Source organism: Chenopodium quinoa, unplaced genomic scaffold, assembly GCF_001683475.1.
Source record: "Chenopodium quinoa cultivar QQ74 unplaced genomic scaffold, ASM168347v1, whole genome shotgun sequence".
Taxonomy (NCBI): Eukaryota; Viridiplantae; Streptophyta; class Magnoliopsida; order Caryophyllales; family Amaranthaceae; genus Chenopodium; species Chenopodium quinoa.
Window position 1 is genome coordinate 535,927 of NW_018742275.1, and position 72,089 is coordinate 608,015.

A 72,089-nucleotide genomic window follows, 5' to 3' on the forward strand; every position below is an offset into this window, starting at 1 on the left:
TAATAAATGTCATATATTAGCACGGGTTCCTTTTATCAACAATTCACCATAGCACTCAAAATCCCCATTCCTTCAATTATATGCATTTTTTAGGGACTACACTCTAAACAACTTTCACTTCTCATATCATTAACACAAAAAAATATATATATATATATAGCACGCTTTTGCGTGACTGGCCTCACCGAATAACTGCTTGTAAAAGATCAAAGTAACTCATAAAGCATTGATGAAATCACCTTTATGATACTAATCAAGTATCATAATATGACACTGAAAAGGTAACCTCTATAGCTTTGACAAAGTAAGCCCCATAAGAGCTGGTCAAATTGCCTGGCCACCGACATATAAGAGTAAGACCCTTTTCTTTTGGGCTTCTGAGCATAACAGAGAAGCTCAGATTTCAGCATAGTAGACATTGTCGGATCTATGTTGGTGCACATTGAGTCACATGACTCAGCAATAACTAAAAAATAAATATTTTAAAAAAAACAAAATATCAAAGAGACCGCTTATTGTAGAGAGGCGATCTCTTTGATGCTATTGATTGTTACAGAGCTTTGCGCTGCATCAGAGTTTCCTTTTTAAAAAATATCAAAGAGACCATCTATTTAGGTAATAGGTCTCTTTGATGCTGCTATTGCAGTTCACATTGTAACGCTGCTTTTATTTTATTTTTTTTTATTAAAGAGACCGGTTATACTTAATAACATGTCTCTTAAGTTATCTCATCTTTTTTTAATTAATAATTATTAATAATTTTTGCTTCTATTTATATCCTATATTTGTGCAACTAATTTTAATATTATCCAAAAAATCTAATCAATTAAGTAAAAAATCATAAAGTTAATGTAATAGTTTTATATAATAGTACTATTTTGTAACATGTTATTTGTAACTTTCGGAACTTGTAAGATTGAATTTTGAAGTACTACGAAGTATTTGGTTGTAATATGGATTTTTGTGTCCTATTTTAGATTAAAATCAATTTGGTAATATATATATATATATAATTTTTGGTTTGAAATTAATTATGAACAAGATTTGGAAAAATTATTTGTACTTTCACAAGTGACCAATAATTGATGGTGACTCACCATGTCGAAAATCATGGATCCGCCACTGATAGTAGAGCAAATGTCAACAAGGCAAAACAAGTGTTAGCAAATTATTTAGAGCTGATCATAATGAGCCCAGCCCGCTGGCCCAACCCGATTTTGGGCGGGTTTTGGGCAGTTTTTCCAGCCCAAAACCGGGTCAGGCCCGACCCGGTCCGATTTAAAAAAAAAATTGAGCGGGTTTGGGAAATGGGTTTTATGCATTTTTAGTTGTTTTTTTTACCCGGCCTGAAATAGGCCCGAAAAGGCCGCATGGGCCGACTACATTAAGTGGGTTTGGGCACACGTATTTTGGCCCGAAGCTTGACCCAGCCCGGCTCGTGAAATGGGCAAATTGTTTTGTCTTCGGCCCGGCCTGGCCCGCCTATTAATCACCTCTAAGATTATTAACAATCAGTAGATTAGAGCTAAGAAAACTTTAGTAGAGCTAACTAGACCACAAGTCCACAACAGACCACAACTGCTCAAAAGAATAGGGTCTAAGTTATGACATCAAAATTAACTATACGTACTTAAAATATACAAGTATTTTTTATATATATATATTATATATTTAATATATTTCTAATATAATAACAATCTAGTAAGATAATTTAGTGCAAATTATAACATGCACCCTTGTGCATTGCATGTAGTTCAGTGTGAACCATTAATTAAACGATGTGTTTAATTGGGTAGTTCACAAAACTTCAATGTTCTTCTGTTCCTTTTCTATTTTGTGCATCTTCCAAGCTCTTCTATTTCCTTATTTAAATCTATCCAATTTTCTGATTCTATCTTCTCTTCTTCTTTAACTTTCCTCCACTTTCTCTCTCCTCAATTTTTCTCTCTCCTATGTTTTTCTCTCTCTGCTTTGATTGAATTCCTTCATCACTTTGTAACTCAATAAGTTGATCACTCTGCTTGTATGAATTCATTCATCGCCATTAAAATACTGAGCACTATGGAAGACATTCTTATACATACTTGACGAGATCGGTAATGTATGTCAGATTTTTTTTATTACAATTGATATTAATTTCTAATTAGGTCATATGTTCTTAATGCATTTTAATGATTTTGCAATTGAAATGGATCTGATTGAGGTTTTGATGATTTGGCAATCTAACTACGTACTCTTTCAATTATTAGTTGTAATTTAGTCTACTTTCTTATAATTCACTTTTACAATCAATTAAGCTTTGATCTAAGGATTGATGAGTTTTGTTTGTTTTTAGTATGATTATGAATGTTCTGTTCATAATTTGGTATTTTGAACATTTTTTGTTAAAATTATTAACATTTTATTTGAAGAAGAAATCTACTCTAACTCTATGAGGAACAAGTCAGAAATAGGAACTTATAAAGAAGACTTTTGAGCTATAATGGTTAATCTTTTTTTATTTTAATTGCTTAATTTTTTTTATTTTCAGTTTCATTTATAATTTAATTGTTGAATTGATGCTTTAATTTGTATTTAATGAATATAATTTATTTATATCATGTTTTTGAACATTCTGTTCATATAATTCGCACTTTTTATTTTATTTATTATCAAAATTGTTATTAGCAATATCATATTATGAACATTGTTTCTATTTTTATGAACACTTAGGTTATTTTAATGAACCTTTGCGTTTTACATAATTCTCTTAGTATGTATATTTGCTTTTTAAAAAATAATTGTACACGTAATGATGAACATTTTTACCCTGTATTTGAACTTTGTCGTTTTATTTTTGAACTCTAGTAATGATAATTATGAACTGTGTTTGTTTATTGCAGTTAGAACGTATGAAGTTGTTTATAAGGAAAGTCTAAAGGCTGAGCAGCAGTGTCTTCAGGTGCGGAAGTTTTTGAAGGGTGTTCAGTGGTTTGTGGTTGGGGTTCAGAAGTTGTTGTAGGGGGTTCAGAGGTTTGTGGTAGGGTGTTCAGTGGTTTGTGGTAGGGGTTTAGAAGTTTTTATAGGGGGTTTAGGGGTTTTTGTAGGGTATTCAATGGTTTGTGGTTGTGGTTCAGAATTTTTTGTAGGGTGTTCAATGGTTTGTGGTTGGGGTTCAAAAGTTTTTGTAGGGTAATTTAGTGGTTTGTGGTTGGGGTTTAGAGGTTTTTGTAGGGGGTTCAAAGGTTTTTGTAGGGTGTTAGTGGTTCGTGGTTGGGGTTCAGAAGCTTTTGTAGGGGCTTTAAAAGTTTTAATAGGATGTTCGGTGGTTCGTGGTTGAGGTTCAGAAGTATTTTTAGGGTGTTCAGTGGTTTGTGGTTGGGGTTCCGAAGTTTTTATAGGGAGTTCACAGGTTTTTGTAGGGGCTTTAAAAGTTTTTATAGGATATTCGGTGGTTCGTGGTTGAGGTTCAGAAGTATTTTTAGGGTGTTCAGTGGTTTGTGGTTGGGGTTCAGAAGTTTTTATAGGGAGTTCACAGGTTTTTGTAGGGTGGTCAATGGTTTGTGGTTGGGATTCAGAAGTTTTTATAGGGGGGTCAGAGGTTTTTGTAGGGTGTTAGTGGTTCGTGGTTGGGGTTCATAAGTTTTTGTAAAGGGTTCAAAGGTTTTTGAAGGGTGTTCAGTGGTTCGTGGTTGAGATTCAAAAGTATTTTTAGGGTGTTCAGTGGTTTGTGGTTGGGGTTCAAAAGTTTTTGTAGAGGGGTTCAGGTGTTTTGGTAGGGTGTTCAGTGGTTTGTGGTTAGGGTTCAGAGATTTTTGAAGGTGGTTAAAATGTTTTTGAAGGGTGTTCAGTGGTTTGTAATTGGGGTTCAAAAGTTTTTGTAGAGGGTTAAGAGGTTTTTTAAGGTGGTTAAAATGTTTTTGAACGGAGTTCAGTGGTTAGTAATTGGGGCTCAGAAGATTTTGTTGGGGGTTTAGAGGTTTTTGAGGTTGGTTTAGTGTTTTGTGGTAGCTTATCAGAAAATTCTTTAGGCTTATCAGAAGTTTATAGGGGCTCTTGTGTTGCTTCTAGTGATTTATCATAAGTTTTTGGGGGATATTCAGAAAATTCTTGAAGGTGTTTAGTAGTTGGTCTATATAATTAAATATTAAACAACAAAAGAAGAAAATACACAAGATCCAAATAAATTATTATTTCATACCAAAATATTTGATAAATTTTTACACAAATTATTGCTTCATACAACACATATATATGGACATAAAAGACAACGTATGTGAACATCAAACAGGAAATTAAATATATGGAGAAAAATATGAAGGTAATGAATATGTAACGATTAACATTAGATTTGCTAATTTTATTGCACAATCCATCAAAATTGGTCAAAAAGCTAAAAAAAATCCATTTTTTATTTTACAAAATACAATAAACTTTATATTAAAGTGGATAGAGAAAGTAGAGTTCAATTGTTGAAAATTTTAGAGCTTCTAGTAGTTTAGAGATAGAAAAAAGGGAGAATCAAAATTGTCAATTAGGGAAACAAAAAATAATCTTAATTAAAAAAAAAAAAAAAAGAAAAAGATGAAGAAGAAGAAGAATATTAAATACGAAAAGGTTGTTGAAAGTTTTAATTTAGATTTTCAAAGAAAAAAGATAATATCAAAATTCAATGGTGAAAAAAAAAGGCCTGGGCTTCTTACTATTGGGCATGGGCTTCTTTATGTTGGGCACGGATCCTTGTGGGCTAGGCACGTATTGGGCCTGGTGCACCTATTTCAAGGTGCACTATGGTGTATGTAATACCAATTGATAATTTAGTGGACACAATAAGCTTGTTTGTAAAGCATTGGTCAATTAGAAAGCCTTACACAGAGGCCCAAGTTTACACCTCTGTTGGCACAAAGCTTTAAATGAGTGTCCATAGACAGCTTTAAAGGTTTCACACGAAGCATATTATACTCCTTTAGCAAGTCTGTAGTGTATTTTTTTTCTGAGAGATAAAAATACCCAGATCTGATTTGTGTATCTCTATAGGGAATATTTCAAGCGTTAATCCCCTACCTTGAACCCCACTGTGATCATACACTAAAGTACTGTGGCGTCCAAAGGGAAAGAAGATGGAGCAAAAGAGTCGCCAACAAGTTTTAGGAACTTGTAAACCGTTCACGAGGTGAAGGTTACACCCCTTAACGATCCAAGAGATCGTCAACTCCAATAAGGTCTTGAACCAAATAGGGTTCGGGGATGAAGGTACAAATCCAACCCAAAAGAGATTGAACCTGCCCTAATAATAGGCCTCTACTTTATTCATATCGTATTCATGTGCGCTTTTTGTCTAACATGCAATCAATAGGTTTACCCTAAACCTGTTTATCTATGTTGGTTGAATTTAATGCACAAATAAATCTATTATTGGCGATCACTTGAATTATAATCAAATTAACCCTAAACAAGATTATTAATTATCTTATTAAGCATGATTACAAATACCAATTCCCTTTAAACATGCATAAAAGGCGTGATCAAGCAATAAATATAAATATCAAGCAACATAATAATAATCATAATAATAATAATAATAATAATAATAATAATAATAATAATAATAATAATAATAATAATAATAATAATAACAACCATAAAAATAATCATAAAATCATAATAGTAGCAAGATCCTAGGCATGATACTAACAAGATTAATAACAAACCCTAACATGTCACTAAACATATAAAAATCAAAACTTTAACCCTAACATGATATTAACAATCATAAATATTAGGAAGATCATAAAAGGCATCGTAACAATCATACTTAGTATTAAAATTACCCTAGACATGATACTAGGAATCATAATAACAACCTAAGCATGAACTCTATATCATAACATCAATAAAAACCATTAAAGTACTTACTTTGATGCCTCGTACCTCTTTCTAATAACAAAATACACGCGTTAGTAACTTCAAGGAAAATAATAAACAAAACGATTAAATTAAATAATGGAAATAGAGATTTGGAACCAAATCCTCAGAAATTAAATCTTTCACGTCTAGGACGAAGGCAACTTCAAATATGGCTAGGTGTATCTAGATCTAATGAATGCAGAATTTTTATATTTGAGAAAAGGCTAGTTTAGAAAAGAGAGAGAGAGAGAAAAATCATGAAAATCTTAATGAGAGTTGGTGTAGATCAGAATTGGTGAATTTGTAAGAATAAGAATTGATGAGAATTGATTAATTAAAACGGAGTTTTTACGACGTTATTTATAAAGAAAATCAGCCAAAAAGATAAAAAATCAAAACAGAGTTCTGACACAAATAAAATTTAATTAGCGCCAACGCTGGCTATTGGCGCCAGACGCCGACATTAGCGTCAGGGGCCAATACTAGCGCCAGGCGCTACAGCTTAGATAGAAATTTCAGTACAGGAGGATAAAATCGTATTTTTCTCAAAAACGTTCTTTGATTCTAATTAAAACTCTAAAAAAAATTCAAAAGTCAATTTATCAATGCTAATTGAATTAGGAATGAAAATAATCTTCTAGAAGAATCTAGAAGACTGAAACCATTCCTAATTGCATTAGGAATGATAAATATATATTAGGCCCTCCCCTAGATCATTGGGCCGCATATAAGGCTCAAACCGGGCCCAATTTAGTAAATTGGCCATAACTTCCTCAATATTCATCGGAATTGGGCTTATTATATATCGTTGGAAAGCTCTTTTTAAGCCCCATCCAAATACACTATTATTAGACCCATATCATGGACCAACCAAACTGGATTGGATGTTTTCTTAAAATAAGTTTTCAAAAACAGAGACAAGAGAAAAAAATTTAAAACTATCCGCAACACTAGACTTTCCACACTTTCACTTCATTCGATTATGATTCGATGCGAAAGGTACTCATCACTGGGTATTGTTTTGGGGAGACACAAATGGGTGTCTACAATTTCCAGACTAAGGAAATATCTCAAGGGTCCCACATTCTTCATGTGAAACTTAGAAGATAGCAGAAGCTTGATTTCATCAATATCTAGCTGATTATTACCAATGATCAACAAATCATCAATATAGACAGGCACAGCTGTGCAGGCCCGTCGCTTAACCAGGGCAGCCAGGGCACCCGCCCAGGGCCCACGGATAGAAAGGGCCTCATTTCCAGCTTTAAGTCTAAGAGTACAATTATATTTAGTTTAGAATTGCTTTTGTCAACATCAGTATCTCTGTAGCTTGGTGGTAAAGAATGGTTTGTGAGTACTTGTTGTATTCCTAAGCTAGCAGTTCGAATACTCTTAGAGATCCAATTCTCTCTTTTTTTCCTTTTTGTTTAAATAAATTTACTATATGTGTATTATGTATATAAACCACTATATCCTAAATTCTTCTTATTAATCTATTATGATAAAAATATGTGTTTTTATGTTCCTTTATATATATATATATATATATATATATATATATATATATATATATATATATATATATATATATATATATATGGATTTAGGGCCTGTTCTCATTGACTGAACTCAGCTGAACTGAACTGAACTGAGCTGAACTGAACTGAACTGAGCTGAACTGAACTGAACTGAACTGAAATGAATATTTTATAAGAGAAGGAAATTAGGAGCTGAACTGAACTAAACTGAGCTGAGCTGAACTGAACTGAACAGAATTTCAACGTAAGAGAACAGGCCCTTAGATTAAGTATTTTTTTCCAAAATTGATAAAATGATTGAACAAGCAACGAGTGAGCTAACATGCTATAGTTTTCTTGGTTAAGCTTTTTTTTTTTCTTTTTCTTTTTTTTTTTTTTTTACACTTTCCATCCTGTCATGCATCATATTTCTTTTGTTAGTGAAGAATGATAAATTTTATTCGTAAGAGAGAATCAATCGTAATGTTTCATTTTTTTTTTACAAATCATATAGTTGTAGTAGTATATAGAAGTATTTTTTTTACATTGAGTTTAATTTATTATAAGTGTTTTTTATTTATTTATTTTTTTATTTTAAGAATGATAATATGTTCATATTAAAGTACATAAATAGAAAAAAAATTGCCTCTTCTATATTAACCAAAAAACTTCTAAATATAATAGGGCCCCAGTTTATTCTTTTTCCCATGGGCCCCCAAAATCTCAGAAATGGCCTTGCAGCTGTGAAACTATTATTATGAGATTTGGTAAACAGACTGTAAGTTTCCTTGGACTAAGTGAAGCCAAATGATATCATAATCTCAGAAAGCTTAGAAAACCATTGTTTGGGTGCTTTTGCTTCAAACCATATAGAGATTTACCGAGCTTACAGACCAAGTTAGTGTTCTTGCAGGGAGCATAATTGTTGAGTAATTAGGTTTTGATGATTGTAAACAATTATGATTATCTATCTAACATGTTTGTTAAGTTGTGCATAGAAAGAACAAGTTATGCTTGGAACAGGATACAAGGAACCTGAGCAATGTCACGTATATATATATAAGGAACCTGAGAAATATATTATAAACAATAGAGAAACAAGAACAATGATGAGTGTCATGGTTAATAAGCATGATGATGGCTAAAGAACCATAAAGGTAACTGTAGACACCTAAAAATGTCTCCCCAAAACCAAACTCGATGATGAACAACCTTTCACCGCCATTCTTGGTCAGGTTGAGTATTTAATCTTTGGAGTGCTTAAATCCATATTTTAATAAGCCAACCCAATTCCTAGCCCATTTCCCCAAACCATAACTTATTTTCCTCTTTTTGTGCCTTTAAACCCAAAATAATTCATTTCGTGCCCTTTAAAATCATTCATTTCGTGTCCTTTTTTATTAAAACTTTTATTCCAGTTTATTTTGGTCCATAATCTGGGTCCAATGATTGATTAGTTGGATGGGGCTTTAAAAGAGATTTCCAACGATATATTATAAGCCCAAATCCGAGTTATAACGAATAAGTTATGGCCAAATTGTTAAATTGAGCACAAACCGAACCTAAGCACACCTTACCTACGACCCAATGATCATGTGGAGGGTCCAAATTATTTAATCCCATTCCTAAACCAATTAGGATTAATTAGAAGCTTCTAGAAGTTTCTAAAAGATCTTAATTATCCTTTTTGAAAAGATATGATTACAGGTTTTGAAATTGAATAAAACTTTTCTTTTTGAAAATCCTATTTCTATCCGAATTGAAAGACATTCAAAGATAGTCAGATATAATTTTTGTGCCTCATATTTTTTATCCAAATTTTATATTGTTGGATAGCCCTTGAAGTTATCTTTCCAATGATATATTATAATATCAATTCCAATCTACAACGGAAAAGATATGAAATAAATGTCAAACTCTATCCAAAACTAACACCGTCTCACTATTTCGGCCATATCTTTTATTCTATAAAATATTTTAATATGACTTTAGTTGTTTTAAAAAGTAGACTTCAAGAGCTTCCTAACTATATCTTATTCATCTTATTTTGATTTCTGGATCAAAAGATATGATAAAAACAAAAACCGCAAAAACCGCTGTCTATCGCAAGAGTTTTATCCGATTCGAATTCTTATCTTGTTTTTTCGACCCTTCTTTTTTCTCTATAAATAGAGGTCATATCTCCCCTTTTTCAAAAAATCAACAAGTTGATCATCAAATCATTCTCTCTTCCTCTCTTTTACACCAAAAATCATTCTATTCTCTCTCACACATATTCTAAACCTTAAACCTATATTCCTAATTATGTCATTCTTCCTTAAGCACTGCAAGGAGTCCATACAATACCCAAATTAGTTCTATACTTAAACCAAGGCGTGAAAGGTATAATTGACTGAGGGTTTGGACCAAATCAAATCTACTTTTTATTTGATTTAATTTAATTTGATTTATATTTTTATTGAAGTTACTAATAATTTATTCATGATGAAGCTATTTAAAGGAACGCGCAAAATGTGAGTAATTAATTAATTTAATTACTCTTATTTTATTTTCTTATTACTAGTATCATGATTAGGGTTATTATTATTATATTATTTGACTAACGTTATTATTGTTAAATTGCTTCCAATATTAATGTTTATTCTATTATTATTTATTGATCACTATATTGCATGTTTAAAGGGAATATATAATCGAAAATCACGCCTAATAAGATAATTTGGACAACCGGTTTATGTTCCTTTTTAATCTTGTTATTAATTCAAGTGATCACAAATATTTTAGAATTACTTGTTGCATTAATATTCAACCAATTTAGCTTAATAATAGTTTGGAGCAAATTGAATATTTTGTTTGCATGCCTTTGAAATCGCAGGAATCACTTTTCACTATAAGAATAGAGTAGAGGCCAATACGGGCGAATGTGACTCCATGACTCACTTCGTACCATCATCCCCGATCGTCATTTCATGGTTCCGAACTGTATGGGGTTAGTAATCTCATGGATTATGAATGGGGTGTAACCTTCACGGGTCAATCGTTGTTGCCTTCGTTGTCCCTTATTCGTGGTTGCCTTTTATGATCCGTGAACGGTTTACAAGTTCCTTTAAAACTTGTTGGCGGCTCCCTACTTTCCTTGTCCCTAATCGTAATGTCAATTCCCACTTCCTATGAGTGCCAAACATATTTACCACATGCTTTAACGTAAGCGCACTTCGAGCGACGCCTACAATTTGGCGACTCCGCTGGGGAGGATTCTTGGTTATTTATCGATTTGAGTGATCGGTATTTAATTAAGATGAGTGGATGAGACTTGAAAGATTCTTGAATTGTATTTCTGCGATTTAATTGGCATTGTCACATATGCATATGCTTTTTAGGTTACCTATTTTTCCACAATAGTACGTGTTCTACGTATGTGGCTAGCTCGAGGGATTTATGCTCTATCAACCCAAAACGCTCATGGAAATAAGGGTTCATCCGAGTTTTTAAATCCACCCAAACCATGGAGTCGAGTTCGATTTCATCACGAACTCGCGGAGCCGCCCGTTGGCATACACCCTCAAGGGAGGCTGCCTTGCTAACACGTCCAAACTCTTAACCATGGTACCCTTTGACACCCAAAAACTTGACCATAGTCGAACATAGAACTTGACTTTAGGTTGCGAATTTCATTGCATCATGCGTGACGATATGCTTATATGTGCATTTTTTTATTGACTTTTTTTAATTATTTTTTTCTCTTATCAAACCCTTTTTTATTATTATTAGAGTCGAGCCATAGATTTTTTTTTTTTAAAAAATTTTGAGTCACCCGGATTTTTATTCCCGTATAGTGCACAAGAGTCAACTTGTTTTGGTCATAGTCGGAGTTCTAGAAAGAGTTACGTGTCGTGCAACCTATGGATCTGTAGCCCCTAGTTTTATCTTTAATTTGAAGTTAGTTTCGTCCAAATAAGAGTTACAGATAAAAAGTTATACCTGATATACTACAGCCTTTCCAGTTTAGGTGTCTTTTTAGCGTTACCTTTTTTATTTAAAAAAAAAAATCGTGCCAAGCTAGTCTTAGCCAAGTCCTTTAATCCGTGTCAACTCATATAACATAGGATTATAGATTTTTATTTTTATTTTTATACCCTTGAGTCTTAACTCTTCTAGAATTCTAGTCCTCTTCCTAGTTTCTCGTGATCGATTTTTGTGCTAACCTTAACATGTGTTCTTTGTCTTTGATTGTGGTTGATCTTATTTATGACTAACGATTGCCAATGGACCGTTTTCACCTAGTAAATAGCATAAACATTAAAATTGGACAAAATTAATCAAGTTAGTTTGTTTTTTAGTCTTCTATGCTATTTAGTCATTGGGTCTTTTGTTTTCACAACATCCTCATGTCTAGCCATGCGATCATACCACAAGTCTTAATAAACTCACCTAATCACACATTTTGAGTCATTGCACACACTTTGTCTCCAATTCATGCACTATATTGTTTATGATCATATACTAGGACCATGCATGCATCGTTTTCTGTCGTAGTAAAAATAATGAGTGGAGTTTTTTTTTTTCTCACCTGTTTTCAAATGTCTATTTTTTCCCATCCTTTCCTATCTTGATCAATGAGTCTGAAAATTAAGTGAATTATTTTATTTCACAGTACTTGGTCAAGGAGCAGGGATAAATTAATACGGTTCGAGTCATTACCGCAACAATCTCTCAGATCTAAGAGGCGTTCAAAGAGAACTTTGCCATCTCCACATTAATTATCACCTTTTAATGGCCACTAAAGAAGATATTGAGAACATCAACAAATCCATCGAGGCAATGTCTACCATGATGCAAACCCTTACCATTAGGGTCACTACCATGGAACAAAACAAGGTCACTGTTTCCACCCTTGACAAATTGAAGGAACAAATGAGTAAGATTTCTGAGGATTTCACTTATGTGGAACATCCTCCCACTCTTTTGGATGTGAAAGACAGGCTCCCTGAAAAGTTCTCCACTGTTGATATTCCAAAGTTCAAGCCTACTAACAATCCAATATTCCATTTGAAGGAGTTCTCTACAACCATGGCTCTTAAGGGATTGGACTTAACACTCTTCCCTACGGTGTTCCCTCTCTCCTTAGAGCATGCTTGCCAACAATGGTTTTATTCCCTAGATGCTAAGCGTATTGCGACTTGGCAAAATGTCACCGACATTTTCATGAATCGTTACAAGTGTAACATTCAAACTAAAACTTCTGAACGTGAACACTTCATTCTTAAACAGAAAGAGAATGAAGGCTTCACCGCTTATCTGAACAGGTGGAGGAAACAGCTTCACTCTGGGTAGATCCTCCCAAAGAAAGAGAGATGGCTCGCCTCTTCATCAAAAATCCGACTCACAAGTATAGGGAACATCTCAAATTTCTTCCACTGAACACTTTCGAAGCTGTATACGACATCGGCATTAATATAGAGGATGAGCTAATAAAGACTGCTGGTAGTAACAATAATAACACTTGGAAAAACAAGAAGAACGACCTTCCTTCTTCTTCGTCTTCTAAGCACGAAAATACTACCAACAATATAAGCCAAGTTGATCTCAATGAAGTGTTAGCTCTTGATGCTCCATTGCCCAAAGAAAGGAGAACTTACACTTCTTTAGGGATGACTTATGATGCGGCTTTCGATCGCCTCTACGGTCAAGGCTTGATCACACCTATTCGGCCATTTTCAGAGCCAAAACCTGAAGAAAGGAGCGCCAAATGGAATCCCAATGCCCATTGCAAGTACCATCAAGGAAGGGGCCATGGTACTGAGCAATGTTGGAGTTTGAAGGATGTCATTTAAAACTTGGTGGATGCAAACAAATTAAACTTCCTGTCCTTCCAGGCAGCAAGAAGTAATTAATACAAGGCGCACAGTAGATCCTTCGTGCAAGATTTCATGATTTTTTTTAATCATCTATCCCCATTCCCCCATTCATGTCTAGAATAGGTTTTCTATATGTGTTTCGTTCACCTTTTCCATTAATAAAATTAGCATATTTTTTTTATACATCTTGATCATAGCATTTTTCATTCACTCTTTCAAAAAAAAAAAAAAACAATTGTCGTACCGAACACAAGGTATACCAATGATTTGAGGTACCTTTGCAACCCATTCATTCCCCATTAACCACTCAATCACAGATCCATTTCTTCATCAACCACTTTGAGCCTCGTCTAATGATTGACCTTTTTTATTATTCAACCCACATTCACTTAACCCTAGGATGGGAAGGTGTGTAATTGTATAACATTCAAAAAGCAAGTAAAAAAAAGTATCAAAGCAACAATAAAACAATGTCTAAGGGCAAGTGTTCCAATGTATTTGATATGAACACGTCTCAAATTACGTCTCTCATTGAGTGCTTGGTACCGTGTCTGAGAAACATGAATGCTAAGTGAGTGATGGACCGCATGATCTGAGATTGCCCACATTGATTCATAAGAATGAAAAAAAAAACGAAAAGCAAAAAAAAAAAAAAAAAAAAAAAAAAAAAAAAAAAAAAAAAACTTGCAAAATTCAAAATTTTCAAATTCACAATTATACATCTTGGGGATTCTCTCGGGTCTTGATCCTTGTACCCTTTTCTTCTTTAAACCATCAACTTAACCATATTACAACCCTTGAAAGACCTCTTTGAGGTGTACGTACACTTGTGCAAAGTTCGGTTAGAGCTACGTTCGGCCTGATTCCTAACGGATACGTAGGCAACCTCACATTGAGGTGTGGCCACATTCATATTCATATCTATGCATGATCAAGTCAAAGAATATCCAATGCTTATCTCTATATCCCTACCCATTTAGAGCTAGACTCGAGGGCTTGAACCCACATCATTTAGCCTACCTAGCCTAAAGAGTCATCATCTTTGACTCTTCTCACATCTCTTTCCACCGTCACAACCCTTGCAGCCAGCCTTAGTACACATTCACACACTTCACTCACACATACATATCCATATCAATCATCCTTCCCTTTAAGATCCCTTTATCATGAAATCTTATTTCAACACTGTGCATGTTTCATCATCTTTCAGGACAACATGAATTAAAAGAAACATTGTATACTTGCTTAACTTCCTGACCTGAGCAATGTTCATTGTTTCACGCATCGCATAATGAGTTGAGAAACATTTATATATCAATGATTTTTAATCATACAAAGCATAGCGTGCTTAGCTCCTTGACCTAAGCAACGTTCATTATGCAATAATCACTTCATCTGTATACGTGCTTAGCTTCCAGACCTAAGTGACGTTCAAGATCGTTTTTTACAGCGTATATGATGCTTAGCTCCATGACCTAAGTTAATTCATCGTGTCACATGATGTAATTGTCCTTAGCCTCCTGGCCTAATGACATGCATCATGCATACATTACTTTCAAGAAAAGCAATTTAATCCATGCGATTCATTTTGTCTTGCTTAACGAGGAAGCTCAAAACTTCTTTCCTTTTTTCGCATCTTTTCTTTTGGGGAAGTTTAAAAAAACTTTTTCGAAATTTTCTCATCGAGGGAAGTTTGAAAATAAAAGTTCAGTTTTCACATCTTTCTTTTTCGGGAGAAAGTCGGTACCCTCCACTCATGACAAAAATTGACAAAATTTTTTTGCTTTTGCATCTTCGTTTGCTTGTGTCTGCACACACACATATACACACACACACACTCACAAGTCATACACATGTCATGCCTCATCAAGTCAAACTTGGTCAAGATAAGTAAGTGGTCAAGTCAATCACAATATATACGAGTCCAATGGCAAATTTATTTTTGCAGGTCTCATCTACAGCCCACGTCCGGGGATAAGCGGACCATCTACAACCCACGTCCGGGGACAAGCGGACCATCTACAGCCCACGTTCGAGGACAAGCGGACCATCTACAACCCACGTCCGGGGACAAGCGGACCATCTACAACCCACGTTTGGGGACAAGCGAACCATTTACAGCCCACGTTCGGGGACAAGCGAACCAACTACAGCCCACGTCCGGGGACAAGCGGACCATCTACAGCCCACGTTCGGGGACAATTGAACCACCATCATTTCATGACGCAAGGTTCTCGATACACAGAGACTTGCAATCTCATCATCTGTCGACTTTCCTCAAGCATGGAAAGTATTATCTGGTGTATTTCTTCAAGCATAGAAAACCGCCAAATTCCTTTGTCGGCTTTTCTCAAGCATGGAAAGCATTATCGGTGGATTTCTTCAAGCATAGAAAAACGCCAAAATCATATATCGACTTTCCTCAAGCATGGAAAGTGTCATCCGGTAGGTTCCTTCAGGCTTAGAAAGCTACCAAACTCATCTATCGAATACTTTGACTATCATTTTCAAAACTGACGTTTCTACCAACTCAGTCAAAGTGGGGGCTTCTGTAGACACCTAAAAATGTCTCCCCAAAACCAAACCCGATGATGAACAACCTTTCACCGTCATTAATTGTCGGGTTGAGTATTTAATCTTTGGAATTCTTAAATCCATATTTTCATAAGCCAACCCAATTCCTAGCCAATTTCCCCAAACCATAACTTATTTTCCTCTTTTAATGCCTTTAAACCCAAAATAATTCATTTTGTGTCCTTTAAAATCATTCATTTCATGTTCTTTTTTATAAAAACTTTTAATCAATTTTGTTTTGGTCCATAATCTGGGTCCAATGATTGAATAGTTGGATGGGGCTTTAAAAGATCTTTCCAACGATATATTATAAGCCCAAATCTGAGTTATAACGAATAAGTTATGGACAAAATGTTAAATTGAGCCCAAACCGAACCTAAGCCCACCTTACCTACGACCCAATGATCATGTAGAGGGTCCAAATTATTTAATCCAATTTCTAAACCAATTAGGATTAATTAGAAGCTTCTAGAAGTTTCTAAAAGATCTTAATTATCCTTTTTGAAAAGGTATGATTACAGGTTTTGAAATTGAATAAAACTTTTCTTTTTGAAAATCCTATTTCTATTCGAATTGAAAGACATTCAAAGATAGTCAGATATGATTTTCGTGCCTCATAGTTTTTATCCAAATTTTATATGGTTGGATAGCCCTTGAAGTTATCTTTCTAATGATATGTTATAATATCAATTCCAAGCTATAACGGAAAAGATATGAATAAAATGTCAAATTCTATCACAAACTGACACCGTCTGACTATTTCGGCCATATCTTTTATTCTATAAAATATTTTAATCTGATTCTAATTGGGTTAAAAAGTAGACTTCAAGAGATTTCCAACGATTCTTATTCATCTTATTCCGATTTCTGGATCAAAAGATATGATAAAAACAAAAACCGCAAAAACTACTGTCTATCGCAAGAGTTTTATCCGATTCGAATTCTTATCTTGTTTTTTCGACCCTTCTTTTTTCTCTATAAATAGAGGTCATATCTCCCCTTTTTCAAAGAATCAACAAGTTTGATCATCAAATAATTCTCTCTTCCTCTCTTTTACATCAAAAATCATTCTATTCTCTCTCTCACATATTTTAAGCCTTAAACCTATATTCCTAATTATGTCATTCTTCCTTAAGCACTCCAAGGAGTCTGTACAATACCTAAATTAGTTCTATACTTAAATCAAGGCGTGAAAGGTATAATTGACTGAGGGTTTGGACCAAATCAAATCTACTTTTTATTTAATTTAATTTAATTTGATTTATATTTTTATTGAAGTTACTAATAATTTATTCATGATGTAGCAATTTAAAGGAACGCGCGAAATGTGAGTAATTAATTAATTTAATTACTCCTATTTTATTTTCTTATTGCTAGTATCATGATTAGGGTTATTATTATTATTTGATTTGACTAACGTTATTATTGTTAAATTTCTTCCAATATTAATGTTTATTCTATTATTATTTATTGATCACTATATTGCATGTTTAAAGGGAATATATAATTGAAAATCACGCCTAATAAGATAATTTGGACAACTGGTTTATGTTCCTTTTTAATCTTGTTATTAATTCAAGTGATCACAAATATTTTAGAATTATGTATTGCATTAATATTCAACCAATTTAGCCTAATAATAGTTTGGAGCAAATTGAATATTTTGTTTGCATGCCTTTGAAATCGCAAGAATCACTTTTCACTATAAGAATCGAGTAGAGGCCAATACGGGTGAATGTGACTCCATGACTCACTTTGTACCATCATCCCCGATCCTCCTTTCGTGGTTCCGAACCCTATGGAGTTAGTAATCTCATGGATTATGAATGGGGTGTAACCTTCACGGGCCAATTGTTGTTTCCTTCGTTGTCCCTTATTCGTGGTTGCCTTTTATGATCCGTGCACGGTTTACAAGTTCCTTAAAAACTTGTTGGCGGCTCCCTACTTTCCTTGTCCCTAATCGTAATGTCAAATCCCACTTCCTATGAGTGCCAAGCATATTCACCACATGCTTTAACTTAGGCGCACTTCGAGCGACGCCTACAGTAACTATGTAAATAGGTGTTTGCATATGTTAGCTTCATGAGGTAAGTACACTATGCATACATGAGTTGTATATGTGTAGGAGTATTTACATAAGCTTTAAGTTTAATTAGTTCTCTCACTTGAAGTTTTTTTATGACAAACAAACTTCAATCTAGTGTTGGAAAATAGAAGATTTCAAGAGAAACAAGAGAGAATGAATGAAACTAAAGAAGGTTCTCCCATGAGAACTAAACCACGAAGGAGCCTGAAGGTATTCTCTAACAAGATACAAAAGGAACTTTTGGCAGGCTTTCCCACGAAAGCCGGAGCATGTTCCCTAACAGGTACACGAAGAGTTCCATGTTCCCTAACAGGAACTTGAAGAAAATAAGTTAAGGACTTGACTTGGTCTGCGTTGAAGACAACAAGTTCCAGTTAGGAACTTGGCCTGCGGTTCCAGAAGTGGAACGTTGCCCCGAGATCTAAAATACATCAATACTACAAGATTCCAGAACAAGAGTTTCAAAGAAACAACATGAAGACGGAGAAATCAAAGTATGTCTCTCTAGGATTCATGTAAGTATGTTGGACATAAAAGTTAGTCTGGAAAAAGTCTAAAGAACCAAGGTGACTCATGATAGTCAATGAAATTAGAGTTACTGACTTGTCAGGAACTCAGAGACTGTCAGAGTTTCAGAACCTAATCGGAACTTAAGTCTGCACGTCGTTAAAGGTCGGTTTAATGATATAAATATTTACCTAATATGTGCATATCTTTTAGGTATTTGGTTTTACAAAATAAAGATATTTATTTTCTAAGGAAAGTATTTTAAGCAAAAATAAGTTTAGAATAAAATATGATTTTATTAAAAGTATATCTTTGAAAAAAGATACACTAGTATATTTGGAAAATATAAGTTTGGAATAAAATATGATTTTATGATAAATATATCTTTTAAAAAAAGATAAGCTAGTATATTTGGAAAATATAAGTTTGGAATAAAATCTGATTTTATGATAAGTATATCTTTTGAAAAAGATAAGTTAACATATTTGGAAAGTATATGTTTTAAATAAAATATGATTTTATAGCAAATATATCTTATTATTATTGACATAATATATTCTTAATAAAAAGATAAATTTTTGGAAAACTAATTTTTAGTAGATATATTTTAAAACATATCTTTTGAGAAAACTTATCTTTTACGAAAAGAATGATTTGGATGTACTATAAATCTTCTCGTATGTATTCATTCAAAGTCGAGGTTGACGAAGCTTAGTGGTCGTGCTTAATGGTTTCATCCTTCACCATGAAGCTAAGTCAAACCTCGAGGTCAAAGTTCCAGTCAGGTTTAGTTTCAGTTCGTCAATAAGTTGCAGACAAATCTTAAGTGTCCAACATATTAGTTTTATCTCTTTATTCTTTGATATGTATTTAGAGTTATTATTTGAGATCTTGTAATTGGAAAAAAGGGTTTTGAGTATTTTATGTATTGGGGTATGTGGAGTTTGAAAGTCTCTAAAATTTGAGTTGTAGTTGTGAGTAGTACTTTGAAAGTACGAGTGAATCTAAGTGTGGGACTTAGGTTGGGTAGGATAAGGTCCTATCAAATAGCAAGTGTCCTTGGTGGAACTTGTGACAAAGGTCTGTGTATAATAGGTTGTAATTTGGTATTGCCCTATTATAGTGAAATGTTTGTGTTGAAAATCCCTTGGTGGGTCGAGGTTTTACTTCTAGTTGGGCCCTGGATGGTTTTCTCGTAAAATCCACTTTGCGTTGTCTAAGTTCCTAACAACAATCAGTTTTATATTCCGCAAAAGTAGGCACTGGGAACATACTACAATTCACCCCCCCTCTTGTAGTATATCATCCGAAATAACAATAATCATTTGAATCAACTTGAATTTTGCTGCCAAAAGAAGAATATCCTGGAGGCAGTGACATGTAATCATCTTTTAGTAAATAATCATGTAGAAAAACACTGGTCACATCCATTTCTGTGGTGTGCCAAATATACACAGCAACCATAGCAACAATGGCGGAGCCAACGTTTCTAAGTGAGGGGGCCAAGATTATACCTACGTATATATAATTTGCCAACTATTGAATTGATTACATTTACTTTAAAAAAAAAAAACAAACTTTGTTAGCTAAAAGCTTTGATCCCTTGACATCTTGCATACTATCGCATGGAAAAACCAACTCCTCTACACCAAAATCTATGACAATTAAGAGCAAATTTAATACTTCCTCCGTTCTTTTATTATTGCACCACTTGCCTTTTTAGAAAGTTTCACAAATATTGCACCATTTCCTCTTTAGGAAAAAAATTATTTGTGTTCATACTACAAATACCCAACATACCCTTGCTTTTTCACACTTACTTTTTAGTTTATCAATATATCACATGGGCAATTTTGTATTTTTACCTTTTTCTCTCTTACTTTTTTCTACTACCAAAATATTTGTACCCAACCCATATGGTGCAATAATAAAAAAAACGGAGGAAGTATTAAATTTGCTCCCCCCTGCATAGCTAAGATTGCCCTTAAAGTTGTCATATTTGCAACCAAGTGCAAAGGTTTCTTTGTAATCTATGTCAAACTGCTGTCTGCAACCCAACACCACAATCCTTGCTTTGTGTCTTTCAATGTTGCCATCAAATCTAAATTTGGTTTTATATACCCACTTGCTGCCTATAACCTTTTTTTTCAGGGGCAGAGTAGTGCCAAAAAAAAGGAAGTATAACACTTATTAAAACACGATCAAATTGAGTAAGTCTAACACTTATTGAAACATGGAGGGAGTATGAGATATGAATAGTTAGTTATTGCTATTTAAAAAAAAAAAAAAAAAAGAGAGTTTAGTATTGGGGTTATGGAGACTTCTCATTAAAACGACTCTTAAATTATATATAAAATATATTTGCTAATGTCATTAAGAAAATATGAGGTCTCATATTTGTATTAAGCTGCTAGCTTCCTTTTCCACGCTTCTCTTTGAATATTATACAATTGTAAATTTCAAAATTTGTAATTGTCAAGTAATAAGCGCAAATACAAGACTAATTGGAGTAAATATTTGAAATTTAAAACTTCTCATGCTAGCTTATTATATTTTTCCATATGATATACTTATCCTATGTCTTACTAATATTGAGATTTACTTGTATGATACTATTTTCAAGCAACTTGGTGATGTACACAATTTTTGTACGTCGAGTCACATAGTGCTCCACGCCTCCACGAATCAACGTTACATGTACTAAGATCATGAGCTTATGCCTCATATATAGAGATTATCTTATTATATGTCCAAAATTCGTATACAAATGAAACAATAAATTTAAAACCAATAATACAAGTACTAGTGTCCATTATATTAGGACTGAATTGTACAAAGAATGAGAAGACATACTACTCTACAGATATTAGTAATACTACTAAGTTAGTTAATTAGCTTGGTTTGTAGTATGGATAAACAGTATACAGGGTTTGTAAAATGGTCAAAACTAATAAAACAAAGGCAGCAACCATGGATATGAAGGACCAAGGTGTGTTGAAATACGTATACTTCAATGTAGCCCAATAAACATGCCAATCATTTTGATGATACATGTTAACATCATCAAACAACTTGGCTAAATAACATTGGTCGATATCGAATGCTACTTCCTTGCCCAAATTGTTGATAAATGTAGCAATTTCAGCCTCAGTTCCAAAATAATTCTCTAGAATGTTCTTGTCACAAAGGTACTCCACGTCCTTAGCCGAGTTAACAAGGCAATCTACAAACGTTGCGTATGTAGTGAAGTACGTGGAGTGACCATTGTGACATTGCTCGTATGATACGCAATTTGCTAACAAAGAGCTAAGGAAGTCGTCGAAGGTCACCCTTGGCATTTCGATCACACCTCGTTTAAACTTGACTGCTAGGAAGGTCTCGGATTTTCCGGGCCTAAGATGGATCCCGGCTTGTCGGAGCTTTGAAACTGAATGAATTACATGTGAAGGAGCTGTGTTTTCTTTTGAAGGATCTTCTGGGTCTAATTCTGGGGTGATGAAGCTAGAGCGCAAGAGATCTAACAAATGCTTGGGTTTTAGATCCTAGCATTACACAAAATATGTAATCCATTAATTATTTTTTATTCAAAAATCACAATAACTAATCATTCACAAATCCATGATTACTAAAATTTAATTACGAATGTAAAATGAATGATTAATTGATAATGGTTTAGTAAGCAAGATTCTATGAAAATGACAGGAAACCAAATTATTCATCATCAAAGGGCCATTGGTGAATTTAAACCCCTAAATAAATGATATTTCTTTATATTATTAATAAATACACACTTTGTATTTCCTTTTTATGACGTCGTACCATATAAACCATACAATTCCCTCAAAAAAAAAAAAAAAAAGTATTTCTTTATATCATCCCTTGACCAGTTGACCGTTGTGAACAATGAAAATATCACAGCCTCATAGTATTTGAGAGTGAGGAGTAGCTCAAGTGGTTAGAGCTCCCCTCCTAATTCTAGATATTAAGATCAATTCTCATCACCTGTTCTTACGGCTCTCTTAACTCAAAAAAATCAAAAACAGCCTCACAATATTTCATTGTACATATAAACTCCCTATGCCTTTTAAGCCCTTAACCAAATTATTATTTTGAATTTGTACTATAACCAAGTAATAAAAAAACCTCTCTATTTACTTGTTACCTTGTTAGTGGATATATGTATTCGTGTTTGTTAATTTTCGTTAATATTTCTCGCATTTGTCTTAATAAAAGAAGATATATGTGACGCCAAAAGCCCGCTTAAGTGTCCAACAAACTCTCCCGACTTAAGGATATTTTAAATTTCTATCTTGGCCCGGCGGCTTCTTGCATTTTTCAAGTCATATTATTGACATTTACTTTTTAAGCTGGAATTGAATACTCGTACCATAGTACATTATAGACTTATACGGTTATACCTTATACCCCCCTCTCCCATTAAAAACTAAGGTTTGGAACAAGAGTAATATCAATGAAAGTAATTTCATTACTTTTACAGTAATAATTCATCTTATACAGAGAGTGAGGAATAACTCAAGTGGTTAAGAGTTTTCCTCCCGATTTTAGGAGTTTTTGGGATCGATTCTCACCCCTACCCTTGTGGCTCTCTAAATACAATAATTTATCTTATATAAGTATGCAGGAGTAATTTCATTGTTTACTCTACTTATTGTTCTAATTTTTAAAAGTTAGATGTTTAAAATACAATTAATTTGATTTTCACATGTGGTCTCAAAATCACTACTTGTAATTAGGGGTTTAAAATTAGATTAAAACTTGATTTGCGTTTTTATATATTTAATTTATTCCATTTGGTAGATAAGATGTAACATGCTTACAAGCTGTGCATGCCTCAATAATTTCTTCTTTTCATTGGGCTTTTTTTTTTGTTTTTTTTAAATAAAGGTTACTCTCAATTTTCTATGTATATGGACCCATAATCAAAGCACTATCACTTTTGTTTATTAATTATGATTAGTACGTACCACAAAGTTTATCTTACTGGCATAAATTAATTAGCTAAAAATACTGTTTTTATGTCACACTTGGATTCTAGAAATCATTAGAAACCATTTATTTCTCTAAAATTCATTAATTCATTAAAAAAAGATTCATTAATTTATTTTTGGTCTCTCCTACACCCCTTTTAATTAAAAGGATCTTGCTAATGAGCGTCCCGGGGCGTTAGATAAGGATAAATTATATTGGTTGAAATGGTATTATGTTAGGGATTCATGACAAAATCACGCGTCGTTCGGTGGTGTAATTAATGTTAATTTTACTCTAATATTTGCACTTTAATTCTCTTATCTAACGCCCCGGGGGCGCTTATTAGCTTTGCCTAATTAAAATTAGGAGTTTGATATATACAAGTATACAACCACAAGAGCTAAGTTCTAACTATTACATGACGATCAATATATTCCAATACAACACGAAACCACTCGATCATTATTTGTTGATTTTATGATTTTAACTTTTGAAATCTTACTTTTTTTTTTTTTTTTTTTTTTTTTTTTTTTTTTTTGTTAACATTTATATTTTACTTTTAGAATCTTTGAACTAAGAGTGACATTAGTCTGTGTGTTATTTTACATCAAACTTAGAATGTACTAATGCTAAATGAACAAGATAAATCTATACGAGTATGCGTTATTTTAACATAAACTAGAATGTACTTATACTAAATACATGACATTAGTCTGTGCGTTATTTTACCTCGAACTTAGAATGTACATATGCTAAATGCACGAATTATATTAACAATATCTAGAAAATTAACAAGAAAAACTAACCTTGTACTTCCAAATAATTTCGTCCGGCCGTTGAATAGTAAAATTGAAGAAGCTCAAAGAAAGCATAGCAAGAGTAAATTCACCACAACTCTCTTTATCACCACTAGTTAAATCATACAAACATTGCAAAACAAAGAATGGAATTTGATTTTCCAACCTATGTAAATCCCTCAAAAGTGCCGGAAATATCCAAGACATAGAAGCAATAGGATCATCATCTTCAAACAACACCAATTTTGCAACCTTCCTAAACAACTCAATAATAAAACAACCATCAACAACTAACATCTCAAGGAAGTGTTGTTCCTCTAATGGTATATCTTCCGAGTAACATTCGCGTGCGGACGCCCCGAGTGGGGCGACCGCATTGAAGAGGTCCGGGAGGGTGAGGTGGGTGACTCGACCGAGGAGTTGACCGAGGTAATGGTACTTGTGTTCTTCCATCATTTGTAAATGAGGTTGGTTATGATGGAATGGACCTATTGAGATGATTTGTGGTTGGTAGAGCTTTCCATTTACGTCGTTGAAGCTCTTAGGGACTTTGAAGATTGAACACGTGGCTCGACCGGCTGCCTTGCTTAGGATTTTTGGTGGAGTGTTGATTTTTTGATTGATCAAGGCTAAGCGGAAGTTGTCGATTGTGACCATGTTGATGGCATGGTGGTCTTGGCCGTCGTCGCGGTGGCGGGTTTGAGTTTGGTTTGGGGATGGTGAGCTGCTTGCCATGGAGTATTATTGTGAAGTAAGGTTCTCGGAAGATACTTAAATTGGTGGCTTGGCTTAAGAAGATGAAGAGGGTGCTCTGTTTTGGTTATCTATACTTAGGAATAATCTGTTTTTTTTTTTTTGTACAATTATTGAATACCAGCTCATTTTCTTTCCAATTATGTCAATTTTGTAATTATTTGATGATTGTTCTGTTTTTAAGTCCAACTACGACTTTCTTTTCTTTTTACATTTGGAGAAGGAAAAATATGAAAGTTTAAGAAGCGTTTTTCAATATAAAACTTTTTTTATCTAAAGAAATTTTTTTTAGATAAATTACTATCTAAAAATGGATCAATCTTGAAATGTCATAATGCGGTAATTGTCTAAAAATGCAACATAGTTAGATGCCTAGTTTTCTTTTCGATAAAAATGTACTACCGTCTACTGACAATTGATTTTGGTAAATTAGATAGGAGTAATGAGTCTAAACCTATAAAAATACTAAAGGTTTAACATCTACTTTTTATTTTAAAAAAAATAATAATAATAAATAAATAAAAAAAAAAAAAATAAAAAAAAAAAAAACCTACCTCAGCTAAGTGTTGTAATTTTGAAATATTTTATATCTCACAAATATATATATATATATATATATATATATATATATATATATATATATATATATATAAGAAGTTAATTTAATTTGGAAAAACAATAATATTTATTATAATAATGTATGATAGAATCGATTGATGATGTTATTTTGTTTTTCTTTTTTCTTTTTATTTTTTGACAACACCTAAATAAATTTATGTAATTAAAACAAGAACTAAGACTTACCACTACCAACTTTGAAATTAAAACAATTTGAACATTGAAAATCTGACTTTTAACACTTATTTAAGCCTTTAAAACTTTTGATATTGAAAATAACATTAAACTTAAAATGGCCGGACATGTTGAATATTAGGACCTTCTTACCATACAAAGAGTAGAAGCATAATACACACCATAAAGTTGTTTATCATCAATGTACTTATTAAAACTTTAATTTAATAGCACTCATACACTTGATTCCATAATCTATACATATATTAAAAGACGTTCCTAATAAGTATGTATACATGCCACGTGAAATTGATCGAATAAGAACTTGTTATCATCTATCTAAGCTACTCCCTCCGTTTTAAAATAGCTGCTCCTTTTCTCCATGCATGGTGTTTTAGGAGAAAATAATAAAATAAGGAGGTAGTAGGGTAGGGTGAAAATAAAAAATTGTGAAAAACAAAATGTCGGTGGGTACTCACATAATCATCAACTTCTCTCCCTTTTTGCTAAACCTAAAAACATGATGAATGAAGTTGTAAATATCCTTCACATGTGTTAATATTCAAATTCATGACACAAATATTTTTATACATGACACTAATATTTTAATATCAGACAATAATATTCTAATACATGACACTAATATTCTTATATCTGACAATAATATTCATATACATGACACTAATATTTTAATATATGACAATAATATTCTAATACATGACACTAATATTCTTATACCTGACAATAATATTCTTATACATGACACTAATATTCTTATACCTGACAATAATATTTTAATATCTGACAATAATATTCTAATACATGACAATAATATTCTTAAACATGCCACTAATATTTTAATATCTGACAATAATATTCTAATACATGACACTAATATACTTATACCTGACAATAATATTCGTATACATGACACTAATATTTTAGTATCTGACAATAATATTCTAATACATGACACTAATATACTTATACATGATAATAATATTCTTATACATGACACTAATATTTTAATATCTGACAATAATATTCTAATACATGACACTAATATTCCTAACACCTAACCATACTAATCTATTACCAAACAAAAGATTCCTAACACCTGACCATACTAATTTTTTACCAAACAAAATAAACCTAATACCTAACTAAAATAACCAAATATCTTACATTAATTACTTAATATCTGACATTTAAAATATGTCTAACAATAATATTCTAATATCTGACAATAATATTGTAATATATGACAATAATATTCTAATATCAAACCTTACAAGTTTACTATCATGAAAACATTAAAAGTTTAAAGTCTGACATCAAAAGTTTTATACTACGTATTTGACATTATAAGTTTTATATCAAACATTAAAAGGTTAATATTTTACATTAAAAACTTAATATCTGACATTTAAATTTTAATATTAATAGCTTTAAGAAGAGAATTCTCCTTTTTATTACTGTAGCAAACAAGAAATTCATAACAATAAGAACAAGCAATGATCTCAGATCATCAGCAATAGGAACACGGCGGCTCGACATGTCGAGCAGGATTATATAATCTTCCCCAAATTAAATACATAACTTTGGCCATCGGATTATCCTGACAAGGAAAAACCGACCTCCCATGAATCGCCTGACCTCGAGAATAAACATAAAGCAACAATTTCTTAAACGTCTGAGGAGGAGTCAGCCATTGAAGAGCCGAAGAGTTAGGCAAAGTTTGAAAAAGAACCAGAAACTTCGATTGATCAAAGAGAGTAACAATGAGAAGAGCACCTTTTATGGAGTCAATTTCGGAAATTTTGGGGCTTTCGTACTAGGGTTGATGATGGAGGTGATGGGAAGAATGTGAATATCGAGGGAGAGGTTGCCAGAGAAAGGGGGAGAGAGAGAGGAGAGCAGAGGAGTGGATAACTGAGGAGAGAGAAAGGGAAAGAAGGAGTACTAGAGAATGAAGATGGTGGACTCACCGTGACTCCGTTCTACCTAAAAGTTCACTATCCCCTTGATATATAAACACCTTGATTTGAATGAGTGTTAATCTATACAGATATGCTTTGATATGATTTTATAATGATTGATATATATTTCCACCATAGGTAGCAATTGGTTGTTTGCAAGAAAATGTTAACTTTTGATTAATTCAACAAATTATGCCTATTTTATTTCATATTTCATAAAGTATCATGTTTTATGATCAATAGCCAATAATTACTAAACAACTAATAATTGTAACTAAAAATGATATAAAGTAAAAGAATTTAAGAGAAATGTCTAGTTGATGTAATATTTGTTACATTTTTGTTTTTTTTTTTTCAAAATCATTTTGGTGTTTAGAAATTTGATCATTTTTTACAAGTGTGTTATTAAAGTTGCTTTTTAGCTAACACAGTACATTGATATTCTTTTTATTCCTATATTTAAAAGAAAAGATTTTTTTAACTTTTTTATTATATTTTTTTTAATATTTGAGATGTGGAATTACATTATGAAATTTAAAGATTTCAAAGCAATAAATTATTGTCTAATAAATTTAAAGATTTCAAGCCAAGAAATTATTGTCTAATTAACATGCTTTCGTTCTTTTACAAAGAATCTTGTATTTTTGTATTTGAGCATTAATTTACGCCTCAATATAGTAAATTTTTATAATAAGATATTTTAGTAAAATTTCTTGATTTATTAGTTTATAAATCCTTATATTTTAGGTTGTGTGAAAGGATTTACTGTATTGTGCAGTTACTTTTTATTTTTATTTTTTATTTTTATTGATAGTTTGGAACTTCAATGGTATTTATCTATTGAAAAAGAGTTTGATAATATAAGTAAAAGCAATAAGGAGATATAATATAATATAATATAATATATACTATACATTATTTGAGTTTTTCTTTTTATGATTTTAGATGAATTGGATGAATATGTGAGGAATTAGAAGAAATTAGATGAATATAAGATAAACGTTATTAAATATATAAACCTGCACATGCTACTCGATGTGAACATTTGTATTTTTAAGGAGATTTAGGACATGTGTTCCAATTAACTTTATTTTGATAACATATCTTCTGTTCTAAAATCTTCTACTCACTTTCTGTTTTCATTCGTTTTTCTAAATCTTACTCACTTTTCCTTTAATCCTATTAGACAAACTTTTATTCATTTTTAAAAAAATTATATATACAACTCCACTTTGTGGCCATTGAGGGAATGCAATTATATTTGATAAAACATACTCTCTATCTCTCTCCACTTTATAGCAAAAAATTATTTGCATGTACAATTCCCTTTTCAAATTTTCTTGATTTGTGTATCTAGAGTAAGAGTTAAGAAACCAGAGATACTATATATTTCCTTTGCTCTTTATAATAAGTTAGTTGATGCATTTTGTTGAAGTTATCAATTTAATCAAAACGTTTAAATTAATGGTTGAAGCGCTGGATCGATTTATGTACTCTATCTGACCCCCTCATATGAGAGCATGTTGGGCCTCAAGTGTAGATGCAACATGGGCTTCACCATATAGCATTAATATTCTTCCACTTTGAAAGTAATACACATGAGAATGAGGCATGAATGTGGTTGTCGAGGCACGTTGGCCTCGTAATTTACTACTTAAGTTGCATTGTCCCTTACGTCGAGCTACTATTGTTTATTGTGATAATGTTAGTGCTATTTATCTCACACACAACTCAACTAAACATTAGCGTACTAAACATATGGAGATGATAATTTGATTTTCCAGGGAAAAGTTTGGGTTGGGATAGGTTCGAGTGTTAGATGTTCCTACGTATTCATGTAGACGTCATTTGAAGCGTGCCTACTTAAACACGTCTGAATATGCTAAGAGATCATAAGAAGTTGGATTTAACATTGTAATGAGTAGGGATAAGATAAGGGATAAAGTAAAGAGCCACCAACAAGATTTTAAAGAACTTACTTGTAAACCGTTCATGGATTCTACGAAAGGGACAAAGGTAGCCAAGAATTATAATTCATGACGGTTACATACGCCATTTATAGTCCATGAAATGACTAACTCTAATTGTTTAATAACCACAATTGGAGGAATAGGGATGATTGTATGAAATTCAGCCAGGGAGACAATCTCATATTGGCCTCTACTCTATTTTAATTGTGAAAAGTATTATTTTGCGATTTAAAAGATAAAGAATTATATTCAATTTTCTCCAAACCAAATATTGTGATCACTTTTTAAGTCTACAAGATTAATAGGCCAGTGGGGCGACCACATTGAAGAGGTCGGGGGGGGGGGTGGGGTGGGGAAGGAGGTGGGTGACTTGACCGAGGAGTTAACCGAGGTAATGGTACTTGTGTTTCTCCATCATTTGACATGGATTTGGTTATGATGGAATGGACCTATTGAGATGATTTGTGGTAAGTAGAGCTTGCCATTTACGTCGTTGAAGTTCTTATAAAGGGACTTTGAAGATTAAACATGTGGCTCGACCGACCGCCTTGTTTGGGATTTTTGGTGGAGTGTTGATTTTTTGATTGATCAAGACTAAGCAGAAGTTGTCGATTGTGACCATGTGGATGGCATGGTGGTCTTTGCTGTCATCGCGGTGGGCGGTTTGAGTTTGGTTTTGGGATGGTGAGTTGCTTCCTATGGAGTATTATTGTAAAGTAAGGTTCATGGAAGAAACTTAATTAGGTGGCTTGACTTGCAAAAATGAAGAGGGTGTTTTGGTTATCTATACTTAGAGCATCTTTAACAATGAACAATTAAAATTATTTGTTACTATTTGAATAAAATTATGTTAAAAAATTGAGGAAAAGATGAATAGTTCGATGAACAATTGTGAATGGTTTGGTTTTCTAAACCGTTTGTGAAAATTGTTTGTTTGACAAAATTCACTTTTGCTGATTAATTTATTGTAAATTATGTTTGTATTTAATTTTTAGTTAAGGTGGGGTAGGTGAATATTGACATGAATTTTTTTTTTTTGGTTCATTGTTAAGAGAAGGATGTTAGAAATTATTTGTTTGTTTGATGTATGTGAGAAAGAAAGTATTTTTTATTGTGAATAGTAACATGAATAAAAACTTTTTGTTCATGAATAAGGATGCTCTTAGGAATAATTTTTTATTTTTTTTATTTTTTTTTATTGGTACAATCAATGAACATTAACTTATATAAACCTGGTTCACATTAACTTATTGTTGTCCACTAATATTAAAGATAATATATACGGAGTAGTTGTTTTATTAGTAAAAAAAGATACTATGTTTAAAATAAGGTTATTATGTTAAATTGTGTCGTTATAAAGGTTATAAGAGCTTATTTTTTTTTATATGAATATTTTTTTAGTTGCTATATTAGTTAATATGAATAATAAAGGCCATTAGTTAAAATTAGAATCAATATGTTTAATATAACTTCGTACTTCAATTTCAAAATACAAAAGGTCAACACACATGTTAAAATTAAGGTTACCATGGTAAAATTAAGACAATTTTATAATTATGGTTACTATGATCAAAATACAGTCAGTTGCTCGTTTATTGACCTCAGGCCCATAATAATATTATTGTAAACTAGATCCACACAAGTATTTTTGAGAGAATCTATCAATCTATCTATCTATCTATATACTATACTAAAAGAGAAGCGCCTCAATGTAGGGCTGGCAAACAGGTCGGGTCGGGTCGGGTTCAGGTCGACCTGTTTACATAAACGGGTCAGGACCCCCCAACCTGAACCCGACCTGTTTACTTAAACAGGTCAAAATAACCAACCTGAACCCGACCTGATTATAAACGGGTCGACCTGAACCCGACCCGCCTAAATCTGATTTTTTTTTAATTAAAAAAAAATAAAATAAAAACCTGTAATTTACTAATTTCTTTATACTGTAATTTTTTTAACCTGTAATTTGACTAATTTCTTTAACCTGTAAAATTCAAGTATTCAAGACTTCAAATTCAACACATAATTCAAGCAAACATAACTTAACAACATAATTCAAGAAAATCCTGCTGCATTAGTGCATTGTCCATACTTCATAGTTTCATACACTCACAACAACAACTAAAACTTGAAAAGTAGCTAGCCAACAAGTCCAAAATATTTCCAAGAGTTACATGTACAAAATACTTCCAAGTAGGCAAATAAAAGTTCAACTAGAAAACCAAATACATGTCCAAAATAACAGTAACAGTTTCATCAACTAATTTTAGAAGAAATTAACAACATAATCAGGTTTGACTCTCCATGACAGCAGGACTTTCTGGTGCACTTTGTGGAGGGCTGGGGCTGGGAGTATCCCCCACATCATCGTTGACTTTCATGGCCATGATTTTTCCACATAAATCTTGCAATTGCGGATCCATATTAGCTACAACCAAAAGAATACATACAAAAGTTAATTTCAGCCTTAAGCATAAATAAAATAGTACAAAAAAGAAACAAAAAAATTGTAATTTTAAATACATAAACTATTTTCATACCTTCACCAAAAGTCCAATCTTTGAGGCAAATGATAGCTTCTGCTGTGTTTGGTTTCAAAGAGCTTCTATAGCAATCCAAAACTCGACCACCAGTACTGAAGGCAGATTCTGAAGCTACTGTTGAAATAGGGATTGCAAGGATGTCCCTTGCCATCTTTGAAAGAATTGGATACCTCACAACATTTGTTTTCCAATGATATAGAATATTAATGTTGGTTGCACGAGGAATCAATGGCTCTTCCAAGTAGATTTGCAAGTCAGATTTAGCAGCAACATATGATTTGCTAGAAGAGAAGTTATCAAAGTCCTAAAAGATGTTTAAACAAAAATTACAATAAAGCATACAAAAAACAGAATTTAAAGCTGATTATCAAACAAAAAGCAAGTGTTCACAGTTACCATCATAAAAGAATCAGAAGCAACATCAACTTGCTCTTCATTAGGCTGTCTAGAAGAACGGCACCTTGTTCGTGGTGTTGTTGTGGAAGCCTCAGTCACATAAGCACCATATAAATAATCCAACCTTTCCTTGAACTTCACCAACTCATTAGTACCCTCTATTTCCCCATACACCTTCTTAAAAGCCCACTCCACAAACTCATACTTAAATTGAGGGTCTAAAACAACAGCCACAGCCATGATTATGCTAAAGTTGGTCCAATATTTAGCAAATTTCTCATTCATTCTTGCTGCCATCTTATGCATGAAGTTATCAGAATTTTCAAGCTCCTCTTTCAAGAGTAAACGGATTTTCAACACATTTGGGAAGCATAACCAAATCAAGGAAATTGCATAAACAAATGACTCATGAGCAAACAAACTCATAAAAAATCGAATAATAGGATTATTACCTTCAGAATGTTTGAGATGAAGCTTCAATCTTCAAGGTTCAAGCATTTTTATTTCAATCTTCAAGAGTTAGAGAGAGAAAAGAGAGGAGAGAAGAGAGAGAAACTGAGAAGAGAGAGAGTTTGAGTGAAAGAAAGCGACGAGAGAAAGAAGGAATTAGGGTTAGATAATTTGGGCTTGGCCCATATTTTAAAATTAGGGTTTTAAGTTAAGCGGGTTGGGTTCGGGTTGACCCGACCTGAAACCGACCCAATTAAATAAACGGGTTTATGCGGGTTGGTTTCGGGTTGGGATTTTCAACCTGAACCCGACCCATTTAACTTCAGGTCGGGTTCGGGTTGACCCAATTACATAAACGGGTTGAAAATCTCTATCAAAACCCATTTATTTCGGGTTGGGTTCGGGTCGGGTTGTCGGGTCGGGTCAGCTTTTGCCAGCCCTACCTCAATGTGAGCCTGACAATGTCACTATATGATTCGCTATCTTATATTATATTATTTATTTTTTTAATTTTTTTAACGTTTATGTTTCCATATAAAAACAAGAATATTCTAAGTATGTTATTCTAAATGACTACATAAAATATTATGGAAAAAAAAATGCAATATCACATTTAACTAGTAAAGTCTAACACAGTGCTAATAATGATAAATGGTCATAGCATGATTTTGTTAGTAATATTATGGTAGCATAGCACCCGTGCGGCCGTGCATAAATATACTTCCTTAATTAGTAAACTACTATGTCACTTCTTATAGTTACATATCTCTTAATTATGTTAAAATTTTACATCCTTAATTCTATTATTAATAGGCCAAATTGGCCTCAACACTCTGAACTTTGACTTGGGTGCACTCATCACCCTGAACTAAGAAAAATAGCCAAAACACCCTGAAGTATTAGCATGGGTGCACTTAGCACCATACAAGAAATTTTCCGGCCAAAAGTGGCCGGATTTCGGCGACTTTTTTTTTTAATAAAAAAATGTTTTTTTTATTTTCTTCTTATTATTATTATTAACATTATTATTATTATTATTATTATTATTATTATTATTATTATTATTATTATTATTATTATTATTATTACGAAAATACCTCAGGTAAGGTTTCGGGGGTCATTTTTACCCTTAATGGATCCAAATTTAGCTCAGATTTTGAAAAAAAAATAGAAATATCTCGTTTTGCGTGTCGAGAAATATCTAAGTAGCTAAGACACGCAAATCGAGATATTTCTTGACACGTAAAACGAGGTATTTTTTATTATTTTTTTTGCGAATTCCGAGCTTAATTTGGACCCATTAAGGGTAAAAATGACCCCGAAACCTCACCAAAACAATTTCCGTCACAAGAAATAAAAATACACAAATCGAGATATTCCTCAACACGCACAACGAGGTATTTCCATTACTTTTTTGCAAATTTCGAGCTTAATTTGGGTCCATTAAGGGTAAAAATGACCCCCGAAACCTTACCCGAACAATTTCCGTCACAAAAAATAACAATACGCAAATCAAGATATTCCTCGACACGCAAAATGAGGTATTTTCATTACTTTTTTTGCGAATTCTGAGCTTAATTTAGATCCATTAAGGGTAAAAATGACCCCCGAAACCTTACCCGAATAATTTTCGTAAAAAAATAAATAACAACACGCAAATCGATGTATTTTTGTAATAATACTAATAATAACAATAATAATATTAAATAATAATAATAATAATAAGAAGAAGAAGAAAATAAAAAAAATACATTTTTTATTAAAAAAAAAAAGTCGCTGGAATCCGGCCACTTTTGGCTGGAAATTTTCTTTTATGGTGCTAAGTGAACCCATGCTAATACTTCAGGGTGTTTTGGCATTTTTCTTATTTCGGGGTGCTAAGTGCACCCAAGCCAAAGTTCAGAGTGTTGAGGCCAATTTTTCCTTAGTAATATTATGGTAACATTGTGATATCGTGTATATATATACTTCCTTAATTACCAATACCTTAATTAATGCAATTTCATATCTTATTTGTAAAGTCTACAAATATTATGATAACATGATACAAGTATCTATATAAATAATGATTTACATAAATTAGTCAAAGATAATATAGTCACATATTTCGTATAAAGAAACGGCAAAAAAAAATATAGTTAACATTTAAAATCAAATCATAATATTCAAACATTAAAATAAGATACAACAGTTTTTTGTATTATTATCTATGTAATACGTTAGGTTAATATAAATAATAGTCTTTACTATTTTCATTTTAGGTCATATTATTTAAGCCCCGTTCACTTCACCTTATTTTTGCTGAAGTGAAAGTATTTTTACTGAATATAAATTATTTTTGCTGAACTTAAATTATTTTTACTAAACTGAAATTATTTTTACCGATTTTCATTATATTTCTTCTTTAAGTTTACTGATTTTTACTGAACTGAAATTATTTATAATGAATTGAAATTAATTTTACTAAACTGAAATTAATTTTACTGAACTGAAATTATTTTTATTGGATATTATTTTTTTAAGGTGAAGTGAACAGGGCCTTATACATGTTAATATATTGTTATTAATTATGGCATGCACTATGATATTTGACCTTACCCCTCTTAAAAAAATCATGGATAATAAAAATATGATTTGTGAGGCTATATGGTAACAACCTAAATATTCCAATCCAAATAAATTAGCTCACTTGAGTCAATTCAATTTTAGTTGATGGAAAGGTACACCATAATAGTTTCAAAATAATTTTCATCTTTAAATTTTCATATTTTCTTACTCATGTAATGCTCATATTTAAAATTTAAATATTTTAATATGTAATTTTATGAGTTTTATAACATTCATAGTTACATTATAAGAATACATTTCCGTACAGAAATGCATTACATACATGATTGGTTAGTTGATAAATTATGGGCCTGTTCACATTTTCTGAACTGATGGGAGCTGAACTGAACTAAACTGAACTGAACTGATTGGAGCTGAACTGAAATGAACTGAACTGAAATTAAGCTGAAGTGAACATGCCCTATGCCTTTTATTCTTATAATTTCAATAAATATTTTTTAATCATATAAAGTTTATTAATAACCAAATCTATGCATGTATTTGTGTTGTATATTCAATCATCAGTTGTTGATTAGTTATATGAATATGATGTAATAGTTTTTGACACAATGCTTAGCTTAGATAATTGTAAAATATAGCAGTGAATAAGATATAAGACTATTATTGTAATGTGTTTGTATATTTAGTGAATGCGGCGGGTAAAACAGGTTTTAGAATGTATAGATACTGAACATATGATATGACAAGTAAATTTTAGTATTTCTTCTACTGTTCGTCTATAGTTATGTGCGGATGGTATGACAAGTAACTCGACGTTTTCCTCGACATCTCTTATATAGTTATGTGAGGCAAGATAATTAATTTATTTTTCAATTATAATAAATAACATTATAAAAAATAATAGGGAATAAAAGAAAAGAATTGAAAATGACATAAAATACTATTCAAATCACATCTTCTATAATTTATTTACGTATCGGCAATTATTGCAACTGAACAAAATTTTAATAATTAATTGTTAGAGAAAATAAGCCCTTTATTACTAATTGATTAGTCTTAGGATTTTTTTCCTACAGGATCAATCATGCTTTTGTAAAATAAAATAATAATGATTTGATTTATTATAAATCGTGCAATGCACGAGCACTATACTAGTTTATTGTCTAAAAATGGATCAATCTTGAAATGTCAGAATGTGATGATTTTGAAATTTACATGCATAATACACTAGGGTGTAGCATCAACCCTCCTTTAAACGTTGGATTTTATATCAAATTAATATTTAATCTGCCAGCTTTACACATTAAAAAAAAAAAAAAAAAAAAAAAAAAAAAAAAAAAACTTCACAATTCATGGGATCAGGCGTGATTATCTCCTTTTAGCCGAACTTTCTAATTTTTATTGCAGCAAATTTTCAATTTTAAATTTAGATAGAGAATTTTACCATATTTACGAAGTAATGGAGTACCTAAATTCTTGTTTAGTTGTTTGCGCTTTTACCCTCTCCAATGGTGAGATTCAAGTGAGTATTTTTAGGAGAGAGAGAGTATTTTTCTCAATGTATACCTGTAGGGAATAATTTCAAGCATCCCCCACTTGAACCCCACTGTAATCATACACTTAAGTATGGTGGTATCCAAAGGGAAGGAAGCTAGAGCAAAAGAGTCGCCAACAAGTTTTAGGAACCTGTAAACCGTTCATAGGGTGAAGGTTACACCTCTTCACGATTCATGAGATCGCTAATTTTATAGTGGTCCCGAACCATGACTGGATATTAGGGGATGAAGGTACAAATCCAACCTAAAAGAGATCGAACCTGCCCTAAAAATAGGCCTCTACTTTATTCTTCTTATATTCATGTGCGCTTTCCGACTAACAAATTATACAATCAATACTATAATCCTAAAACTTGTTTAATCTATGTTGGTTGAATAATAATGCACAAACAAATCTATTATTGGTGATCATTTGAATTAAAAATCATATTAGTCTAAATAAAATTATTAATTATCTTATTAAGCGTGATTACAAATAAAAATTCCCTTTAAACCTGCAAGAGAGGGCGTGATCAAGCAATAACAATAATAATATATCAAGCAACATAATTACAACAATTATCATAATAATATCCTCAATATCCAAGCATAATAACATTAGCAAGATCCCAGCCATGATACTAACAAGATAAATAACAAATCCTAACATGTCACTAAACAATAAAGATCAAAGATTTATCCCTAACATGATAGAAGAAATAGGAAGCAACTTAAACATGATACTAGAAAACAATAAAAGCATCCTAACATGATATTTGGAATTAAAATAATATAAACATGCTATCTAGAGAAATAGAGCAATTAAAACAACTTACTTTGTTACCTCTTATCTCTTTCTATCAAAACAATACACACGTTAGTAACTTCAAGGAAAATATTAAATCAAACAGTTAATTTAATTAATTGAAATAGGAATTTGAGACCAAACCCTCAGAAATTATCAACCTTTCACATCTAGGGCGAAGGCTATTTCGAGCTTGTCTAGGTATGTCTAGAACTCGTGAATGTGGTATGGTATTTGTAAAAAGGCTAGGCTAGAAAGAAGGAGAAAGAACAAGCTATCTCTTAAGAGAGAGAAGAATTAGATGATTGTGAATGAATGAAAACGGGGAAATACGACCCTATTTATAAAAAGGTCCCGAAACGATTAGAAAACACCGAATTCAATTTGGAGAAAAGCTGCTCTCATCGCAGCGCGACATGGTTCATCGCAGCGTGACAGCTCCATCGTGACGGTTCACGCGTTAACTCAAAGCTGTAGAGAGTCCTTAATCTAATTAAATTAGACTCATTAACGATTCAATTCTTGTAAAAACACTTGTTTTATTCCAAATAAAATTCTTTATTTTCTAAAACATATAATTACTAATCCTAATTCCACTAGAATTTAAAATAACCTTCTAGATTATTCTAGGAGATTAAAATCAATCTTAATGACTTTAGGAATATTATAAATGGGCCATCCACTTGATCATTGGGCCATATAAAACCATTTCAGGCCCAATTTAGTATTTTGGCCATAACTTCCTCATTATTCATCGGAATTGGGATTATAATACTTCCTTTTTTTTATTATTGCACCATAAGGGGTTTGGTACAGATATTTTGGTAGTGGAAAAAAGTAAGAGAGAGAAAGATAAAAATACAAAATTGCCCATGTGACATATTGATAAACTAAAAAGTAAGTGTGAAAAATCAAGGGTATGTTGGGTATTTGTAGTGTGAACACAACTAATTTTTTTCCTAAAGAGAAAATGGTGCCATATTTGTGAAATTTCCTAAAAAGGCAAGTGGTGTAATAATAAAAGAATGGAGGAAGTATATCGTTGGAAAGCTATTTTCCAACCCAATAAACCTACATTATTATTGGACCCTTATTATGGACCAAACTAAATTGGACAGAACAATTTACATAAATAGAGTATGAGAAGAAATATTCCAGGAAAAAGTATTTTTATAAAACGATCGTGTAGACACCTAAAAATGTCTCCCCAAAACCAAACCCGATGACAAATAACCTTTCACCGCCATTATTGGTAGAGTTGAGTATTTAATCTCTGGAGTGCTTAAATCCATGTTTCCATTCATTACATTTCATAAACCAATCCAATTCATAGCTCATTTCCCTAAACCATAACTTACTTTTAACTTTTCATGTCCACATCACAAAATCGAGATAAACTGATTTTGTGGCCCTATAATTCTGATCCAATTATTATTTATATGGATAGGCCTTTAAATAAGTTTTCCAACAATATATCATAAGCCCAATTCCAATACAAAACAAAGAAGATATGAGCAAAATACTAAATTTAGCCCAAAACCGACACCCTTTCACTAAAATAGACATATCGTAAAATAATTAAATGATTTTGACCTGATTCTAATTGAGTTGGAAATTAGACTTGATAATATTTCCAATGATATATTATATGCCTTATTCCGAGTTACAGATCAAAATTTATCGTAGTTTTAAAGACGCGTAAAAAACAGGAATTACCGCGCAACAGCTAAAATGCCGCGACGCGGCAAAGGCTAACGTGACACGGTGCATATTGCCATGACGCAGTACCAACTAGAATTACCATGCAGCAGCTAAAATGTAGCGACGCGGCAAAGGTGGCAGGCTAAAGTCGTATCACCCAATTAAAAGTAATTCCTAAATCCTCTAACTAAAGCAAATAGGGAAGTAGGGTCGAATCCATAGGGAAACTGGTCTTTCTATTCCTAATTAATTAAAGCAATCTAAATTATTAAGTAACAAATTAATAATATGGATAGGAAACTAAACTACGGAGATTAAGACTAAAGAGAAAACAATGAATAAAGGCTTAGGGCATAGGTTCACCAATAAATAACATTCCAGGGTAAAACATAATAATCAATCATCTATGCATCAATTAATCAGATCATAAAGGGCTTTCGCTACGTATTACAATCACAGAATTAATCTACCGGTATTAAATCTCGTCTCTCGAATCTCGACTTAACCATTTATAAATGAATCTGCCTATTAAAACTAGACCTAAACATCGATTCTCATCTTTCGAATCTCGAATCAATATTGTCAAACTCATGCAAAAAAGATCAGGCCTAATCTAGTCACAGAGCATTAAATCAATCAATAGGAAATTAATCTAGCATTGATAATCAACAACAATAAATTACCCCTTCATATTATTTATGGATCCCCACAAACCCTAGAAAGGAAACTACTCACACATAATTAAATATAAACTAATCAAAGCAATAAATAAGACATGATCGAAGCAATAAAATAAATAACTGAGATTAAGAGAAAAGAAATCGTTACCAAAGTAATCAGGAATTAAGAGTTGAGTAAAGAACAAAGTATTAGAGAGAGAAACTAATCTAAATGCTAAGTAGAGAGAGAAAGTCTAAGAGAAGAAGTAAGAAAGAGTAAAAAAAGGATACTAAACTTGCTTAACGGAATCGTATTTATACTAAGCAAGTAATCCTAAAGTAAAGCAAACTTAAACGACGATTAAAACCTCCTAATACTGAAACGCGCCCGACCGGGCGAGGCACCCGATCGGGCCCGCCTTTTTACTATCAGGTGCATCTCTCGCACCCGGCCGGGCGCGAGTTCGGACGCCAGCTGCTCTTCCCCGCCCGGCTGGGCACGCCTTTAGGCAGGAGCTCTCTTGGCCGGGCGGCACTCTTGGGCTACTCCTTGGACTTTGATTGGGCTCTAATTCTTCGGGCCAATCCGTATTTCCTTTTGGGGTCTTGAATACTTGGTCCAAATGCCCCGGTATCACATACACCGAGCCCTTAATCACCAGTTCGATGGCTCTAACTGGCCCTAGGCTATGAAGGATGGTCGTGCATCTCCAATGCTTGTAGATACTCCATAATATCTCGGGAAAATGCTCCAAAAGTGCAAATCCCTACAAAAGTCAACCAAATCTACAAAAACACTAGAAAACACCAATTAGTAAGAAAATTGGCTCTAAAGAGCCAAAAACACTACTAATTATGACAAAGGGACTAGGGTAAAATACTATATTAAATAGACATATCAAACTCCCCCAAGCCAAACCTTTTCTTGTCCCTAAGCAAAGATCTCATCAATGAATAAATAAATATGCTTCACCCCAAAAAGTAAAAATCAAGCACAAACAATTCAAGGTAAATCTAATAGAAATGCTTCAACATCAACCAATCTCATCCATCCAATTACTCTTCCTCCCTAAGAATTGTCAAATAGAGCAAACCACAAGAGCATATAGAATTCAATAATAGTGCTCACACACTCAACTCTCATTTATGTGGCAAGTAAAAGATGTACTCGATCGCTCTCCAACCAACCCCTTTATGTGAACAATGCCCTCCCAACTCACACTCTCGTGTGTTTAAAAAGATATACACTCAACCTACTAGTTGACTCGAAATACGTCAAATCATAACTTGCATTGATAAACAACACTTTCACATCCATACAACTCTATGCACAAAGGTCGGAAGGTCTTTAAAGCTTGTAATGTAAGGCTAGGTAAAGGGTAGGAAATATTTGGGAATAAGTGAGAGAAAAGCTATGCTTAAGGGAGAAAATCCTATTAAAACCAAGGTCAAAAATAAAAAATGACCAATAAATCTCCAACATACTCAACTCCACCAAAAATTCACCAAATACAACTCCAATCATAACAAACAATCCCAACACTTACAATTTCACTCATAAAAATATGATAATGTAGCACTTGAGCGAATAACAAACTTTAACTCTTCAAACTTAATTTTATTTCATTGAAACTCAATTTTTTTTCTCTCTTTCTTTTGATCAACCTTCACTTAGAACATTTGAACATTGAAATAATTTTTTTCTTTTGCCCTTTTTTTCTATTGAAGTTCACTCACTTTTTTTTTTCTTTTTGAACTTCTCTTTTTTTCATATCATCATACTTTATTTTTTCAAGAAATTACAACTTTCAAACTCATCAAAAATAACTATGATCAAGAACAAAATAACGTTTCAAAAATCACCCAAATTGTGCAAATAATAAGCACACTACAAACTCCCTCACCTCACTCACTAATAGCTCCCCCAAGCCAAGCTTGGGACTAGTAACCAATGGGGAAAAATAGGCTTGTAATGTGGCTAATAAACAACAAAAAGTCAAGGCAACAACATGAGCAGCAAGAAGGGAACAAATGTATCTAAATCATCTGAAGGCTACCTAAAAGAACAAATGCCTTCGTCCTCCACAATGTGCATAATAATGAGTCATATAAACATTACTTATAGTTTCAAACCAATACTCAAATTCATTGACATACCAGGAACTATCACACAATTCCTAACCAAATCAACTAGTCAAGCACTATATTCACAAGCAGTTGGACTAAATTGACGCATGTTAGGACATCTAAGCAATCAAACTTCAAATCATGATCAACAAATTCACAATGCTTATCATCATATACCAAGAATCAAAACAATATTTTCCAAGTATGGGGCACAGGGAAACATGATTTACAATTCATTTGAATGTATTTTTGGATTTTTTTTTTATTTTTCAATTTTTTTGTATTTTTCATATAAGTAAGCAATAAAACTAACCTAAAAAGCAATAAATCTGATCTAAGAAAACACACCAAAAACAAAAGAAAAGAAAATAGGAAATATACCAAATCCAAAATCTCCCCCAAGCAAGAATCAGACAATGTCCTCATTGGCTCGGGAACTAGCCCAGTATGGCTAATCCTCATCATCCTCATCCATCAAGGCAAACCCTCCTCCTCCGCTGCCACCTGCACCAGAAGAGCTACCACCAAAATAGTCAGCGTGAAAACTCCCCCCCGACGGTCCCCCGAAAGAAATGTCCTGGCCGTACCCATGGAAGGAAGAATAGTCAGTATAAATACCATGGGCAGTGGGATCCCTATCGTATCCCTGGGGTGGAGGCTGAAACCAGTCAGGGTAGATGGCATCGTCGGGAATGTTTCCCCGACGAGCATAATCATCATACATAGGGTAGAGGGCTCTACCCTGGTTCCTCTCAAGGTACCCTAATCTATGGTCTATGGAGCCTACCATCCTCCTAAGGTCAATGTGGGAATGCTTAATACGGCCTAAAGCCTGACCTATATTCTGAAGGTCCCAAACTGGGTCAGAGTCACCATGGGGAACGGAGTGAGACATGCGAGGTGGTGAAAGCACTACCTCGAGCTCAGGCTGGGGTGGTCACTACAAGAAAACAGTAAAATTGCGACGGAAACTGTTCATCATAACATATTAAAAATCCGTAGGAAATGAAGGTTACGACGGAATTCCGTCGGAAACATCCACCGGAAAACCTTTTAGGAAATTGGCCATATTTCGACGGAATATCCGTCGTAAACTTCATTTCCGACGGAAATTACGACATAAATTACTATGTCCAAATTTAATTTGACTTTAAGTGAAGATCCGTCGCAATATTCCGACCAGAAAAAAGTTCGTCGCAAATATAATTTTCCGACGGAATTTTCAGTCGCAAAATATAATTTCCGACAGAATTTTCTGTCGAAAAATAAATTTGTGATGGAAAAATCCGTCGGGAAATTATATTTGCGACGAAAAATTCCGTCGGAAAATTATATTTGCGACGAAAAATTCAATCGGAAATTTTTTTTACAACGAAAAATTCCGTTGTTAATTAATGCTTTTTGCGACGGATATAATTAAATAAAATTAGAAAAACAAAAAAAAAACCAAACACTAACCTTATGTGAGGGGCGTTGCCGGCAACTACCACCGCGGCGTGGAGGCTGGACGGCGCGTGGAGGCTTGGCAGGGAAGGCTGGAGGACGGCGGATTTTCTCTTTTTCCTTCTCTTTCTCCTTCAGCCTCTCCCTTTCTGTTCCCCTAGGGGATCGCCGGCGATTCCGGCTCCGTGGAACCTCCGGCGTGCGCGCGTTTGGACTTCTCCTCTCTCTCTCTCCTTCTTTATCTCTCTCTATCCTTCTCTTTATCTCTCTTTCACTTTCAACCGGAACTTTTTCCTTCGCCCTTGGGGAAAGCCGCCGACTCCAGCAACGTTGGGGAACGCCGGCACCGCCGACGATCTCCTTCTCTTTCTCTCTCCTTCTCTTTCTCTCTCTTATTGTCGGCTTCCCACTCTTTTTTTTAGGTCAAACGGTTTCAAATGCTTCAATGCCCTTATTTTTCAAATGATTAATTTTCCGACGGAAAATTAATCCGTCGGCATTTATTTTTTCCGACGAAATTTTCCTTCGGAATAGACTGAAAATTCTATCGGAAAAAATATTTTCCGACGGATTAATTTTCCGTCGTAAACGTTCCGACGGAAAATTCATCGTACCACGTAAATTCTGTCGAAATATTGCGATGAAAAAAATTCCGTCGGAAATTTCGAAAATTGCGACGGAATTCTTCTTCTGTCGGAAGAGATCCTTGGTTTCTTTTGTCCTTGGTTGTTCATACCTATAGGAGTAAAGTTCCTCCTAAATGGTTTCTTTTTTGCTTGGTTGTTCATAGCAAGGACTTCACTCAAATTAAAGGTGCTAACATTGTTTGAGTGGGTGGTTTTGGAAGAAGAAGGATTGTCGTTCTTCTTGCCTTTCCAGCCACTGTTGGAGTTACTATTAGCAGCTTTTAGCTTAGCCAGGTCGTCTTCAATATTAATTCCAATGTCATAGACGACCTTGAAGGTATGGAGATTATTTTGGTATTTGAGATGCTTGGAGTACTTCTCTGGAAGGTTCTTGATGAATAACCTTACAGATTCTTTTTTGCTTGGTACTTCAATCATCTTAGCAGAGGTTTCTCTCCATTTGTTGAATAAAGAGGTGAAACCTTTATTCTCCTTCTGCTTGAGTATTTCAAGTTCCCTATAATCAGTTTCAACTTGAATGTTGCACTTGTACCTATTAATGAAATCGTTCACTATTGACTCCGAAGTAGAGGTTCCCTCTTTGTCAAGGGAGAAGAACCATTGCTGGCAAACGGTTTCAAGAGATAGAGAAAATAAAGAGGGGAACACTTTCTTATCGATACCCTTAATACTCATTATTGTTTCAAAAGCTCTTAGATGAAAGTAAGGGTTATCAGTTGCTTTGAATTTCAAGATGTCGTTGGCATTGAAATTCTGCGGAAGAAGCTCCTTGTCCACCGAGACCCCTTTTGAACTAATGCCTTGAAATTTGTAGTCAGTAGACAACTTGCTCAAGCTTTCTTGTATGAGGTCTATCTATTTTTGCTTCACAGGGTCATCGATTTTGAGAGTTAAAACCTTCAACGCCTAAGTCACATTAGTCAATTGGTTCCTGAGCTCATTAACTTCCTCTTGAGTTGCCATTATCTTCTTAGCTTTCTTTTTTCGAGCGATTGGCTTGTCGAAAAGTTGAACTTGAATGAAAAGGTTGTCTTTGATCAAACGCCCTTCCTTTCTTGACCACGCGCTGTAAATTAAACCATTTTTGTTTTAATGACTTGACTCAATTTGACTTTGACTTTACGGGTTTTAAAAAAAGAAAAAGGCAAAAATAGGGTGTATATTTTTGGGGAATCAAGTATAGGTTTCAAACAAGTGATTTAACTGGAGGATTAATATCCGACTTACCCCCCTAAAAAATATGACAGAAAACGCGCTCATACAAGACTTTCTTAGACATGGTCAAAGTGTGCATACATACTAGTGTGTGCTTTATATGGTGAGTGCAAGTGACATGCTTTGACTCTTGTGTAAGACCATGGGACTTAGTGCCTAGACTTAATTAATGACTTAACAAGGTATTATTATTAATAAAAAATAATCGAATTGATTAGCAAACTGTTAAATTAGACACAAAGTGATGACTTGAGCAATATACCAAACTGTCGTCAAAACGACAGGACTGACGCCGCACTGTGTAGTGTAGCGCCAAACGACATAATTGTCGCCAGTCCAAATCTTGGTGCCATTGCTGGAACGTTGATCTGGGACTGCTTTCGGTATCATTACTCTATAGGGTATGCCTAAAGTCGTACTAAGTCAACTCTGATTAATTTATTAGACTTTTTTTTACTCAAATTAAATAATTAGGGAAATTTCTTTTAGTCATTAATCAGTTTATTAACACAAGTCAAACAAACGGTTAGGAAAAACATATAGAGTATGCACAACACATAATGCAGAATTAGTCAAGTAGGCACAATATGACGCAATGAGTTTGCAACCTAACCATGGCTCTAGTTCTCTAAATTTCGGGATATGGGTTAGTAAAAAAGGGTCCATGGTTAATTGTCCGGATGCACCACGCAGAAGCCTAACCGTGAAGGGTTGGCGTGAGTGGATGGGACATCGCGAGTTAAAAAACTCGCTTCCATGGTGTAGTGAATTCAACATTCTCGGATGTACCCTTTGTTGCACAGAGCGTTCAATCAGGTAGATGGAGCATGAATTCCCAAGGGGTTATGTCCATATGTAGAACACATATGGGTTTCAGAAAAGTGAGAAAAACTCAATCAGGAAGTAGGATCGAGCAAACAGTGCTAAAAACTGGTCAAAATTAAAATGCATATTTCTGGCTCGGTATTGGAAGAACTTGGCGCCAGAGAATAGAGGTCGGCGCCGCAATTTAACTTTGGCGCCTGGTGATAGAAGCTGTCACCTGGCGCCAGTGTCAAATCATCGGCGATAGACTCTATTTTCTGACGTTAGTTCCTACATGCCTCAGCAACTTTTTGTGCTCGATAAAATTTTCCAGTTTTGCGCAGCATTATTTTGATCCTAGTTGTGAAAGACATTCCTCAAATTTCCTACGTGTAAAAATCCTATATTTTTAAATCATTGCGGATGGTCTTTCCAATGAGATCTTTTTTTATGCATATGACAATAATGTTAATCAAAATTATGCACATGAAATACTTAGAACTTTTCGAGTCTCATCCACTCATTCTAAATCATTGCCGAAATAAATTTCAGGAATTAAAATAGAAATCCTCCCCAGCGGAGTCGCCAAAAACTATAAGGAATATTTCAAGCATTATCCCTAGCTTGAACCCCATTGTGATCATACACTAAAGTACGGTGGCGTCCAAAGGAAAAGAAGATAGAGCAAAAGAGTCGCCAACAAGTTTTAGGAACTTGTAAACCGTTCACGAGATGAAGGTTACACCCCTTAACGATCCAGGAGATCGTCAACTCCAATAGTTCTGGAATCATGACTGGTTGTTCTGGGATGAAGGTACAAATCCAACCTAAAAGAGATTGAACTTGCCCTAATAATAGGCCTCTACTTTATTCTGATCGTATTCATGTGCGCTTTCTGACTAACATGCAATCAATAGGATTAACCCTAAACCTGTTTAATCTATGTTGGTTGAATATTAAATGCACAAACAAAACTATTACTGGCGATCACTTGAATTATAATCATATTAACCCTAAATAAGATTATTAATTATCTTATTAAGAGTGATTACAAGTACCAATTCCCTTTAAACATGCATAAAAGGTGTGATCAAGCAATAACAATGATAAACATCAAGCAACATAATAATCATATTAAATAATTACAACAATTATAATCATGATAATAATAATCACAATCATAATCATGTTAAATCATAATAATAGCAAGATCCTAGGCATGATACTAACAAGATTAATAACAAACCCTAGCATGTCATTGATGTCACTAAACAATAAAAATCAAAGCTATAACCCTAACATGATACTAACATGAACATTAGGAAGAAAATAGGAAGCATCACAATTGTCATATTTGATATTTGAAATTATAGCCTTTTCCCTAAACATGATACTAGGAAGATCAAAATACCCTAAAATGATGCTAGGAATCATAATAATAACCTAGACATGATATTTTTTATATCATAATATCAATAAACCAATTAAAGAACTTACTTGGATGCCTCATATCTCTTTCTAATAACAAAATACACGCGTTAGTAACTTCAAGGAAAAAAATAAAATCAAACAATTAAATTAAATAATTGAAAGAGGGATTTGGGACCAAACCCTCAGAAATTAAAACCTTTCACGTCTAGGGCGAAGGCAACTTCGAATTTGGCTAGGTGTTTCTAGATCTTGTGAATGTGGAATTTTGTATAGAAAGCTTGACAGGGAGAAGAGAATTAAGGAGAATAAGAAAACTAGAGAATTGATGATTGAAAACGGAGGTTTTAGGAGGCTATTTATAGAGAAAATCAGCCGGACGGATAGAAAAACAAATCATAGTTTCAACGAGAATAAAACAGATTAGCGCCAGACGCTGGACATTAACACTAGATGCTAAGGCTAGCGCCAGACGCCAAGCCTTAGCGCGAGGCACTAAAAAATAATTTCACGTGTTTTCTTAATTTTGATAAAATTTAGCCTTACAGAAAGGCAAAATTGTATTTTTCATTAAAACACTTATTTTATTCTGATTAAAACTCTAAAAAGTCAACCAAAGTCAATTTATCAATGCTAATTAAATTAGGAGTGAAAAGAACCTTCTAGGAGAATCTAGAAAACTAAAATCAATTTTAATTGCATTAGGAATGATAAATCAATATTAGGCCCTCCTCTAGATCATTGGGCCGCATATAAGGATCAAACTGGATCCAGTTTAGCAATTTGGCCATACCTTCCTCATTATTCATCGGAATTGGGCTTATAATATATCGTTGGAAAGCTCTTTTCGAACCCGACCCAACTACACTATTATTGGACCCTTGCGATGAACCAAACCAAAATGGATTGGATGTTTTCTTAAAAATAGGTTTTCAAAAACAGAGAGAAAGAAAAGAAATAAAAACTAGCTGCAACACTAGACTTTCCACGCTTTCACCTCATTCGATTATGATTCGACGCGAAAGGTACTCATCACTTGGTTTGGTTTTGGGAGACACAAATGGGTGTCTACAACAACTTTCAAAGGGGATAAAAATTCGCACGTTAATTCACGATATGTAGGATAATGCATGTCAACAAATTTTCTCATTCCTATACAGTTCAAAAAACGTTTAACAAAATCATAAAGCCTTAAGATTCAAGGGTAGAGCGGTGTAACCACCGTGAAGGAATTACCTCCCGCCCGGCGAGGTGTTCTAGCCGTTCTTTTTGCTCTTGGGTAGCAATTCGGATTGTTGGCCAATAAGGAAGCTGCAAATCCAGATCGTACTCCTCCCTTGAACTAGAACTCCTCTCAAAAATCGATTGGGACCTCTTTGTAACCATAATAGAAAAATGGGTAAGAAAATATTTGATTGAATTTGGGCAAATTTGGTATAGAAGTGTAGAGGGTGAAAAGAGGATTAAGAATATGTAAAAATGATTGGATTTAGGTAAGAGATGGAGAGGGAAACTTAGATAGAAGTTAGAGAAAAATGGAGGTTTAGTGAGAGAAAGTATGAAGGAAAGAGAAAGAAATGAGAAAAGAAAGAAGGAAGAAGAAGAAAAAAGACGGGGCTAGTGTCGCGCTCGGTCGGGCTGGTTGTCGCCTGGTCGGGCGATCTGGTTCTTTATTTGTTTGTTGCTCTTGCGCCCGGTCGGGCGAGCTTCGCCTGATCGGGCGATCTGTTGCCCAGAAATTCTTCTACTCTTGCGGCCGGTCGGGCGAGCTTCGCGCCTGATCGGGCGAAAATTGCCGATTTTTCTTGCTTTACTCTCGCGCCCGATCGGGCGAGCTTTGCCTGGTCGGGCCCGAGGCAACTTTTGACGATTGATTTTCTTTCTTTTCTCCAAATTTGACTAACTCTTTCCAAACCTGTACAAATCAATAAACTCATTAACTTCCCTCTTCTCTCCTCTCATAAGAAAAAGAAAGAAAGAAAAAGACTAAAAAATAAGAAAATACGGGTTGCCTCCCGCAAAGCGCTGGTTTGTCTAGGTCCCGCACGACGTTCTTACTAGGTATAAGAACTAGGATCCTTGGCCTAACGCTTGGTCGGGTGGTTTCTCACCCGGTCGAGCGATGTTTAGGCCACGACGCGACTTCTTGACATACCCTGTGGGACGCCAATTCACCTTATATGGTGGATCCTCCTTGACTTGGACTGGGGGCTCTTTAATACTACACACTAGAGACCCCTCTTCGATCGATGGTTGCTTCAAATTGACACTAGATTTAGCAATTGCAACTCGATCTAGCGGAACACTTACTGTAGGTTCAATTTCCATAGCTTGCTTGTTTAATTCCACCTTCTCATCTTCAAAGCCAAGACCGACAGTGTAAAGGGCTCTTTCTATTGCATCAACTTCCTTTTTCCATTTTTCCATCTCAACTGTAAAGGATGCAACACAAGATACCGCCTCCAAGCGATCTTTTACAAGAGCTTGGGGCTTGTTAGAATAATTATGAACCACATTAACACTAAAACACTTCTCCTCTGTCATGGGGCTTTTAGGGGTATTATTCAGATTAAAAGTAATTTTATCGTCCCCTACTGATAGTGCCAATTTTCCATATCTCACATCTATAATTCTCCTGCAGTGTTAAGGAATGGTCTACCCAAAATAATTGGGGTTTGCATATCCTTAGCCATATCAAGAACAACAAAATCAACAGGTATATAAAATTTATCTAATCTAACAGGAACATCCTCTTAAACACCTAAGGGGTATTTAAAGGAACGGTCATCCATTTGTAGAGTAATATTAGTAGCTTTTAATTTACACATATTTAGCTTGGAACACACAGATAATGGCATAAAACTAACGCTAGCACCCAAATCACATAATGCATTATCAATCATTAGATTGACAATATGACAAGGGATATAAAAACTACCCGGATCTTTCAGTTTAGGTGGAGATTTATTTTGAAGTACGACACTACATTCTGTAGTGAAAGCTATTGTCTCTACCTCACTAATAGACCTTTTTCTAGTGAATATTTCCTTCATGAATTTTGCATACGCAGGAATTTGTGTAATTAATTCAGTGAAGGGAACTGTTACCTGCAAATCTTTAACCATCTTTAGAAACTTACCAAACTGCTTATCCAAATTTGTTTTCAAGTGAAGATTTCGGAATGGAAGTTTGATAACTGGCTTTGGAGAATTACTGCTCTTATCTGGAGCTGCTACCTTCCCTGGAGTCGTACCCTGCAATGTATTATCACGAATATTTGTACTACTCTTTAGCCCTACAGGGTTATTAACTACATTATTAGGTTTAATGGAATCAAGATTAGCATTATTTATTAAAAACAAGTTCATCATCTCTGGGCATAGGGGGCCCTTCATAGTGTGAACCACTCCTTAGAGTAATTGCAAAATCTTGATCCGTAGGCCTGGTTGGTTGTGCCGGTGGGGCTCCCTGTTGACGAGCTTGCAGAGTAGCAGAAATTTGCGCAATTTGATCTACAATTTTATTATGTGCTATGCTCGAATCAATTTGGGCATCTCTACTCTCCATGTGCTTCTGCATACTAGACAGCATTGGGGTGGTAATATTTCTGTTGTTGTTGTTGTGGCGCCTGTGATTCTTGTGGAGGTGGCGAATTTTGAACATTGGTGCTCCGGTAGGAAAGATATGGGTGATTCCGGTACCTAGGATTGTAGGTGTTGGAGTATGGGTTATTCTGCCTATAAGCTTGAAAGGCATTGACTTGCTGCACGAAACTTTTGCAATCTTGCTCCCAATGACCTACAATTCCACAATTTTCACAAAAAGCCTCATTAGCATTATTATTAAATGCAAAAACATTAGCTACATTTGTAGTACTAAGATTATCTAATTTCTGGCAAATAGAGGTTAATTGAGCTTGTAAAAAGGATACAGAGTCGACACTATGTTTCCCTTTGTTAGAAAAGCCTTTGGGATTCCCATATTGGGAATTATGTATTGCCATATCTTCAATAACTTGACCTTCATCATCAACATTAAGGTTCATAAACCTCCCACTAGCTGCAGAATCCAATATTATTCTAGATGAATCTCCAATCCCATTGTAAAAGGCTTGGATCAACTGCCATTGTGCCAGATTATGGTGGGGGCATTCTCTCTGAAGATCCTTGAACCTTTCCCAAGCCTCATATAGAGTTTCATCGGCCTCTTGGGCAAAGTTCTGAATTGCACTCCTTAGTACAGCTGTTCTCTCTGCAGGATAATATTTATAATAAAAATTTAAAACAAGAGTCTCCCAGTTAGTTATACCAAGTGCAGTTCTATTTAATCCATTAAACCATAATTTGGATTTTCCACATAGAGAGAAAGGAAAGAGAATCTCCCTGATTTGGTCTTGTGTGACCCCAGCTTATCTGATGGTATTACAGTACTGGCAGTAGTTTGCAATATGAAGATTTGGGTCTTCACCCTTAGCTCCACTAAATTGCTTCCTTTCTATCATCGTGATAAATTGGAGTTTCATCTCGAATTGTACCCCATCAAGAGCTAGAGTGGGAGTAAGGTGTGGAAAATCTATAAGCTTTGGCTGTGAATAATCACTGAGCATCTTAGGTACTGCCATCTCTGATTCTGGATCTGAAGATACCTCTGAGTCACTAGTATCAGTTGGAGGGTCACGACGATTATTATTATCACCAGAACCCGCCAGGATTTCCCTGTAAAAATTCTTTTGTCTATGGAAGGATCGTTCGATCTCAGGATCGAATGAGATATTACCTGATCTGGAACACCTGGGCATAAAAAAAGAACTAAAAGCAAATATGAGACTTGCCTCAAAGAACTAACGTTCTCTGAGACAAAAAGAAATAACCTAGACTACCGAAAACAATCAGAAATTAAAATAAAACCGTTTCCTCGGCAACGGCGCCAAATTTTGGCAGGCTAAAGTCATATCACCCAATCAAAAATAATTCCTAAATCCTCTAACTAATGCAGATAGGGAAGTAGGGTCGAATCCACAGGGAAACTGGTCTTTCTATTCCTAATTAATTAAAGCAATCTAAATTATTAAGTAACAAATTAATAATATGGATAGGAAACTAAACTACGGAGATTAAGACTAAAGAGAAAACAATGAATAAAGGCTTAGGGCATAGGTTCACCAATAAATAACATTCCAGGGTAAAACATAATAATCAATCATCAATGCATCAATTAATCAGATCATAAAGGGCTTTCGCTACGTATTACAATCACAGAATTAATCTACCGGTATTAAATCTCGTCTCTCGAATCTCGACTTAACCATTTATAAATGAATCTGCCTATTAAAACTAGACCTAAACATCGATTCTCATCTTTCGAATCTCGAATCAATATTGTCAAACTCATGCAAAAAAGATCAGGCCTAATCTAGTCACAGAGCATTAAATCAATCAATAGGAAATTAATCTAGCATTGATAATCAACAACAATAAATTACCCCTTCATATTATTTATGGATCCCCACAAACCCTAGAAAGGAAACTACTCACACATAATTAAATATAAACTAATTAAAGCAATAAATAAGACATGATCGAAGGAATAAAATAAATAACTGAGATTAAGAGAAAAGAAATCGTTACCAAAGTAATCAGGAATTAAGAGTTGAGTAAAGAACAAAGTATTAGAGAGAGAAACTAATCTAAATGCTAAGTAGAGAGAGAAAGTCTAAGAGAAGAAGTAAGAAAGAGTAAAAAAAGGATACTAAACTTGCTTAACGGAATCGTATTTATACTAAGCAAGTAATCCTAAACTAAAGCAAACTTAAACGACGATTAAAACCTCCTAATACTGAAACGCACCATATCGGTCGAGGCACCGCCCGATCGGGCTCGCCTTTTTACTATCAGGTGCATCTCTCGCGCCCGGCCGGGTGTGAGTTCGGGCGCCAGCTTCTCTTCCCCGCCCGGCCGGGCGCGCCTTTGGGCGGGAGCTCTCTTGGCCAGGCGGCACTCTTGGGCTACTCCTTGGTCTTCGATTGGGCTCCAATTCTTCGGGCCAATCCGGATTTCCTCTTCAGGTCTTGAATACTTGGTCCAAATGCCCCGGTATCACATATACCGAGCCCTTAATCACCGGTTCGATCGCTCTAACTGGCCCTGGGCTATGAAGGATGGTCGTGCATCTCCAATGCTCGTAGATACTCCATAATATCTCGGGAAAATGCTCGAAAAAAGCAAATCCCTACAAAAGTTAACCAAATCTACGAAAACACTAGAAAACACCAATTAGTAATAAAAGTGGCTCTAAAGAGCCAAAAACACTACTAATTATGACCAAGGGACGGGGGTAAAATACTATATAAAATGGACATATCAAAAGGCTAATGTGGCACGGTGCATATTGCCGTGTCACGGTGCCTTTTTTCTGGTATTTTCCGCATTTCCTCACGCAATTCGAATAAAAAAGTACACCGTGACACGGCACCACGTGCTGCGCCACGATGGACTTTGGCGTGTAACGCTACATGTGCCGTGTCACGGAATTTTCCCGTGTATTCTCAGCATAAAACCTACACGCGTTTTATCTTTTAGGGCAGTTATTTTGCCGCGTCGCAACATATTTTGCCGTGTCACGACAGACTTTGCCGTGTTGCAGCAACATTTGCCATGTCACGGCGCCCCAAAACTAGGGTTTTATATTTTTAGTGTTCCGTGTGTTCCCTCTACTCATTTTCCCTATAAATACCCCATCCTTTCTACAATTTGGGGAATCAATTCATTTCTCTTCCCCTCTTCTACACCAAAAATCATTCTCTCTCTTTCTCATATTCTAAACCTTAAACCTGTATTCCTAATTACATTATTTCTCCCCTAAGCACTCCAAGGAGTCCATACTTAACCCGATGTTCTGTCCTTAAACCAAGGCGTGAAAGGTATAATTGATTAAAGGTTTGGACCAAATCAACTCTTTTTGTTTAATTTAATTATTTTATTTTGATTTATATTTTTATTGAAATCACTAACAATTTATTATGTAGCAGTTTAAATGAGCACGCGAAATATGAGAATTTAATTAATTTAATTACTTATTTTATTTTATATTGCTAGTATCATGATTAGGTTAATTTATATTTGATTCACTAGTAGAAAAAAATCAATTGGGAAGCCCCAAATTGGAAGCGGTTCTTGAATTCTGCTTCCAAAAACCCTCCAAAAAAAGAGATACATACAATAAATGGGAAGCGGTTTAAGAGTGAACCGCTTCCAAATATTCTAATTGGAAGCGGTTTAAATACTGAACTGCCTCCCTTTTTAAAAAAAAACCCCTAAAACTTAGTATAGCCGCCCCTTATATTCTCTCTCCCTTCATTTTTCTTATTCTCTTTCTCTCTCCTCTCTTCCCTCTTCTCTCGTCACTTTCTCTCTCCTCTTCATCTCTCTCGTTCTCCTGGTTTCCTCTGATCTTCTTCGATCTGCTTCATCTCCACAAATGTCGATCTCCTGCTTCATCTCGTTCTCCTTTTCCTTTCTTCGATCTTCTTCCCTCTTCTTTTTCCTTTTCTTCCATCTCCTTCTCTCTTCGAACCACAACAAACGCCGACCACCACCACAAACGCCGAACGAGCAAGCACCATCAACTCATCTAGCAAGCACCACCATGTATTTCTAGGTTTTTAGGTCAAATTCGACCATGAAAACCCTATAACTAAAGTTTTTCATGATCAAATTTGACCTTTAAAACCATAATTTCAAGCCAAAATCGAGGTTTTGGTGGATTTTAAGGTATGTTCTTTTTTTTTAGGTTTTTTATTTTATTTTACGGTGATGTGTGGTTGTTTTTGTTTGTTTCAGGTGGCCGCAGATCTGGTTTGGGTGGAGTTCGTGGGATGGTGTGTAACTTATGAAATTTCAAAAAGGCTTGAGTGACTTCAAAAAGATTAAAATAGCAAAAAAATAAATAAAAGCAAAAAAATAAATAAAAGTGTACAAAAGGGCAAGTGTTCCAATGTTTATGATATGAAAATATCTTTGATATGAACACGTCTCAGATTGCGTCTCTTATCGAGTGCTCGGTACCGTGCCTGAGAAACATGAATGCCAAGTGAGTGATAGACCGCATGATCGGGATTGCCCTCACTTATAAAAATAAAATAAAGGCTAAAACAAAATAAAGAGCTAAAAAAGAGTAGAAACTCAAGCATAAAAATATAAAGAATCAAAAGCAAGGTTGCAAACCTTGGGGGCTTATCTAGGGTCTTGAGCCTTTATCCCCTTCTTCTTCAAACCTTTAGCCTAACCACGTTACAACCTTTAAAAGACCTTTTTGAGGTATACACACTTGTGCGAGGTTCGGCTAGAGATACGTTCGGCCTGATTTCTAACGGATACGTAGGCAACCTCACATCGAGGTGCGGCCGTAATAAACATACATTCATATTCACATTCACACACTTGCACCATGATCATATCAAGGGATTTCCTATGCTCATCCCTTTTCATTTAGAGCTAGACTTGGGGGCTTGATCCCTACATTATTAGCTTACCTAGCCTAAGAGTCACCATTTGACTCTTTTCAATATATTTTTCCACACACTTAGCTCTTGTGGCCTAACTTTAGTGTCACTTTCACACACATCACGAATACATGACCAAATATATTTCCCTTAGGAACCCTTTGTCATGAAATCTTAACACAACGCTGAAGTATGCCTTGTCATATCAACATCACTCATCGATCATAATTGTCATTGCATCATGAAGTATGAAGTGCTTAGCCTCCGTGCCTAAGTTACCCAAATACTTTCATCATTGAGTCAACCATTGAAATAGCCTAGGATGGATTAATCCTTTCACCTTGAGAGATAGTATCAAATGACATTTGATTAACCTCATTCGACATGCATCTACAAAAAAATTCACTTCGATTCTTTTTTTTGCGTCTTTCTTTTTTGGGAGAAAGTCGGTACCCTCCACAAAAATGACGGAAAATTTTTGCTTTTTTGAATTTTTGAGTCGCACAATCACAATACAATGCACACACGAGTCATGTCGCGTTATCACATTGAGTCAACACTATGCACACACGGGTCATGAGTCACACGTGTCATTTCAGTCGAGTCAACCTCGAGTCAGTCAATCACATCGAGTCAAGTTTATGCCTTGAGTCAATGTGTCAAACATGCTAGACCTTAGGTCAACCCTAAGATAATTAAAAATATTGGCAAAGTTCTATAGTCAAAATAAATACAGGTGCAGCAGAATAGGGAGGACCCTACTCCAATTCCTGGTGCCAGAAATATCTCAGCAACGACAGAGCTCAAAGCCTCTCAGAAAGGTGATTTCGACCTCATGCAGCAATTTTGGGTTCCTTGGTACGTCAGTTAGCCCCTATAAGCAATTTGACATGATTAGTAGTCGGCTCGATTACAATCGTAGTAAGTGATTGACCTGACAAAAAATCGTCTCACTTAGCTTAAGCGCCTAAAACACTGGCTCATTACAATCGGTTCAAAAGAAAGCACATAAACGACAATATTTCCAAGTATGGATTGTCGCGCATTCTTATTAAACGACAAAGTTTTCCAAAAATTGGATTGCCATCCCCATTTGACAATATTTCCAAAAATGGATTGTCGTGCATCTTCTTCAACGACAATTTTTCCAAGATTGGATTGTCATCTCTGGCAAAGTTTCCAAGCGTGGATTGTCGTGCTCCTTCTTTGTCTGGCAAGTTTTTCCAAGTTCGGATTTTCATACATTCATAGATCGCTGGAAAGTTTTTCCGAGATTGGATTGTCATACACCCAGTTCCCTATGGAAAAATTTCCCAAAGAATTGTTGTAGGTTTCTATTCATCATAAATATCGGCAAAAGTTCCTCAACATAGATTGTCATTCATTTCAGCAAGTGGCAAATTTTCCCGAAGTGGATTGTCGGTCGACTCTTTCTTGCAAATGTTCCAAGACGCGGATTGTCAATAGTGGCAATATTTTCCCAAAAGGATTGTCGCATAGCGTTGGTAAATTTCCAAGGTGGATTGCTTTCAAGAGTTATATTTCAAAATGTGGATTGTCGATCGTAGCAAAGTTCTTATGAAATATTGTTACGAAGCATTGAAAACTTTCCCTAAATCGGATTGTCATACATCATACAAGGGTTGTGTTGGAAACTATTCCCAAATAAAAGAGGATTACCGACATACTGGTTCACAAGCAGCAAAGCGTCGACGTACTGGCATAGCAGCATTAAGGATTAAAAAGCGGTGATCTTTTCGAAGACTATCACAGCGGAAATTGGAGTCATATAAAAAAGAAGCTCTTTGTTCAGAGGCGCGTGAACATATCAAAAAGAAGCTCTTTGTTCAGAGACGAGTGAACATCGAAACAGCAAGGTGGCGTTCCCTAGATTGTGGAGAGTTGTCACAAACAATTGAGGATTGCTTCAAGAGAAGCAATCTTTGATAGTATTCCCTTGGATGTGGAATATTATCAATGCGGAAGAGGATCGTTTCAGGCGAAGCAATCTTCTAATTTGGAAGCAGTTACGGGCGTAGCGGTTCTCAAGCGGGATGGCATTCTCTAGCTTGCAGAAGGTCATCAAAACAACAAGGATACAGCAAATCGGTTACTTTCAGAGACGTGTGCTCGACTGTGCAAGATACGCATTTCTTAACTCTTTTATCTGTTTAAATGACGCTAGTTTGCAGATATCGGCGTTACAAGAGTGGTTTAGGATCGCAGAACGTTCTGAATCATTCTCCGTCCCTATCGCTACTTTGACTTTTGTTTTCGAAACTTGCGTTTCTCCAAACTCAGTCAAAGTGGGGGCTTCTGTAGACACCCATTTGTGTCTCCCCAAAACCGAACCCAGTGATGAGTACCTTTCACGTCGAATCAAAATCGAAGGAAGCGAAAGTGTGGAAAGTTTAGTGTTGTGGATAGTTTTAATTTCTTTTCTCTTCTCTCTGTTTTTGAAAATTTATTTTAAGAAAACAGTCAATCCAGTTTGGTTGGTCCATGATATGGGTCCAATAGTAGTTTAGTTGGATGGGTCTTGACAAGAGCTTTCCAACGATATATTATAAGCCCAATTTCGATGAATATGGACGAAGTTATGGCCAATTTACCAAACTAGGTCTGGTTTGAGCCTTATATGCGGCCTAATGATCTAGGGGAGGGTCTAATATGATTTATCATTCCTAATGCAATTAGGAATGGTTTTAGTCTTCTAGATTCTTCTAGAAGGTTCTTTTCATTCCTAATTCAATTAGCATTGATAAATTGACTTTTGTTGACTTTTCAGAGTTTTAATTAAAATCAAATAGCATTTTCGAGGAAATTATATGATTTTATCCTCCAGTACGGCAAACTTATCTGATTTTCGAAAACGCGTCAAAAACAGGCCTGGCGCCTGGAACCAGGCCTGGCGCCTGGCGCCAGCCATTGGCGCCTGGTGCTAGCCATTGGCGCCTGGTGCTAGCCATTGGCGCCTGGCGTCAATTAGCTGGTGCTGGCGCCAGCTCTGTTTTGCTATAAATAACGTATTAAAAACTCCGTTTTAATTCATCAACAACCAATTATCACCAATTCTTACGATTATTCACCGACAATCAGTTTTCTAATTCTCTCATTCATCATCAATTCTTTCTCTTTTCCAAACTTGTTTTCATATACAAAATTCCGCATTCACAAGATCTAGAAACACCTAGCCATATTCGAAGTTGCCTTCGCCCTAGACGTGAAAGGTTTAATTTCTGAGGGTTTGGTCCCAAATTTCTATTCCAATTATTTAATTTAATTATTTGTTTAATATTTTCCTTGAAGTTACTAACGTGTGTATTTTGTTATTAGAAAGAGCTACGAGGCATCAAAGTAAGTGCTTTATTGGTTTTAATTGATATTATGATGTAGAAATCATGTTTATATTGTTATTATGATATTCCTAGTACCATGGCTAGGGTAATTTTAATATTAAATATGATTGTTGTCATGCTTTCTATGTTCTTCCTAATATTTATGATTGTTAGTATCATGTTAGGGTTAAAGATTTGATTTTTATTTCTTAGTGACATGCTAGGATTTGTTATTAATCTTGTTAGTATCATGCCTAGGATCTTGCTATTATTATGCTTTAATATTAACATGAACATGATTATGATTATAATTGTTATAATTTATTATGATTACGAATATTATTATTATTATTATTATTATTATTATTATTATTATTATTTTATTGTTATAATTTTATTGTCATGATTATAATTATTTATTTATTATTATGTTGCTTGTTATTCATTGTTATTGTTTGATCACGTTTTTTATGCATGTTTAAAGGGAATTTGGTACTTGTAATCACGCTTAATAAGATAATTAATAATCTTGTTTAGGGTTAATGTGATTATGATTTCAAGTGATCGCCAATAATAGATTTATTTGTGCATTAAATTCAACCAACATAGATAAACAGGTTTAGGGTTAATCCTATTGATTGCATGTTAATTAAAAAGCGCACATGAATACGATCAGAATAAAGTAGAGGCCTATTATTAGGGAAGATTCAATCTCTTTTAGATTGGATTTGTACCTTCATCCCTGAACCCTTATTTGGTTCTAGACCTTATGGAGTTGACGAACTCTTGGATCGTTAAGGGGTGTAACCTTCACCTCGTGAACGGTTTACAAGTTCCTAAAAAACTTGTTGGCGACTCTTTTGCTCTATCTTCTTCCCTTTTGCACGCCACCGTACTTTAGTGTATGATCACAGTGGGGTTCAAGCTAGGGGTTAACGCTTGAATCTATTCCCTACATGATCAAATATAAATAAAGTGACATAACTCTCCCCCCCCCCATATGTTCATACTCAAGGTATATACGTTCCAAGAGTTTTGGTGTGTAATCTCTTTCACTTTATGTTATTACATATTATTAGACTTGGTGATGACTCTCAAACCATAAACATTCAATCAACAATAATTATTCAATCAATCAAATATATCAATTTAGTTCTTGAATAATTAGTGACCACATAATATTTAATGTTAAACCCTTTTTAATTATACATCGGTGCCAATGACATATTAAACGCATAAAGCGCCACAAATCCTATCCCTCGGTGTTATAAACACCTTAAGTGCACTAAGGCACCAACATACAATTTATTCCTCGTGTAAATAGACACTTATATAACTACTTCCTCATACTTATAGCATCAATAAAAATTATATGAACCATAATAAAGTTCCTTTTCAATATTCCAAACCAAATTAAGCATTTAGTTTAATTAAACATGCTTTCTAACATGCCATAAATAAATATGTGGTTCATAAATAATATTCCAAACTATTAATTTTCATTCAATAATCCATCATAAATAAATCATGCTTCATAATCCAATCACCAATAACATCCAAATCAAATTTCCAATCCAAACCTAGCATGATACTAATTGTAATCAATCAAACACATTTAGCAAGCTATTATATTAACGTAATTATGCTAAGTACGCGAACATACCTCAAATAAGCCCTTAAAGTAGCCGATTACACTACAACAATTCCCAAATAAGGTCTCCTGCATATAGGGAAAATAATACTATATTAATTCTCCTTGTATACACAATTTCCAGCAACTTAAATTTACTTTAGAGTGGTTTAAAAAAATCTGAAAATTATTTAAAAACCCCTAATTAAACTCCTTTTTAATGGGTAATCACACCCTTTTATTAAAATCACAATTATACTACTTTAAATAAAATTTCAGAATTTTAAATTAATCAAAAACCCTTTAAAACTTCATCAAAATACATCTTTATACTTAAATTATCCATAGAAACATTAAATTATCTCTTACCCTTTAAACTCAAGGATAAAATTTAAAGCATAAAAAAAATTCGTTAAAAATCAAAAACTGCCCGAAAATCATATTTAGAGGCTGAATTTGGCCTTGAGAGATTGGTGCGAGTCTTTCTTAAAACGTTTCCACATGGAAAACACTAATTTTTTTTAATCAAAATCGGATGACTTTAGAACCTGATCGGGATTAAGACGGGATTAATATTAACGAACGAAAATCTAAAAATTAAAACACGAATTTACGTGTTCAAAATAATCTGGAATTAAGTTAAACTAATCAGTAATTATAATCACCAAAATTTCAAAACATCATTACTATAAAATCCCTAAATCAATTGTTCATAAAAACCCTAAAATCATGATTTTCAATAATTAAAACCCCTAGGTTATAAAATTTACAAAATCTAAAAATTATCACATTTATGAAATCTGAAATTATAAAGTTTAATCATCAAAATACAATTTGATACTAATTAAATTAATTTCAAATAATAAAATCAAAACCCATAAATCAATAATTATAATTACACAAATTAATAAAACAAAGGAGAAAGAAAATAAGACTAACCTTTTTCTGTGGGAAATTTTTGGGGGATTCATGGGGTATTTATAGAGTAGAGAGTGTAGGGTTAAATTTAGGCTTATAAAAATGTGGGCTTAAGTTATGGGATAGGGATTAAGTTACGGGTTTTGGAATGGGTTATTCCAATAAGAGTATGTAGGAATAATTTACATTGTCCAATAATTAATAAACGTTTGGCTCAAAATATATTTTACTTTTATAAAACCTCATATTTAAAATACTTTAACCCTTTAAAATATTTTATTAAAATACGTGAGCCCTTAACAATACATTTTATTAATACTTAAATACTTTCTAAAAATACATAAAAATACGGGGTATTACATATGTTAATTGATTGTATTTTAATTTAATTATTTTTTTTTCAGATTACAATATCTTTTTTTTTTGATGAAAATGTAATACTACATCATTTGATTAATAAAAATAATGTTTATGCATATTTAATTGTTTGTATTTTAATTTAACTGAAAAAAAATTCGTAAAAAAAAATAAAAATAAAAATTAAATTTAGGGATAATGGGAAGCGGTTTTGGTCTGAAGTTGTTTGGCGCCAAAACCGCTTCCCATTACCTCTAAAAGGGAAGCGGTTTGAACCGTTTCCCATTTAAATGTGCAATGGGAACCCCCCTAAGCTGGAGCGGTTCAAAACCGCATCTCATTAGGGGGTTAGAACCACTTCCCTTTTAGTGTTTTCTACTAGTGAATTGACTAATAATTTATTGTTAAATTGCTTCCAATATTAATGTTTATTCTATTATATTAATTATTGATCACCATATTGCATGTTTAAAGGGAATATGTAACTGAAAATCATGACTAATAAGATAATTTGGATGACTGGTTTAGGTTCCTTTTTAATCTTGTTGTATAATCAAGTGATCACGATATTTTAGAATTATATGTTGCATTTATACTCAACCAATTTAGCCTAATAATAGTTTAGAGCAATTTGAATTTTTGTTGGCATGCCTTTGAGATCGCAGGAATAACTTTTCACTATAAGAATTGAGTAGAGGCCAATACGGGCGAACGTGACTCAATAACTCACTTTGTACCATCATCCCCGATCCTCCTTTCATGGTTCCGAACCATATGAAGTTAGTAATCTCATGGATTATGAATGGGGTGTAACCTTCACGGGTCAATCGTTGTTGCCTATCGTTGTCCCTTAATCGTGGTTGCCTTAAATGATCTGTGAACGGTTTACAAGTTCCTTAAAAACTTGTTGGTGGCTCTTTACTTTCCTTGTCCCTAATCGTATTATGTTAATTCCTAATTCCTATGAGTGTCGAGCATATTCACACATGCTTTAACGTAGGCGCACTTCAAACGACGCCTACAATTTGGCGACTTTGCTGGGGAGGATTCTTGGCTATTTATCGATTTGAGTGATCGATATTTAATTAAGATGACTGGATGAGACTTGAAAGATTCTTGAAAATAATCTTGTGATTAAATTGGCATTTTTACATATGCATAGACATTTTAACGTCGTATTTCAGGTCTGTCCCGTAGGAAAAATTGGATAACCAAGTCGTGAACAAAGAAAATAGGGGCACCAGTCAGATTCTTGACTGCCGTGCTACAGCAGAGCTTGCCGTGTCACAGCGCAGGGCACCATGACGCAGTGTCCAGCATCGTGACACGGTAGATTATGTCGTGTCGCAGCAGTCCTGAAATCCTTTCAATAGCTTTATTTCTCTTCTCACAGTCAACTTCCTTTGATTTTTCTGAAAAAAAACGTGTGTGTTCTACATACGTCTTAGCCCCGGGGGATTTAAACTCTATCAACCTAAAAACGCTCATGGAAATAAGGGTTCATCCGAGTTATTAAATCCACCCAAACCATGGTGTCGAGTTCGATTTCATCACAAACTCGCGGAGCCACCCGTCGGCATACACCCTCAAGGGAGGCTGCCTTGCCAATATAATGCGGCCAAACTCTTAACCATGGTACCCTTTGACACCAAAGAAACTTGACCATAGTGGAACATAGAACTTGACCTTAGGTTGCAAACTCTTCTTTGCATCATTGTGCCTACGTTCCCTATATATGATCTTTTTTTATCTTAACCTTAACGAGTTTTCTTTGTCTATGGTGGTTTATTTTATGACTTACTAATGCCAATGGACCGAACTCACATAGTAATTAACGCAAATACTGAAAAAAAAAACAAAAACACCAGGAACTGATCGCCGCGCCACGACAAAAAATGTCGAGTCACGGAAATTAGTGTCGTGTCACGGCAATCAGTGTCGTGTCACAGCAGGTTTACCTCGACACGGTATAGTTTTCCGTGTCACGATGCCCGGGGAATAAGTCCAATTAGTCTTTTTTAGTCTTCCGTGCTAATTTGGTCCTAGCGCTAGTCATTTTGGTTATTGTTCACATGTCTAGCCATACGATCATACCACGAGTCTTATAACATCACTAAATTACTCACAATTCAAGTATAGTCCACACACTTTCTTTATTTTCCGACTCGAGTCGTGCACCATGTCATTTATGATTGTATACTAGGTTCATGCCCCTTTTTTCATAATAAAAAAACGAGTGGAGTTATTTCTCACATGTTTTCAAATGTCCATTTTTTCCCCTTCCTTTCCTATCTTGAGCAAAGAGTCAAACAATTAAGTGAATTATTTTATTTTAGTACTTGGTCAAGGAGCAGGGGTAGATTAATACGGTTCGAGTCATCACCGCAATAATCTCTTAGATCTAAGAGGCGTTCACCTCCAAACTACTTTCAGTTTGTTCTAATGGCCAATAATGAAAATATTGAGAGCATCAACAAATCCATCGAGGCATTTTCTTCCATGATGAAAACCCTTACCACTAGGGTCACTACCATGGAACAAAATAAGGTCACTGTTTCTACCCTTGACAAATTAACGAAATAGATGTGTAAGGTTTCTGAGGATTTCACTTATATGGAACAGCCTCCCACTCCTTTGGATGTGAAAGACAAGCTCCCTGAAAAGTTCTCCACTACTGATATTCCAAAGTTCAAGCCTACTGACAATCCAATATTTCATTTGAAAGAGTTCTCTGCAACCATGGCTCTTAAGGGATTGGACGTAACACTCTTCCCTACGGTGTTCCCTCTCTCCTTAGAGCATGCTTGCCAACAATGGTTTTATTCCCTAGATGCCAAGTGTACTGCGACTTGGCAAGATGTCACCGACAGTTTCATGAATCGTTACAAGTGTAACATTCAAACCAAAACTTCTGAATGTGATTTCTCCATTCTCAAACAGAAAGAGAATAAAGGATTCACCAATTATTTGAACAGGTGGAGAGAAACGACTTCACTCTTGGTAGATCCTTCTAAAGAAAGAGAGATCTTTCATCTCTTTATCTAAAATATGACTCACGAGTATATGTATCATCTCAAATTTCTTCCACTGAACACTTTCGAAGCTGCATACAACATCAGCAACAATATCGAGGATGAGCTAATAAAGACTGATGGTAGTAACAATAATAACACTTGGAAAAAAACAAGAAAAACGACCTTCCTTCTTCTTCATCTTCTAAGCACGAAAATACTACCAACAATATAAGACAAGTTGATCTCAATGAAGTGTTAGCTCTTGATGCTCCAATGCCCAAGAAAAGGAGAACTTACTCTCCTTTAGGAATGACTTATGATACGGCCTTTGATCGCCTCTACGGTCAAGGCTTGATCACACCTGTTGGGCTATTTACAGAGCTAAAACTTGAAGAAAGAAGCGTCAAATGGAATCCCAATGCCCATTGCAAGTACCATCAAGGAAGCTAGGGGCCATACTACCGAGAAATGTTGGAATTTAAAGGACGTCATTCAAGACTTGGTGGATGCAAACAAACTTCCTGTCCTTCCAGGAGGCGAGAAGTAATGAACACAAGGCGCACAACAAATCTTTCGTGCAAGATTCCATGATTTTTATTTTATCATCTCCATTCCCCCATTCATGTCTAGCATTAGGTTTTCCATTTAGAATTTCAATATGCTTCATGTGTTTTGTTCACCTTTTCCATTAATAAAATGAGCATATTTCCTTTACATCTCAATCATACCATTTTTCATTCACTCATTAAAAAAAAACAATTGCCGAGCTAAACACAAGGTACACCAATGACTTGAGGCACCTTAGCAACCCTGTCATTCCCTATTAACCATTCAATCACATATCCATTTCTTCATCAACCACTTTGAGCCTTGTCTAACGATTGACCTTATTTATTCAACCCACATTCACTTAACCCTGGGATGGGAAGGTGTGCAATTTGTGTAACAGTCAGAAAGCAAGTTTAAATAAAAGAAAATAATAATAATAAAAAAAGAATAAGTAAACAAAAAAATGTCTCAAGGAAAATGTTCCAATGTCTTCGATATGAACATGTCTCTAATTGTGTCTCTCATCGAGTGCTTGGTACCATTCCTGAGAAACATGAATGCTAAGTGAGTGATGGACCGCATGATCAGAGATTGCCTACATTTATTCAAAAGAATAAAAAAAAATTCAAAAAAAAAATATATATGATAAATGAAACTTGCAAAGTCCAATACATAGTTGCATATCTTGGGGGCTTCTCGGGTCTTGAGCCTTTTACCCATTTCTTCCTTAAACCATCAGCTTAACCATTACAACCCTTGAAAGACCTCTTTGAGGTGTACACACACTTGTGTAAAATTCGACTAGAGCTACGTTCAGCCTGATTCCTAATGGATACGTAGACAACCTCACATTGAGATGCGGCCACATTCATATGCATGATCGAGTTGAAAAATATCCAATGCTTATCCCTATGACCCCATCTAGAGCTAGACTTGGGGGCTTGAACCCACATCACTTAGCCTACCTATTCTAAAGAGTCACCACTTTGACTTTTCTCACATCTCTTTCCATCATCATAGCCTTTACAGCCTCACCTTAGTATCATTTTCACACACTTCTTTCACACATACACAACCATATCATCTTTCCCTTAGGAACCCTTTATCATGAAATCATGTTTCCCCACCACGCATGCTTCATCATCTTTCAAGACAACATTCATTAGAAGAAACATTATATACTTGCTAGCTTCCTGACCTGAGCAATATTCATTGTTTCACACATCGCATAATGTGCTAAACAATATATATATATATATATATATATATATATATATATATATATATATATATATATATATATATATATATATATATATATATATATATATATATATATTGTAGAATCCGCAAAAACATAGAAATAATAAAAGAGGGTTGTAAAGTACTCCATCTATTTTAAATATTGTAATTAGATTATCTCTAGCTACGCATTATAAACAATTTTAAAAAATTATAAACTTAAAAATAAAACTAAATATATCAAGACGAATCTACTATAACGTGATTTAAAAAATACTAATAAAATATATTTTGAAGTACATTCAAAATATTAAATTATTAAACTTTTCTTCTATTAGAATCTCTCTATAAAAATTTAATACACCCAAAAGGTAGTTTCTGTTCTGTTTATGTGATTTTTTAATTTTTTTAAATATATATTAAATGAGCATAAAAAACTACCTTTGAATATACATATCTTTAGTGCATTTGGGTGTATATAAAAGGTGTTAAATTTCTAAATTTTTATTTTTTTTTCTGACGGGAAAATTTCTCACATTTTCAAATGTAAAAAATACTCCCTCTGTTTTTAAATACATGTTTCATTTCTCCATGTGCGGAGTTTTAGGAGAAATTAGAGAAACTAATAAAATATGGAGATAGTGGGGTTGGTGGAAGAATAAAAAATTATGGAAAATAAAAATAGTGGATAGAATTGGGAGAGAGTGAATATATGTTGAGACCACTAGGTGAGATAAACTGATTAAATATTGTAAAAGCTTTCCAAATAAGAAAATGGAGCAAGTAATTAAAACGGTCATAAATGAAAAGTGGAATAAGTATTAAAAAACGGAGAGAGTAATAAAAAAACGGGTGGAGATAGGGAGTAGAAATATTAGAATGAAAATTAATTCATAGAGTATGAGGGAGTTATACGACAAACCAACTAATATTTATTTTAGGCCGCCGCCACTAGTGGTTCCCTACTATACGTGTAGAGAAGAATCTTTCAACGTTTCTTCTCAACTCTTAATTTATTAGTTTAAAAAAATTAACATAGTCAATAATAGCACATTGAAACTTGATTAGTCAACTTTGTCAAGTTAATACTTCCTATAAAGTTTAGCACAATTTATACTCAATCTTCATTGTCTAAACTTGCGAAACAGAAAAAAAAAATATCCAATTACCAAATACTTGATCATGGCAGAACAAACAAACCTAGAGCAAGAAACTCAATTTTCCGAAGAATCGACCTCTTTTCATGAAACAGAAGATCATGAGCATGAAGATTACATACCAGAATTCGAACTTCCAAGGGGAATTTGGGAAGAATTAGGCATGGAAATTCACGAGCTAGTCGATAAACTCGTTTCGAAACTTCAAAAGACGATGCATATTGAAAATTTGTTGCAAGAAAAGCCTAAGGATATAGAAGATAAGTCAGCTATTTCGACGTGGTTAGATAAGTTGATAAATCTTGTTAAAAATGATTCAGAGGAAACAGAGGATGATACAATAAGTTGTACATCAAGGGGGTTTGATAATGATGATGCGGTAGCGAAACTCGAGAGATTTAAGGTTAAGAATTTGGCGGGAGGATCTACTACTGTCAAAGAGGAAAAGAAGAAGTGATTATCAACAAAAATTTTCATCTAAAAGTCTATGTAATTCATTCATTTTTTTTTATTTTCATTTTTGTAGTTATCCATTGTTTATACGATGTTGTATGATTCTTTTATTTCTACTGTATGTATGATTTTGATGAATCTGGAAAAAAAAAATTAAAAAAATAAAATAAAAAAGTGGCTTAATCAGGACTTTGTGTTTAATTAATGATAATAATTTATATGCCTGAGTTTGATTAAGTTGTGGGGTTTTTTCCTCAAAAAAAAAAAAAAAAAAAAAAAAAAAAAAAAAAAAAGTTGTGGGGTTTATGTATATATGGTTCGAAAAAGGTCCGGATAAACTAATTACTCCGTAAGTATCATTAAGAGCAACTCCAATGGTTGTAGATAGAGATTTGCTAACAATTTTAAATAATTCCTAGCTACTAGCTTAATCATTGGAGCTAGAATTTGCAATTAGTTTGGCTAGCCAAGTTAATTTGCTTGAAAAAATACTTGCCAAAAAAGAATAAATAAAATTAATAAAAATAACCTATTTAAGTAATTGAGATAATTTAAACGGGAAGCTAATAGCTAGCCACTCGTTCTTTGCTCGAGCAACGTTCGGATATTCACTGATTTTTTTTTAAGTTTATATATATATATATATATATATATATATATATATATATATATATATATATATATATATATATATAAAAGCTAATACTTTGATGCCACTTTGATGCCACATATATATATATATATATATATATATATATATATATATATATATAAAAAAAAAAAAATATATATATATATATATATATATATATATATATATATATATATATATATATATATATATATATATATATGGCATCAAAGTATTATAGATAAGACACGTTAATATAGAGTGTCTTTATTGTCGTAGACCGTGTAGTTTTCTGACGACAAGTTATAAATTTAAAATTGAGTTAGAATCCCTATTTATAGTAGGAAATGAATCTTTCATTTTATAGATTACTATGTTAGGTCCCGTGCCATGCACAATAACTTTTAGTAATTGTTTCATATTAACAATATGTTTAATTATACAATATAAATTTGTCTAGAATATTATGATTTATAAAAGAGTATGTTAGCCAATATATTTTTAAAATATTTTTTTTTCTCATTTTTAAATCATAAATGAGAAGAAAAAAATATTAAATAAGCAAAAGAAAAAAAAAAAACTACCTTGAGTACACCCGTACACCTACCTCTATGTGAACCCGGGTATATATAAAAGGTGATTGATGATTGGGGCATTTGAAACTACACATTTGTTAATGTGCATTTTTTTTATATACTCGATTTCACTAACAAATTGTATTGGTATCATTTTCTTTAAAAACGTTGGACATTACACCATGTATGTCTCAAATTATGGGAAGAATGTGACTTTTTTTTTTTTGCTTAAATTTATACTCCCTCCGTCTTTAAATTACATTTCTGGTTTTTATTTTGGTTATTCCAAAATTACATTCCTCCTTTTCATTTTTAGTACTAAGTTTTTTTTTTTCCAAATATCCCAAATCAACTCTCTTTTTCTTTTGTATATTTAATGCTTTCTCACTCTTACTATCCTAATCTCACTCTTATTTTCTCTCTCCATTGTTTTTCTCAAGTTTGTACTTCCCATAACTAACCTAATGAATATGATTGGTTCTTAATTTTCAATTAGAAGCATGTTATTGGTCCTTTTTTTTTCAAAGAATTAATGACATGGTATCATTAATCATAAATCTATTTTTGTTTTACTCAAAGACATCATTTAATGTTTTGTATTTCCCATTAAAATATTTCATTATTGTTATTTGTCTTATTCTTTCCTCCTTATTTCCCGTGTAATTTTACAAACAGGAATGTAATTTAGGCACGGAAGGAGTAGTAGTTATATTTTTAATTTTTTGTGGAAGGATACCTCAAATATTTTATTTTAAATAATTTTTAATATTTGATATTCGAACTACTAAGCTTCTAATATGTAATTAAAAAAAATTAATTAAAAAAATAGAATTCTTGTAATATATGACACAAATTCTATATACATATATATATATATATATATATATATATATATATATATATATATATATATATAATTTACTGTATCTACTTATGTTTATATTTTTTTTTATATATTTTTTTTGAAGCAAATCTACTTATGTTTATATAGTTGACAATAGATTATAGAAATATACAACATATCTTTTATAATCTTTTATATATGTATAAATTTTCTACTCCATATTTTTTTTATTGTAATGTATACGTTTTTTTTCCATAATAAATTTTCTTAAAAAGGAAAAAAAAAAAAAAAAAAAAACTAAGGACACAACAGTTAATGACACGTGTCATTGATAGTGTGTCTTTTAGTATAGTTATTGATTGATTGATTGAAGGAAGATAGATTCAAGGGAATATAAAAGAATTTCTAATCTTTAAATATAATTAAACCTTTTTTAGTTTGGTTATTTTCGATTTGCAACAATAAATTTTGGTTGAATTGATTATGAAATTTAAAGGGTAATAAATCACTAATTTACTATTATTTTTAATCTTTTCTTATTTATTTATAAAGCAAAGAAACATTTTATTTATTTAAGTTGTTGTACGTTATTGTTCGATATTTTAGGGTTTTTTAGGCTTTAAATTCCTTTTTTTTTCAATAAATATCTTATTATATTTTAAGGGAAATAAAAGTTTTGGCAGGAATGTTTTAGCTGTGAACGTGACATGTGTACTTATGTGATATTTTTTTTGGTGATTACTTTAGTGTATAGCATTGATTGATTGATTGGAGTTCAAAGTAGGTACAATGACAATTAGCTTAAAAGCTTGTCATTGAAGTTGCTCTTGACTATCATTAACGGTTTTTTTT

At 33.8% G+C, this 72,089-nt stretch overlaps 1 protein-coding gene and 1 long non-coding RNA gene across 2 annotated transcripts; both read right to left on the bottom strand.

Moving 5' to 3' along the window:
* Positions 1 to 21,128: 21,128 nt before the first annotated feature.
* Positions 21,129 to 25,373, bottom strand: LOC110684752 (UPF0481 protein At3g47200-like). The gene is made up of 2 exons (XM_021861189.1): positions 24,224 to 25,373; positions 21,129 to 21,970 (listed from the first exon to the last, which is right to left on the bottom strand). The coding sequence occupies exons 1-2, from the start codon at positions 24,947 to 24,949 to the stop codon at positions 21,320 to 21,322; spliced, it is 1,377 nt and encodes a 458-aa protein (XP_021716881.1). The 5' UTR covers positions 24,950 to 25,373; the 3' UTR covers positions 21,129 to 21,319.
* A 6,361-nt stretch (positions 25,374 to 31,734) lies between these two features.
* Positions 31,735 to 32,321, bottom strand: LOC110684764. Its single transcript, XR_002503814.1, has 2 exons — positions 32,249 to 32,321; positions 31,735 to 32,136 (listed from the first exon to the last, which is right to left on the bottom strand). It is a non-coding gene; the product is annotated as an uncharacterized LOC110684764 (long non-coding RNA).
* Positions 32,322 to 72,089: the final 39,768 nt, after the last annotated feature.

Excerpts from the sequence above, each read along its gene's own strand:
- LOC110684752 (XM_021861189.1), bottom strand. The coding sequence starts at position 24,949 with ATGGCAAGCAGCTCACCATCCCCAAACCAAACTCAAACCCGCCACCGC. Across the intron at positions 21,971-24,223 it reads AAATTATTTGGAAGTACAAG|GATCTAAAACCCAAGCATTT; the intron begins GTTAGTTTTTCT and ends GTGTAATGCTAG.